Raw genomic sequence first — 72,089 nt, forward strand, 5'->3', positions numbered from 1 at the left:
TTTTTAAGTTGATAAACCAATTTCTTTAAGCCAAATACACTTAAATATAACAAAAATTTAACTCAAACTTTAAAATTAATTGCTATATTTAAGTGTATTTATCTTAAAGAAATTGATTTATGAACTGAAAATTTTTGAGGTATTTAGTTTCCTCAAATTTTTTGAGTTAAATGAACTTATCCGGTTTTATAGTGTACATGTTAAAAAGCCATTTATAGCACTAGAAATGGCTCTGCAGTGAAATGTGGTATTCATCTCTGATATATGTTCAAAGCTGATGTGCATATGTAGATGCAGTCATGTTCTGATGTAACCCTTTAACTCATCAAGCTAAAGAACAAGTCTTGCATTCTAACACTGTATAGACTAGCTTATAACAGAGAAAGAACAAAAAAATACAGAGAAATAAAGAACAGAGAAATAATTTTTAAAAAATGGTAATTCTAAACTGCTCAACCCTCAACACAGCTTTAGGAAATAACAAACTGTATATGTTTAAAACATATGTTATATGCATTATTAACCATAATGATCACCATCTTGTCAGCTCATTCTGTTAATTAATACTTAAATACTATATATAAAGATGTGTTATACTACAGGTAAATATATTATGTATTATGACATTTGTGTTTAGAAATATTATATATTATGTGTTAGGATTTAAGGTTTGTGGTAAGACCAGTGTTAGAAAAGAAAAATAGAAAATCATCATGCAAGCATTAGTATAAATACATGGTTATTTGTGTATGGTTTAAACTATTCTATAGGTATACTGTTTCGCATAATGAGAGAATGGTAATGAGAAGGGGGGTGTGCAGGGTAAAGGAAGTTATCTGTGCCAATAAGGATTGCTATAAATGTTATAAATGATTAATGTCACAGATGTATAGGGTGTGCTTATCTTATGGCTTAATAGCATCTTATGACCCAATTCATATGAAATGCAACAAAATGAGTCTCTTGAATAACAATCCTGCAAATTTTGTGTGACATTAGGTTGTCTGCACCTAACCCAGCCTGCAGAGCTATGGCTACATATTATAAACCCACAGAGCAGAAACAGGCAAGATTGTGTCTATCTGTGAATTTAGTTCATTCTTACATGTGTGTCTAGGCAGAATAAGTGCTTATATTAGCGCACACACTCTGACTCCCATCTATGTGGTTTTCCTGCGATATGCCAGCTAAACCTTAAAGAGCCATGGGACAGGGTACAGTATGTATAGCATGCAATGCCAGTACACCCATTTCACAGCTCACCATAGTGCCATAACCGCTCTAACGGAACCATCAAGATATTTACACCTCTGACTGTGGTTAGTTCTCTCTCTCTCTCTCTCTCTCTCTCTCTCTCTCTCTCACTCACTCTCACCATCACTGGCAGGCTACTGCTAAATCACATAGATATATAGTAATATATGTACTCTGCCACATACAATCAGAAATTATGTCCAATGTTTGTTGAATGTATTAAACATTGAAGGTTAAAGATGCAATAAAATAAAAAACATATTTGTACTGGGTTGCAGTTTGATTGTGGAGGTGTTTGAAAGTACAAAACACAAATTCCACATGACAAGTGAAATGGTTAGGTGAATTAATCCACAGCAGTGGTGTCTCTAGAGAGATTTACCAGTAGCGGGATACTGTAGGATGCTTTGGGCTGTTTGGAGGACCTGCAGTTTATTCAGGAATGTACAGTCCACTCCAGAAATAATTGGCAACATTCAAAAGAGCGGACAAAATGATTGAATAAAATAAAATAACACAATGATTCACATTTTCCAAACAACTGGACAAACTTTCCTCTATAAAAATCAGTGGAACTTTTTTTTCTTAAATATTAGAATTTGTTTCCAATAATATGGTAAAATTATTGGTAGCCCTAAGGATTTTTTTTCAATGAACGCAAGCAAATTGGCATAATTAAAAAAAATATATTAATTCACCCATTCTTCTTTATGCTGCTTTATGCTGGTCAGAATCAGACAAAATAATCAAGGTTATAATTTTAAAAAATCTTAAATAAAAAAATAAATAAAACAGTTGCAAATTTGCTAAGCAGAGGAAGCGTGAGCATACCATCATCAAAATAGTAATTGAAGAACTATATTTTGGAAGAATGGTATTTATCCCTCCAGTGCAGTTCCAGATATGTGCATTGACACTGTTCATTGAAGACCTTACTAAGACATTTTATTTTAGATTTTTTGTGTTAGTTTTCCCTTTTGTCTTACATCTGTTAATTTTATACATTTTTATTAATCTTTTTTATTTATTTTATTTTTCATACTACCAGGTCATTTAATTGCTTAGTATGTAATTAGTAAAATGAATGCCCATGTATACTTGTATCTTCTGAACAGAAAAGTAGTTTTAATAAATAGTTTGTTTATTTTTATTTCTTGAAGGAGGCAAATCATTCTCTAATTGACCGTAAATACTAACAATATTATGGATTGAATATTAATTAAAACTAGATTTGGATAAAAAAATAAATTATGTTCTGGTAATAAAAAACAAATTAGGTTTTTTTTTTTAATAACTCAGAAAAGAAGACAAGAAGCCTAAACATATATTTTCAATTATCTTCAAAATAGTTACTGAAAATATCATCTAAGAAAAGAAAAGGGTTTACTAATGCACAATTAGTGTGTATATCCAGCCAGTTAAAAGAAGAAAAGCCTGGTTCAGAATTCCCATTAAGCTAGTCAAAAGCTAGAGGTTTATCACATGAATTTTTGATGAAAAAATCCATTAATTTGGTTGCTATCATGCTTTATGTATACCTTGCTTTTTATAACCCAGCTCTATAATGCTTTACTCTGCATTTCCTCAACATTCACTGAATTCAAACATTGCTTGGAGTGAAATGCACTTAAACTGGGGGCAACTTCATCTGCTATTCAGATTTCTGTGTTCCGTGGCCACGCTTCATGTGGATAAAGTACTTGTCTTTTCCCGTATTTGCTTTCCATTTCTTCCACTTTCTCCAGAGACCACATTGTTCATGTGCCATATTTATTACGCATAATGTGGAAACCTTATAGTAAAAAAAAGCCAACCAAGATTTACGTATGAGCAAGTGCATTCCCAAAGAAATAGCCAAAATCCAACATTGTAGGTAAAACAGTGCCATAAACCAACAGTAAACACTATTTTCTTAGTACCAATGGAGATAATCAGACAAATGCATCAATGTCAGATTAAGTTTTTATTCATATCGCATATATTTCTTAATTGTCTGTCACAAAAACACATTTAAATATTGGCAAAAGTGCTACATATCTTGTGCAATACAGACATAGTACAGACACAGTACAGTAATGAAACATACCTGTAACTTATGTCACCACTTTCTGAAAAGGAGTAAAAGTATTTATTATATCTGATATTAATGTTTTCTCAAAAATATCAGTTTAGCCTTATTCACAGTGAGGGTGGCATCACATAAAATGTCTCCTACATGATAAAACATCTATGAAAAGTTATTTTCTTGCTATTCATGTTTGTGACACACATGGCAGTATGATCATAATATTTATTTTGTAAATATATCATTTATTATAGAATTTATTTACATTAATTATACAATACATAATCATGATATTGCATCTTACATACAGATATACAAAGTTTGAGGTATTATACATATATAAGTAATTTAAATAGCTAATTTACTCAGCCTGCAAGATTGCCCTTTGGTTTACTTTTTTGTTGTTGAGATTTTTTCTTCTAATGACCTCCCAGTGCAATATTAGTAAGAATTAAAAAAACAAAAAAGATTATGGTTAAAATGAAAGTGCTATCTTTTTGTGGTATTTGGGTGAAAGGGGCTTTTGTTGAATACATCGCACCAGTTTGTTGTTGTTGTTGTTGTTGTTTTTTGTTTTGTTTTGTTTTTAACATAGTTACTCCCATGGAATGAGATATACAGCACCTGCATTTGTGCAATATTCACGCAACACACAGCAGTTGGAGCATGCTTCAGTGTGTGCTGTATGCAGTATGATTAGGCTGCAGCTTCATGCCCAGGCCCTGGGGCAGCCTGTTCAGTGTGAGCTGGAGAAGTGGATTATCTGGTGGCAGAAGGGTGAATGGGACAGTGGAGCTGCTTCAGGCAGCCTTCTCACCATTCAGTTAGCAGACCACCCCAGAAGACATGCAACACACACTTGGTTCCTGCCTTAATGCTCACTTTGTCACCCAAACAGGTCGGGAAGGATAATCAATACCCTTTGATAGCCACCATTAGGATTTTAACAAGCTTTTCCTCACGCTGTGCTGCTCCCAAGAAAAGAAAAGAGTACCTGGCAGCCCCTCTTCTCACCATTCACTTTCTCCTCCTTTCTTTCTCCTTCTCTTGCTTCCAGTATGTGTTTTATGTACCTTTAAAATCCCTAACAAAAACAACAGCCAACATTGAAATATTTACACCAAAGCACTTTACTCACTTGCTTAGCCAATGTACCCTGGTAATGTTCGCAAGGTGTTTATATGTTTTCCACAGTTTACTTGCACCCAACTGTTTTATTGGGGAAACTGCGGTCTCGCCTAAGAGCAATTCTCTTCACTGAAGCTCTATGTGGTGCTTTTAGCTCCTTAACAGCTTTGTGTTGCAGAGGTAATTTGCCTCTCTGTAAACCCAAACCAGCAGCACTTACTACTTTACTGCAAATTTGCTATATAATAATACTTTAGTCAAGTGCAATTTTCTTGCTGATAATTCATGCACATTTCCTCCTCGCAATGCACCTAACTCTTCCTAAATTATGTGAATCTTATTTTCTTGCTTTAGAATGAAACCACAGTTCAGGGATTCACAATATGTACATTTTGTCATGAAATGATATGAGTATGATGTAACACAAAAGATCTTTTCTTCTCTCTTCTTTATGAAAGCTATAGTCATCACATACAACTTATATGAGCAATATAATGGATGGACTCATACTCACTTAAAAATCAGCTTCCAGTCCTAGTACAAACTGCATCCTGCTACTTTTTACCTCCTTAGTTGAGCCAACTACTTTGACCAAAGCTATAAAATCTGTTTTCTTGAACAATAACTCACTCTAAAAATAGTATCAGCCATCATAAATTAATATCACTGAAGACCTCAAATAGAGCTCAGCGATAATCACTGCTAAAACCTTTGTGCATTTAACTTCACAGCTAAATTGCATCTCCCACTGTTTGGCATGTAAAGTTGTAAGGAACAACAGTATTCCTGCTTATGATAGAAATGTCTCTGAGCCTCTGCGTGCCTCTGCACACAGCTTCACTCATGACCAGTAGGCGAGCAGCAACCTAAATCTAATTTACAGCATCTGCATTTCTAAGATCATTAAAATAATTGTTCCCATTTCAGCTGTTTTCCCGGCTGTTTTTATCACTTCACCAAAAACCAAACGTTCTGTTCATCTTAAATGCTCATCCGAGGTTTTTTTCGCTCAACTAAATTATGCGCTCACTTAGAACATATAATGCTAATGACAATAATTAACTAAAAACGGAGTCTAAATAATTACAGGCAGAGATGGGACTGCTCATCCACAGGTTGATAAATTCAGCTTTCATTTAGAGGCATGATCAAGGTGTATTGTCTTTCATTGCTAACACATCTCACTAGCTTCAACACAGACATTCGTAGGGGTTAAATTTGATAGCTGTGAGGGCACTTCAAAAAGTGAAACAGACTATAAGCAAACTTGTGGGATCTGTTCTTATTTTGTGAAAGATATAGTATGCTTATGGTGTTTTACAGTGTAAGTGTTGCAGCATGACCTTCCCGTTCTACAATCTGGGAGCTGGTTTCTACTGAGTAATGGGGCAGTGCCAGGGCTGAGAGGAGCCTTGTCGCAGAGACCAGGTGGGCTTAATGTGCCCCACACCAAGATTCAATAAGGCCTCATTACAGCAGCATAGCTCTGGATTCATTTGACAGTGTCATCGCAAACAGTGTTACAGTGCCCAGATGAAGAGCTTCAGCAGCTTCAGCTACTCCCCCAGACATTCATCACTTGAAATCTCCAAGTACATCTTTACACCATGCAGTTTTGCATTAAAACAAAACAAAGAAGAAAAATTATTCAATTCATAGCAAGAGATATTTAGTGTGTTTATTATCACAAGTAACAAATGTGTGATATAATATTCTCTAATAATTTGCATGGTCACCCTGCCTCCAACATCTTCCTGTCCATTGAGCAGCTTTTGTGTTGTCCCAGTCACATTGATTTTTTTAACACTGTGGAATTCTATTATTTGTAGTTAAATTGTAATATGGAGGTACATTTCCCTTCCCCCCCATTCAAAATCTTTGCCCTCGATTCTACTCAGCAGTGCTAGGATGTTGTCTGTTTTCACCATATCTGTGATTTAAGATTGCCAAGAATCATTTTGATGTTATATCTTCAGAGTCATGCTGTGTAGTTGAGATATTGAACCAATGTCTTTACTGACCTGAGGTTCACAGGAAAACCTCTGATGTCCATCTTTTCTTATAATGGGCTTGGGGAAATGGTCATCACCACATGCTGAAAGAGAGGAAGAAAAACAGACAAGCATTAATGGAATATTCCTACTTGTTCCATCTCCTTCTGCTCTCCATCTTCCTCTTCTTGTACTTCCTCCCAGATCTCAATCTTATCTCACAACAATAAAAACCTGGCAGTGGTGGGAGGGTGCTGGTCAAGATTTTATGGAGTTTACTGTAATGCACTGGGGGTGAAATTATTCCGAGCCAAGTATAATTATTTCCTCCTATCAATAGAGCCAGCCTACGTAACATCCTTGTTGATCTGATTAGAGAAATATTAAATTTTGTGGAGCCCAAGCAAATTGACTTTTAGTGGCAAGGTCTTGACAAGAAACAGAAGTGGAGCTTCATGCATCAGTAGGAGCATAACTGCATTACGCATGCACATTGCTTCCTTTTCCAAAGAGCTATGAGTGGGCTGTTCACCATAAACACTAACAGATGAAACGGAGGAAGACATGCAGGTAGACACTTTAATTGCAGCCATCTTGCAGGCTTAAGCCCTCTACCCTCCAAAAAGTGTGCAAAAGGAGGCCTGAAAGAAAATATGGACAGAGGGATGGGAAAAGAGAGGTGGTAGAACAGTTGTATAGCATCAATAAAGTAAATAAAGGAGAATATCACAGCATATACTTAGCTGAAGAGTTCACCTGCACCCAGGAACAGGTGTTTCCCGGACTACTTGCTGGATTGATGTTCACCTCATCGGGGGAAGATTATTCACATCCAGGCTGGTATACAAGAGCCAACAGGTAATTAATCATAAAAATCTCGCTCTTCCACTGGTTATAATTACAGGTCAGATGGGAAGGTTCAGAAGACTCCGAAGATGTGTATTAGCATAAAGTTAGAACAACTACAGATAGCTTTATCATGCTTGTCCTGTAATGTAAGATGACACTCTGTCATGCACAAGGTAAAAAGTTCACAGTAGAAAATGCACATTACAGTGTGCATTCACATTACCTATATTCAATTGGTTGATACATTTTCCAAAGCCAACTTACAGCAGAAACAAGATGCAACTGAGCATTTGAGGCTTAAGGGCCTTGATCAAGGACCAGTCAGAATAGGCTTTCAATCTTTCAATCACTTTTTTTGGCAACCACATCAAATTATTTGCCATTAACAAATGGCAGATTATATTTTACTTTCATGGAACCAAAAGAAAAGCATTGCAGAATTCTGAATTTTCACAGAAATACTTGTGTGTGAGAGTGTGTAATGCCCACCTCATTCTTATCAACCTATTGATTAATATTAGACAGTGTTGGGGATTTCTATGTACAACATATGTGAAGTGAAATCTCAGCTTCAGAGCCTTAATGATTATTCAATGGTATTTAAATCTGCTATGTATAAGACAGCCGGGGAAGAAGGTTGCGAGATAATGTTTCCATCCTGGGTTTAACCTGTTCATAGACAGAGAAACAATTGGTGGAGGAACAGGCACTAATGAGAGCCAGCTGGCCAGGCAGAGACCCAGAAGAGGCACACAGCTATCATTCCCAGCCTTGAACAGTGCTCATACACACACACACACACACACACACACACACACACACACACACACAGGTGTTGAGTCATGCAAACATCTCTTAGATCTGTGGGCCGAAGACGAAATGCTGCAATCAGGATTGGCATACGGAAATGAACTCCAGTGGAACCCCATAAGAGAGGTATGATTTACCATTGCAATTAAGTTTTATGTTTTTGCAAATGTTCCTTTTATTGTTTGAACTGGCTTTTGCAGCATGCAATCTTAAAAAGCCTTCATAAAAGAAGATGATACAATGAGATGACCAGAGGGTCTTTCTGGAACTAGTTCACAGAGAATGAAAGGGGGAGGGGGTGCTGAGAGGCAGATGAAGAGATAGCAAGAGTGAGAGAAAGAGAAGAGCACAAGGGACATTCTGAGTGAGACAGGGAGGAATGCAGAGAGAGAGTGGGGGAGAGAGAGAGTAATTTGAGAAACTTGGCATGTCTGTGTCTCTAAAGATGACTTTCTCTGCTCATCTCTCTGCACTGTAGAACAACAACATATACTGGCACACACAAGTATGCACACAATTTACCCTCCAGCTGCAAGCACCACTGCAGCCTAATTAAGAGTACAATTACACCAAGGCAATCAGTGTCTTACCCTATAGATGCTTTCTATGCTCAGAGCAAAGCTGTGCCCCAATGGACCAAGGCCTACTCATTCATTTATTGTATGGTAAGATGAAACTCATGCTTTATGTCCCCACAGGAATGGGGAAAAAGCCTGGCTCTGTTTTAATAAATGCTATGCGCAAAAGGGACTGTGAGAACACTGTCAAAGCTGAATTCTGGACATGATACAACATTCGATAGAAACGGAGATAATATTAGAATCCACGTGTGAAATCATGCATGCAAAACACTGAAACAAAGAAGTCAGTTGTATCATATGAACACCTACGTTACAACAGGCAAAATATAACTTTTCTTATAAATCAAGATCAAGATTGCTGTGATAAACTACACCTTTGAGTTTCAATGTAAGTAAATTTGTCCAAAAAAATAAAATGATAATGGGGTAATTGTCAATTTTCAGTAAATGCTGTTTACACGTTTAAAATCTGAATGGCAGGAGATTTATGCCCAATGTGGCCTTTATAGAGGAGACAATAAATTAAGCGCAGGCAAAACAGAAGTGTAAAAAAAACAACTCCTGGGCCACACTGACTCTCCATCTATGCACCTCTTGGACCCAGTGCAGTCTGCGCATTCCTACACTAAGTATCTCATAGCCAAGCTTCACTGGGGAGGATAACCAAGCAAAAGTAACTTTGGCCTACATTGCCTGGAGCAGATACCAAACAACACTCCAACAGAAAAAGAGATAGGGTTCTCGTTTTGAAAAGTTCTCAATCTGAGGCCATTAGGATGAAAGCCAATGCAAACAATTTGAAAGGATCACATAATTAGTATTGCAGGTCGGAAAGTAAGGGCCCTCCATCAAAATATTTGGAATAATTTGCCTAATCCCCTTATACATGGTCTCAAGTCTGTAACATCTGGCCAGCCGGCTAGGTGTCATGTGCAAGGTGCCAAGGCTGCTTTGGATATGTGGAGCTCTAATGCAAACTACTGACAACAAAAGGTTCTGCCAAACATCTGGGACATACATGAGTTCTCAATATAAGCACAACAACTAATGCTGCTCCCTGTGCAAACAGAGTTCCCATAACATGTATAACATGTGCCAAAAGCCTATTTTCATGCCACATGTTCTTACTGACAGAATGAAAAATGATACCTGGAATATGTATATAAACAATCACAGTCATATTGGTGGTTAGGAAGAGATGCTCGTTTATCCATTGGTCTTGAGCATGTAATTCTTCCTCACTTCTTTTTTTTAAAAACATGCACATAAACATGCACATTGATTTCTAACAAAACTGGTTCTTTATTACCTGCACATCTCAAACTTTAGCTAGGTAGTGTTCAAAAGTCTTTTAAGACTGAGTTAGTGTAGAGGGAAAAAAACATGTTAGAGCTAATAACACTCATTCTCACTGATGATGCTTCATTAGAGCATAAATCACAGAGATGATACAGAGAGGTCTGAGCTGTGCACACAAGGAAGCATCCGATTATGTTCATTATGTTCATTAAGACATGATGGAGGAGGAGGATGTGCTCAGTGAACAATTCCCCCCTCTCAGGACTACATGTATATAAGATTGGACAAAAAGGTGGAGGAGGAGATAGAAAAGAAGGAGGAGGAGGAGGATGGCAGGTGACCCTCATGTCAGAATTTGATGCCAAATATGAAAGGTGTGTCTCCACTCATGAGTCATTTGTCTTTGGCATCTCTCTGAATGCCTCAGTGGATGGAGTGAGAACTTTCATCTCTCACCATCACACAGACCTCATTACTTGGCCCTATGACAGCTGACCCATAATTCAGTTCAGAATCACGTTAATGGCTTTGACTTGTCCGTGGTAATGGAACTGTATGGGTCTAAATGATAGAAAACCACAGAGCTACACTGTACACATTGTAGTCTATTAAGCCTTTATTTAAAAGCACATGTGTGCTTTTAAAGTCATGTTCTACACTACATATTGTGAATCTCACATTTTCCTACTAAAAATACACTTTTTGAAGTCTTAATTAGTTTTAAAGATCATCACTTGATTGCTCCAAAAGACACAAATCGGTTCACACACTGTGACTGTGAATGAGAGTCAGCATTCCGTTTCCTGTGATCCTAAACATCAAGATTCCATTGCAATTAGATCAATTGCACACCTATTCATTTTAAGGGTCAAGCCTTTGTTTAGATCCACTCTCCTGCAACAGTGCTAATTGAGGTGTCAAGGGTGTCGAGTGTAACACACTGCATCAACTTAAATGGCCTGTGCATGTATCCAAAACCCCGCCAATCAATTTTTCATTATGGCGCTCAGCAAAACTCTCAGAATGATTAGTACAGATGGAAAGAGCAGCACTAATGAGATATATACTTTACTGTATATGATGGTGTATATGGTGTAATGTGGCTGAGAAATCACTGACAATGTGAAGAAATCCTATTTGATACAATGTACTGACGATGTAAGAACATAAAGCATGGCTAGTGTTATGACTGGAATGCAAGTGCACCACAGATTGTGAATTTGTTTATCAGTAGAGGGGTTAAGTTATTCCTCATAAATTTTCTGACCAAACTAAGTTCTCTTTATGCTCTTAATGTTGCATGAAATAAATACCACTGTTTTTACTAGCCACAGCATGACAGAAGCTGTCTTCATGTGAAATTTATCCTCTAGGCTCAGGGTGTAACCATGTCATGGTCTTTACCATGTGGTTTTAAGTGTTATCCTTAGTTAGGAAAAGCATCATGTAATGGCAAAGCCCACCAAAGTCAGTAAAACAAAGCTAATATAAAAGAACAGACATATTACATTATGTATTCAAGGGATTAGTGGTATTAGTAGGCCATTATTGCCTGTTCTGGCAATGAACAAAGGAGAGTCTTTGGGATTTTGTCCAGGACTTCTGTGATGGAGCAGTATAAATACAGAAAACAGTTCAGCTGAAATATATAATACTGACCTGATGAAAAGTACTTTTCCTTTCAAATTCCTCAGAGATTCACCTCACACAACGTTAGAGTACATCTGTGTTCATAATCACAGAATTACATGACAGAGAAAGAGAGAGAGAAAGAATGAGTGAGAGAGAGGTATGGTAATTATGTATTTCTTTTTAATCTCTGAAGTCTCTTCAGGGGTGTGACACGTCAACCTTTCATATGGAAAACTGTTTCATTCAAATATTATGAAAGTAAGAAAAAATCCCTTGCTCTCTATAATACATTTCATGAGCATGAATGGAAAGAGTTATGGCGGGATCTCTGGGCCTGTAAAAATATGAATATTAATATTTGCTATGACTTGTTAGGGAGACAATAAAGCCTCCAAGGGGAATGCTGTCCCCTTGGCAGTCCCCATTTGTGTAGAGAACAAAGGCAGTCACTTTGTGCTCCTCCCTCTGTGGGAAGCAAAGGGTTCTTGGGAAGTTCCCTGAGGTGTCCCTCAATCTTGCAGATAGGAAATCATCCAAAAAATTCTGTCCCCGTGGTGATTCCCATACGCTCCCTTGAGGCACACATACTATTAGCAAGTCTGCACTTGGGAACAGTCAGCCAGACCACACCAAAACAAACAGGGAAAAGAAAATTAACAGACTTCTATAATATAATTCAATGCCTGAACTAGAGAACAGTGAGTCACCTTTATTGATAGAGAAATTGATTCTATTGTTACACTGTAAAGGAGAAGTTTATAAAGAGGGTTAATACAGGGTTAAATACCAAATCCATTTTTTAAGGAACAGGATAAAATCCTTTGCTGCTTATTCAGCTTTTACAGCCAACCATAAAGTAGAATTTAATGTACATTCAAATAGCTGGAGAATACAGTACTTGCATGTGAATGAGGCTGAACTGATAGGGAGCTGTACATCACATCAACTGAAAGGAAAGACAGACTGGGTTACTAATCACTAGATCACACACAGTTCCTTAAAGGCTGTAGTAGATATCAGGGTGACCCGTCTAAAATCTCTAGAACCCAGCTGGCTGGCTACAGCACTCCAGTTAGGAGATATTCTTTTTACTGCATATAAACACAAGAGCTGGGTGGCTCCAAAAACTGCTCCTATGATCCAGGCCTCGATTTCAAATGTCCAGCATTACTTCTTTGATCTTGCTGCCAGCCTGAGATCTGAGCACATGCCTGCAGGTGCACCACAGAGATCTAGGATAAGAAGAGAAAAAGGAGAGGCTCTGTATGTGTGTGTGTGTGTGTGTGTGTGTGTGTGTGTGTGTGTGTTGGGTAAGTTGAGCTCCACAGATTCAGAAAAAAAAACTTCACCCTGGCCAAAGAGCAGAGCTGAGAAACTCAGGTACACCACCCCTTCCTTTGGTGCAATCAGAATCCTTTAAAAGCAACCCATCATATATTTGCAGGGTAGAAGGAGATGCCTCACCTAGAGATTTGCAGTGAGATGCTGAGGTATGCCACTGTGCAGAAACCAGGAGTTAAATATTAATCGCAGGTGATTCATCGCCTGCAGCACTGCTCCAGCTGTTGGCTGTTGAGGTAGAAGAGGACTTGGTCCACTTCCAGGCCTGGGAGCCACAACCTGGCATGGGCAGCAAATGCCACACATGAGGGAGACAGCCGGAGCCAGCAGACTGTGATGTCCATGCTGAGGAGGCAATGATGCACAGCGCACTGCTCCACATGTAAAGGGGGTTAGAGGGTAGAATCTGACATGGCACCCAGTCTAATATGAGCTGTCTGGACTAGAGGAGTGCTTTCATAAAACTCAAACAAGCATAATTTTCCATCGTAACATCATTCTGTCTTAGTGTTAAAAGAGTAAAACAACTTAATACCATCTTCAAGCAAGACTCAAAGCAGCCCACTTTCAAACCTTCAATGCCATATTACTGAACTTCTTCACCTCATTGCATTTATTTATAATAATCTTAATATTGCTGAATTAAACACTTAGCAGTGTTACAGTCTTCATATAAGTTAATTTGGATTTATTTTTAGACTTAGTCTTTTCTCAATATCTTATATCATAGTTTCAATCATTTTAAGGTCACTTTGGAGTTATTTTAGGTGTGGTTACAAAAACCTACAGCAACTTTATTCAACTAAAACTGGACTAATGAAATAAAAAATGTTTTTGTTCCCACCCTGAAGTTGATTATTTTCCAGTAACAGCCCAAAGTGTTTGATTTTCCTTATATCATTATTTCTCATACATCAGTTTGCCAACAATTACTTTTTTTTTATTAATTAATGGCATTTTGTACATTATACCATTTATAGATACATTTAAATTTATAGATCTATGAATCAAGTTAGATTTTATTCATTGTGATTTTTTTTTGTGTCTACAACATGAATACTGCATTATGACACCCCTCTAGCCTCTTCCAGTGTATGTCAGTCAAAAGCAGTTCCAGATTTAAATCAGAGGAGGCAGGCAGATGCTGAGACCACAGCTGCTCATCTGGCCTGGACTCAAGACTTAATGTAGCCAGACTGATCCTTCCAGTCGAAGGAAACCATGTGGATCAAGCACATGGTGGGACAGGAATACTACAGACCAGCATGGTGGACTAATGACTAAAGACATTCAGGTATCAAACCCATGATAAACCACATAAAAATTTATTGATAGACTCTAGTAATAGAAACTATAAATAAAGACAACAATGCTTCTCTACTTCTCATGCAGCTCTCTGCCAAAGATGAATAAATCTGTATCTTTTGTAATGGACATTAGCCTGACATGATGATTTAAATGAACTGAAGCAGTTAATTATAATATATACTAGTGATGGCTGCAACAGTGATTTGGCTGCACAACTAAACTTGATTCATCCCTTCCTACTGCTACTCCTGATCAAATTCCAACAGGCCTGAGGCACAAAGAATACATAGCAATTGAATATGCTTTGCTATTTTTTCTGATTCAAAACATTCAGAATACTCTGGAAAATGAGCCCACTCCTCCCAAACTACATCTTATGGGGCCCTGCTACATTCAGCACTGCACAGTCTGAACAGGACAAGACAACTTTGAGGCCCAAGAACAGCCAAGAAGAATGGCAAAGTCATACACAAAAGCTTTATCAAGTCACAAAAGAAAAACATTCTTATGTCCAACACTCTGTGTTCCCTCTAACTCAATCTTATCCTCTACCTGGCTGGGAATGAAATAGAAAGATGGAAGCAGAAAGAAGGTAAAAATGTAATATAGCATCTCACATTATCTGAAAAAAGGGCCCAGTCATAAATAATTGAGCAGATCGCTTTCATCTGAGTCCAGAGTGAGAGTGCTCTCCTCGGCTTGTTCCTCTCCTCACAGTCTGCAAGCTAATTCACTAGGGAGAGTAATTTATGGACAATTGAAGCTGCAGAAACATCTCTCCAAAGGCAACTGGGGGATCCATAGCAACAATCCTTCTGGGACATATTAATCCCCTGTTTTATGTAGTGCTAAGTGTACAATAGTAATCAGCACCGGCGCACAGGCTGCTGATCATTAAGGAAAAAGCTATATAAAGAATTCATAATGGGAATAGCCTGTGGCGAGCTGCAAGAGAGAGAGAGAGAGAGAGAGAGAGAGAGAGAGAGAGAAAGAGAGAGAGAGAAACCAAATTAAATCACCCATCAAATTGCACCACGGAATTTTAATTTACAGGTTAATGCTGGATTGTGTAACTAATCACAGCTAACATTTTCAATGAACCAATGAAAAAATGTGCCAGCTTTACCAGCTTGCTCTACAAAGCTGCACGTTCTCATTAGTGACACCACTAAATTTTTTTTCCAGCCTGCCCTTTTAAAAGGTCATCAAATGTTCGGCATATGTGAATCTTTGCTATCTTAAAACCTGGCTATCTTGAACCCACTGGTAAACATCTAATGTTATTGCTTTTGTTTTGTGTATCAAGAAGCTAGTCGGTCTCAGGGAGAAAGATGTAAGGAATGTACATAATAAATTATTATAATCTACGCATCATACACAATTATAATGTACTTATTTACTTTTTTAATTATTATAATCTAAAAATACCTAAACTTGCTTTGATAAACTATTTTAGTGCTCCATCAGGCATGATTTACTGGGCATTTTCTAAAATAAAAATGCTAATGTGTCTAATATGTAGGGCACACGATTTAAAACAAAAACAACCAAATAAATGTGTGACATTATCTCCATGTAAACCACAGCGTATGCTTTAGGTGCAATTTTGTGTCCTTGCATTGTCACATCACTAAATCCCTGCACCTGCAATTAGCTTCTTTACCCAAAACACCAACTCCCCAGCCATAATTTCTGGAATTTTTGCAATGTGGCTAGAAGAAAAAGTGGTGGAAAGCTGAAGTAATCACTCTGAACACAAAACAATGCACCCTTCAGCAGCTCTGCAATAACTTTAGTCAAGCATTTCCAATTATGATTATATTTTCAGGCTTCCCTCGGCCCTGGGACCTCTTTATCACTGCAGCAGGCTGAGAATTACTTTACTGCAGCTCCACCTCGTTAGGCTGAGTGCTTCTAATGAAGCAGCCCTGTGATCAGACAGAAATCATGCTGGAGGAAGCCTGCATCATTAGGCCGGCCTTTAATTACTGTGATATATAGCCAGCTGCTGCCACACTACCTTCCTCTCTCTTGTCAGATCTCAGAAGAGAACATAACAGTAGAGCACCTTTGCAGAAAGCAGAACAATCACAGATGTTGGATGGTTCCCTTTAAGAGAGATCCATGCATCGATTCATGAAAGCTCTATGATTTGTTAAAGATGAAATGCTTATTAAAATTGAAAAGCACGCTATAGATATTCACCAACTGTGTTAATTGGTTTTGCTTTGCGAGGCCATCATTTTCTTTCAGGACCATTAACCATAATACTCGTAAGTTGAAGATTAGTTCTCACTGAGTAAGTTTGCTGTGTTGTCATTAAATTCAATTTAACGGGGCACCATCTTTTGCTAATTACAGCAGATTTCTTTTTTAAAATCCATGTTAGGTTTCGTACAAACTGCAATATGGCAGTAATGTTTAAAAAAAAACTTTGGCTTTTTCAGTTCATGGACCTGAGCACTCTTGCACTTTGATAAAAAAAGAAGAAGAAGAAAAAAAGAAAAAACATTTGCAAGCTGGCAGGTATAGTTCATTATTAAATCACAGATATGGGATGAGAGATTGAGAACTGCTCTTGCTTAATGACATCTAAAAGGCTCCTGTGGAAAAATACCTGCATTTTAGAGCAAAGTTCCAGAGCAGTGTAGCAACACACTGAAAACTTTAATTAAATATGAAATACTGAATGAGATGGGGTGGTTTTCTATGTTTAATTGCTTTAATGTAATGGCCAGCTTGGATTTGAAGTTTTGAGCACTTGATCCTACATTACCAGGAATTAAGAGAAAACCTCTTTCAGACTAGCAGGCTATTAATAATAGGCTAACTCTTGAATGGAATCACGTATTAATGGTTTTTACATTTGTAAAACAGACTTTTAGGCAGTTGCTAATTTAAACTAATAATCGGTACCTTTGAAACTGAATTTGAACCACAGAGAAAAAGGTTTACAATCTTATATTGTCTCGTTGGACACTCTATTCCCTTTAGTATCATGTCAAAATGGTGTCCAGTTTTGTACATTTGATAGTAATGGACAAACAAAAGAAAACTCTAACCTGGTTACACATGCAATTCCCACTTCAATTTTTCAATAATGTCTGCAGCATTCTATAAATGTAACCCTATTCTGTCCATCTCTATATTTACATAGTTACAGATGCTGTCTAAATCCCAGTGATTTAGTGAAATTATTGATTGTCTAAATCCCAAATGGCAGACTTTGTGGTCATAGGAGGGTTCCCTTCAGAGAGGATTCTTTTTTTGTTTTTGTTTTTTTTGTTTTGTTTTTTTATAGTGAAGAAAGATAGTGTCAAAGCCCAGAGTGTCATGTTCCTCTACTGTAATGTTAGCCCCAGCCTTAAGGTAAAGTCCACAAAAAAAGAAAGAAAAGAAAAAAACCTCCTCAATTCTATAGACATAGCCAACCAAATAAAAGTAACTGTATCAGAAGGGTCTCTAGTAGCCTGATAACCTAATGCCACTTGAGTGGAGCTGAAGACAGGAGCTGAAGGGCAGGACAGGTTTGTCAACCTCTGAGTACAAGACGGAGAGAATCATATGCACTACCAGTGATGAGGCTCTTGAGCTACAGCTCATGTTCATCAAAGGTAGGCTAGAAAACATTACTGAAGTCTACAGTGAAATTATGTAATTACATGTCAAGCCACTGTAACTGTAAATAACAAGGGCCACTTACTTAATAATAAGTCAGGAGATCACTGCATCAAACACACACACACACACACACACATAAAAGAAAGGGCACTGATTTACAATGGGTACACCACACTGTGCCTTGGTGTTTGGCCAGAGCTTTTGTCCCTGTGCATACTCAGCTACCTCAATAAGTAGCAAACCTCCTTCTACTATGAGATAATATATGTTTTATTATACATTTGTTTGAATTTTTTGTTTTTAACAGTTAAAAGTTCTAAACAATAATTTGGATTATTAACCATTGCAAAAAACCATTGCAGTTACTAAAAAATGCACTTTCCTTTACTACACTAATGTTGCTACAGAGAAACCAATAGCAGTTTTGTTTCGTTTTTTCTTCTAAACATATGCATTCAATACTCTGACATAATTTGTAGTTTTATCTCTATGCAGAACCAACATCGAAGCCCAGGGCAGGTCTTGGCAGAGCTCTTTCCCAGGCTTTGATGCCTCTGATCAGCCACGTGACGTGGACCGGTGGTGCTCATTTGCATGTCGATGGCGGCCAGATTAGGGACATTCCACTGCACACAAAAAGCCAGCCACTGTGGCGTACACAGGGAAATAAAAAACCCTCAGCCAATTTTATTCTCGCACCCTCAACCTCCCCCAGTCAATGCACTCCCCATCTCTATTGACAAGGAAGGTTTGGAACAATACCAAGACACAAATGTAGGATCAATCCTGCTGTTTGCTCCCTCTCCCCCTACAGGAACAAAGGCTGGAAAGAAAGGCCCTAAACCCTGGTGGTAAGAAAAGCTCCAGACTTGCAGGGTGATGTAGGGAGGGCAGAGTGAGGAGAGGATGGGAGGTTGGCTGCCGAGCGATAGGGAAAATGGGCTTGACAGGCAGCTGGAAAGAGTAAGCTCATTTAGAAAATCGACATCCCCCACTGAGATAAAACCAACGATGATTTGTACTGTATCTTCAGGGGATAAAAGCACTTCTATTACATGTCATATGGCCCAGCATGAAAGGGATCACTGAGAGTGGGTGAATCGAAGAGAGGCTACATTTCCCTTTGAGGGAGAGGGGCTCAAATTCCCATAAAAAGTTAAAAGAGTTAAATAGTGGTGCTAAGTTGGACTGCCTCTTGAATTCTCTACATGTGTATACAAGTGCAGTGTGGAGATGTGCATTCGGGTTCCCTCACAGAGTTTATTACATTTATACCTGTTGGAATACAAAATATGTATGAACATTTTGTATTACTGGACTTCTAACAAACTCCAAAAAAGTGAAATACAACTGTCATTTCTTATTAGAATCCATCAATATTTACTTTTATGTAACAGTTATATACAGTATCTTGAGGAAACACAGCAGATGGTCATCTCTGATATGATGTTCATCAGTGTGACAGTACTAACAGCACATTGCACAAAGGCAGCAAACACTGCTGCGTTACATTCTTCCCTACAATATTCTGCTTTCCAATCAGGGTTCTTGTGCAGACCCCCTAAACACTGCTGTGTATGTATGCATATACCTCACCTACATGGACCAATGTTTAATTTAGAACTATCCCATGTGATGTGCAGCGGCCAGCAGAAAATTGCATGTAGCCACATTGTTGCAGCAGAATATATAATTATTTTATTTTGAATGATTTGTAAAAGTATTTCTATCCATATACCACCATCTGAAGGTATACAAAATATATTATGGAGATGAACTGTAAACTAGCTAGCACACCTGGTAAGTTTAGTGTGGGAACATTGAATTGTCTAACTGAATTGTCTAACTCAGGGGTTCCCAAACTTTTCCAGGGCAAGGCCCCCCAAATGGCATTAACATTTGACCAAGGCCCCCCTTTTGCAAGTTGTCTTTAAAACACATTAAAAATACAGACTTCTGAATATATCCCCCTTTTTTTATTAATAATTATATCTTACATCTTTACATTACATTACATTATGAATTGATTGTGTGTGGGTGTGGTTGTCTGAGAGTGAGAATTTATTCTTCACACCAAATTGTTGAGGCCCCCCGCGCGCCCCCTGGCAGCCCCCACTTTGAAAACCACTGGTCTAACTAATATGTCACAAAATGACAAGAAATCACAATTATAATTTCCTATTATATCAGCTTTATTTGGTTTAGCAACCCTACCCAGTCCCCATCTCGCTCCCTCATCCCCTCCTTGGCTCTCACCTTGACCAGTGTGCTCTGATAAATGACACCAAACATGTGAAAGAGAAATATGATGGTGAGCCCATGACCTACTCATCAGCCCCAGACGAAGGCCCTTGGCGACTCAGCAGAATGAGAAACATGCTTGTCTTTACTGCCACTGATGTTTATTGATTGCTAGGTTCATAGAGCTCTGCTTTCATGTCCTGGTTTTGTTGCATGGGTGCTGAACACAGTATTGCAAATTGATCTGTCTCCGTGATGCCTTTTGTTCAAAGGAAAGTGAACTAGCATCACGTTAGTTGTCTTTTAATAAAGTTGTCTCCCTTTGCGTTTCTCTCTCTCTCTCTCTCTCTCTCTCTCTCTCTCTCTCTCAACGCCTGTATCAGGGATGGGACGAAAAAAATTATTAAAGATTAGTGAGTGAGTTGATTAATCTCCTACATGCTTCATAGGCTCAGCTGATGAACTAGTCGTTTGATGATCCATGAAGCAAAGGGACACTTTTATGTGACCTACAGCCAGGGCTCAGTTGGTGAAGATCCTGATAAAACAAAAACATTCATGTGCTCAGCAAACTTCTCATTAAGTATAACTGCAGCAGAAATTGCACTTGGAAAAAAAAGTTACACGCGCCGGAGGAATCATTTATTTATATGTACCACAAAGTCTCTTCACGGTGATCAGAAGTGAGGAGCACACCTGAAACTGAAAGCCCTCCTGCATGACTACAGTGAGGAAATGTTTTGGCTCAGTGCTACTCTCTATCTCAGTCCTCCCAAGGAAATCAACGAGGCAGCCATAATTAGACTCAGAATGCTTTCTTACCAGAGTGGAATTACTGTAATTAAGATGGGACACCCGGATGCCCCAAGTCTCAACTCTTTTGTGGTGGTGTGAAGACAGCTGAAGCATGGGGGCTGGCAAGGGAGAGATGCTGGTGTAATCATCCAGAATTTTTGCGCTGAACAATGACATGCCATGCTAATTGCTAGCAGAGGGATCTTTAATAAATATTTCACTCAGCGCAGCATCATTACCACCTAATGGTGTTATTAATCTCTGCCAGTGATTTCTGTTCAGAAGGAAATGCCCTTTTGTGAGGAAACTAACGTTCCCTGAAAACAGAGAAGCAGAAGATGGCAGGGCACAAAGTTACTTATCCATAAAATTACATTTAGTTGTTAACACTGTCTCCCATGTAGGCTGTACTTTCACAGTGAATTATCCTATCTGAGTGAAAACCACGTAGTGTCTCTAATTAATGTCCCTATTAAAAATGGACCTTGATGTAACGTTTAAAAACAAAGCAAGCACTTTTCCTTGTTGACCTCTAGTTTTCTTACTGTTCTTACAAACACTCACAAACACACTCCACTGGTACCATGTACACTGTGTCTTATACTGCTTTGTGAAATTATCCTACATTTAAAAAGACATTAAAACAGCAGGACTTGTTCAGCAGACATCATCTCCTCTGCATCACAGAATCCTCTGGTGTTGCTGGTTCTATGACCCTCTAAGTATGACTTGTTCAAGCACATTTACACACATTTTAGTCATATCTGCACAGGCCTTATTGCTTTTCTACCAATCAAGAATTCTACAGCATGGAAACAGTGTAGCATTAGAGATGCAGAATATCAATAAGTGGAATCCAGTGGGTCCCAGTATGTTTCATATTTGTTCAGCAAACATTAACTATTGGTGGTCTAAACAAATAAAGCAAATATTTGCCCCTGTAGTTACTAATTGCCGAAATCTATAAAACCGCATTCATAATGGGGTTCAGCTGGACTAAACGCAACTAGGTCTGATTACTGCAAACCCTGTTAAATCAAATCAACACAATAAATTGAACTTTTTCAACAGCATTAAGTTGGTTAAAAGGTCGTACCCATAACACACTATGCCAAAATTGAAAGAAATTCCAGAAATGATGAAGACGAAGTTGATAGAAAAACATCAGTCTGGGAAGGGTTACAAAGCTATTTCAAAGGCTCGGGGACTCCAAAGAACTACAGTGAGAGCCATTATCTCCAAATGGAAAAACTCGGCACAGCAGTGAACCTTCCCAGAAGTGTCCGGCTTCCAAAATTCCTTCAAGAGCACAGCAATTACTCATCCAGCAAGTCACAAAAGAGCCAAGGACAACATCAATTCAATTCAATTCAATTTTTCAATTAAATTTTATGTGTATAGCGTTTTTTTACAATAGACATTGTCTCAAAGCAGCTTTACAGAAATATCAACACGGTATATAGATATTAAAGGTGTGAATTTATCCCAACTGAGCAAGCCACTGAGTGGCGACAGTGGCAAGGAAAAACTCCCTAAGGTGTTAAGAGGAAGAAACCTTGAGGGGAACCAGACTCAGAAGGGAACCCATCCTCATCTGGGTAACAACAGATAGTGAGAAAAAGCACATTATGGATTTATACAAAGTCTATTTGGTCTTACAAGCAGCCGTAGTCCCAGCAATCTGGAATTGGAGTAGATGAGAGCTCCATCCAGAGGTAGGACACACGAAACGGATCAGACAGGTCCGGAGAGCAGAGAGGATCAGGATCTCTTGTATCTCCATAAAATCGTGTGTGGCTCGACAGAAGGAGAGAGGGAGAGAAAAGATTATTAGCACTGTGCTTAGCATAAAAGAAAGTCTAGTAAGGGTAGGCTTGAGTAAACAAATACGTTTCAAGCCTAGACTTAAACACTGAGACTGTGTCTGAGTCCCGAACACTAATTGGAAGACTGTTCCATAACCGTGGGGCTCTATAAGACAAAGCTCTTCCCCCTGCTGTAGCCTTCGCTATTCAAGGTACCATGAAATAGCCTACATCTTTTGATCTAAGTAGGCGTGGCAGATCATATAAAACCAAAAGGTTCATAGATACTGTGGCGCGAGACCATTTAGTGCTCTATAGGTTAATAATAGTATTTTATAATCAACGCGAGATTTCACTGGGAGCCAATGCAGTGTGGATAAGATCGGGGTGATATGGTCGTATCTTCTGGTTCTAGTTAGGACTCTAACTGCTGCATTCTGGACTAACTGGAGTTTGTTTATGCACCTACTGGAACATCTAGACAGTAAGGCATTACAGTAATCTAGTCTAGAGGTGACGAATGCATGATCTAATATTTCTGTATCATGTAGTGACAATATATTTCTTATCTTAGAAATATTTCTGAGATGAAAGAAGGCTATCGTAGTAATATTATCTACATGAGCATCAAATGATAGGCTGGAGTCAATAATCACTCCAAGGTCTTTACTGCTGTACATGATGAAACAGAAAATCCATCCAGAGTAACTATGTGATCAGAAAGCTTACTTCTAGCTACACATGGTCCTAATACAAGTACTTCTGTCTTATCAGAATTAAGTAAAAGGAAGTTAGTTAGCATCCAACGTCTAATGTCCTTTACACAATACCTCAACTTTACTAAGCTGCTGTCGGTCCTCTGGTTTCGCTGAAACATACAGCTGTGTATCATCAGCATAACAGTGGAAGCTAATTCCATGTTTACGAATAATTTGACCTAGAGGTAGCATATATAAAGTAAAAAGCAGTGGGCCTAAAACAGAACCTTGTGGAACTCCAAATTTAACCTCCGTATGCGTGGAGAAGTCTCCATTTACATCTACGAACTGATAACGATCGGTCAAATAAGACCTGAGCCAGGAGAGGACTGTTCCCTTAATGCCAACAACATTTTCTAATCTATCAAGGAGAATAGTATGATCTATAGTATCAAAAGCTGCACTAAGGTCAAGTAACACAAGCAACGAGACACAACCCTGATCAGAGGCCAGTAGTAGGTCATTTACTACTTTAACTAACGCTGTCTTTGTGCTATGATGAGGTCTAAAACCTGACTGATACAATTGTTCCTATGCAAATATGAGCATAGCTGCTGTGCTACAACCTTTTCTAAGATCTTGGAGATGAAGGGGAGATTTGATATAGGGCTATAGTTGGACAGTTGAGAGGGGTCAAGGTCAGGTTTTTTAATCAGGGGTTTAATAACAGCTAATTTAAGTGATTTAGGTACATAGCCAGTGCTAAGGGAAGAATTGATTATATTTAAAAGTGGTTCAATTACTCCAGGACAAATCTGTTTAAAGAAACATGTAGGTACAGGATCTAGTATGCAAGTTGTTGAATTCGCTGAAGAGATTAATGAAGCTAGTTCGGTCTCTCTAAGAAGAGAGAAACATTCTAAACATTGATCTGATATTGCTATATTATCGTCTATAGGGTTAGTTATAATACTGTCTGATTTTAATTTAATAGCCTCAATTTCACATCTAATATTTTCAATCTTACCAATGAAAAATTTCATGAAATCTTCACTGCTATGTAATCTCCTATTAAGGTGGAGATATAGACTTTTCTAGCATCGCTAAGAGATTTTCTATAGTTCAGTAGGCTCTCCTTCCATGCTGTTTGAAATACTACCAATGGTTTGATGCCATTTACGTTCTAATTGTTGAGTGGTCTGTTTTAAGGTATGCAGTTGATCATTATACCATGGTGCTAGCTTTTTCTCTCTAATTAATTTTCTTTTGAATGGAGCCACTCTATCTAGCGTGTAGTGGAGTGTTGACTCTAAGCATTCAGTCACCTGATCGAGGTCTATGGGATCAGATGGTGATCCAAATCTAATTGATGTCTCTGAGAGGTTGTTTATGAAGCTCGGTGTAGTAGCTGATGTGAAAGTACGTTTTACGCAGTAGCGAGGCGAGGTGGAAATATTATGATCAAGACGTATTATGAACGAGATAAGATAATGGTCTGACAACTTCAGACTGCGGAAAAATTACAATATTTTTTATATTTAATCCGTATGTTAGTATGAGGTCAAGAGTGTGACCACCATTATGAGTAGGTCCGATTACATTCTGATTAATCCCTACAGAATCTAAGATGGACACAACCGCTGTTCTCAGAGGGTCTTCCGGGTTATCAAAATGAATATTAAAATCACAGACGATTAATGCTTTATCTACAGAAACAACCAGGTTTGAGATAAAGTCTGCAAATTCACTAAGAAATGCAGTATTGTGCCCTGGGGTCTGTAAATAATAATTAGAGGAATTGACTTATTTTTTGTGGCTACATAAGTTATACTGGTATAAAGAATTTCAAAAGAATTTAATTTATAAGTAGCTTTTTTTGTGACGCATAAATTTTTACTATGGATGAGACCAACACCTCCTCCTCTACCAGTTGAACGAGGCTGATGTACATAACTGTATCCAGGAGGACTGGCTTCCTTTAATGCTATGTACTCATTTGGTTTAATCCAAATTTCTGTTAAACACATTAAATTACATTCCTGATCAGTAATGATTTCGTTAACAATAAGAGCCTTAGACGCAAGAGATCTAATGTTTAATAGTCCTACCTTCAGATTAAAGGTGCTGGATATGCATTCAGTATGATCTAATTTTATGTTAATTAGGTTACTAAAACAAACTTTACGAAATGTTCTATGTATTTGTATAGCTCGGGGAACAGACACAGTCTCTATAGTATGTACTACAGGTGTTGAACCATTAATTGAACATTGCTTATGATGAACGTTGTTATTGTAGGAAGATGTACTTACGGTAGGCAGTCACTTGGTGTGTAGCGTATTGGAGATGTTGTCTGACAGCAGTTCCGCTCCGAGGCTGCTGGGGTGCAGGCCATCAAGACGAAACAACCTAGGATGCTTCCAGAACAGATTCCAGTTATTAACAAACAGCAGATTCTGTTCATTACACCAAGAAACTAACCAGTCATTTAAAGCAAGAAGTCTACTGAACTTTTCAGCTCCACGTCTGTATGTGGGAAGAGGTCCTGAGACAATGATCTTCGCGGTGGGTGATCTACCTCGTACTGTCTCGATCAGGCTGGCGAAGTCCCTCTTCAGAACCTCTGTCTGCCGCAGCCTGATGTCATTTGCCCCCGTGTGCAGCACAACCGCTCCAATGCGCTCGTCCTTCTTCAGGATCCCGGATACCTGCGCAGCGACACCAAGGACACGAGCACCAGAAAAACAATGTGTGTGCCCTTTGTTGAAGCGACGCAAACGTTTCGCACAATGGAGTCCCCGACAATCACAGCGTTTGGTCTGGTCTGACGGAGAGGGGCGAAGCGGTTCCTGGTTGGGACCTCGAATAACGGAGGTGGAGAGGTCCTCGCCCGGGGTATGGCTCTCGCCTTTCGCTGCTGGTGCACCCAAGGTCCGTGGTGAGTTGGTGCCGGCGTGACGGAGACCTCGGCTGGAAAATCTTGGGTGCACGGTCCCTGTACAGAGAAACACATGGTGTACAGGGCCTGGGAGTGGTAATACCACGCTGCGTGCTTACCTTGGATGTGTAGGTAGAGGCACAAGATGTTTCCAGTTCTTCGCTCCAGCAGCTGGGCCTGCTTGTCGAGTAGGCTGCGGATCTGTTTCTCCACATCCTCCAGTTCCAACAGCACCATGTGCAGCTCGAGCGAATCCTCATCTGCACTCAAAAGCGGAGAAACAACAGACATATTTGCTTTTAAAAAACAGCGGTAAATGAGATAAATGTAAAATGTAAACAAGGCTAGCGGTAAGGTGCTGCTAGCGGGCTACAAGCTAATCGCGGATGTTTGTAAGAACCAATAAAACTTAGCGACAGCTCAACATTACAATTTTTTTTATCTAAAGTAGTATCAGTTATATTTGTAAACGTTGTAAAGAAATAACGTAAGGTAATATATATATATATATATATTTTTTTTTTTTTTAAGTATAGAGATTAGAAGAATAGCATCAGCTCGAGGGACACTGCTTCCTGCCATCAAAGGCCTGTACATCAAAGGCCATACAGGCCTTTCTTGCATCAATAAAGGTCATTGTTCATGACTCCACTACAAAAATTGCATCCATGGAAGTGTGAAAACCACTGCTAACCTAGAAGAAGATTAAGCCTTGTGTAAATTTTGCCAAAACACACCTAGATGATACTCAAACCTTTTGAGAGAGTGTTCTGTGGACTGATGAGTCGAAAGTGGAACTGTTTGGAAGACAGGGGTCACGTTATATCTGGAGTAAACCAAACACAAAATTCCACAAAAAGAACATCATACCTATAGTCAAGCATGGTGGTGGAAATGTGATGTTGTGGAGATGCTTTGCTGTTTCAGGGCCTGGGCAACTTGCAATAATTGAGGGAAACATGAATTCTGCTCTCTACCAGAAAATCCTAAAGGAGAATGTCCGGTCTTCAGTCCATAAGTTGAAACTCAAGCATAACTGGATTATGCAGCAAGATAATGATCCAAAGCATAGGAGTATGTCCTAGTCCTAAAAGTAAGTGAAAGACTGATCTGCAGCTATCAGAAGCATTTGGTTGCAGCTATTGCTTCTAAAGGTGGCACAAACGGGGGCAATTAGTTTATTACATTGGTGATAGGTGTTGGAAAACTTTCTTTTTTTTTTTTCTTCAATAAAAATAAGTAAATAAATACTGTATTGTGTGTTTACTCAAGTTGCCTTTGTTTTATGTTGTATTTTGTTTGAATATGTAAAACTATTTAGCATGAGATATACACAAAAACAGAAGAAATTAGCAAATACTTTTTCACAACACTATATATGTGGTTCTTGAAAAAGGTTTTAAAAGTGTTTCAGAACATTTATCATACCATGAGTTACATTGTTTTGTATATTACAAAGGTAAACAGAAACAATCAGTCGGTCTACAATGCATCAAAAAAATAAATCTCAGTTAATAATCACAGTTGAAAAAAGTTTACATACAGCTAGGCTAAAGATACTCAATCACACGCTTTCACAACTCCACATATTTCATGTTAACATGCGTTTCTTTTGGTAAGTCAATTAGGTCATCAACTTTTAAAAAATAATTTAAGAACAATTGATTAGAGACAGATTTATTTCAGCTTTAATTCACTATATCAGAATTCTAGTGGGTGAAAAGCTTACATACATCAAGTTGACTGTCAATCTAAACAGAAATTGATATAATGTCTAACATCATGTTTAGATGTTTAAAGCTTCTGATTGGCCAATTGTCATAATTAGGTGTTAATGGAAGTGAACCTGTGGCTGGAAAAGAGCCTACCTTTAGTGCCTTTTTGCCCTTGATACCATGGGAATATCCAAGCAACTCAGGAAAGACCTAAAAAAAAAAAAAATTGTTGCCTTTCATAAGTCTGGTTCCTCCTGAGGAGCAATTTCCAAACAACTGAAGCATCTGTACATGCAAATATTTAAATCTTGGAACTACACAGGCACTGTGTTCTTCAGGAAAGAGGCACAAATTAACTTCCAAGGATGAATGAACTTTGTTCAAGTGAGAAGCCCCTACTCCAAAACTGTCACAGAGACCAGACTGAAGTTTGCAGGTAATTATCAGCCTTTTGGAGGAGTATTCTCTGGTCAGGTGGCTGTGGCATCATCTGGATTCAAACTTGCAATGATAGGGCAAATGTTTTTCTGTTGCATCATTCAAGAGCTCTAGGGGGTGAGGCTTTTAATTGGAAGAACACCTTCCCAACTATGAAGCATGGGGGTGGTGGCATCATGTAGTGGAGGTGTTTTTCTGGAAAAGGGACTCTTGCACTTCAGAAAAGAGATGGCATCATGAAGAAGGAGTATTATCTAGAAATACTCAAGCCATCGGCCACAAAGTTAAAACTTGGTCACAACTGGGTCTTCTAACAGGACAATGATCCTAAGTTGTATCTACCTCCAAAGATGTATCCAAATGGCTCAAAGTGAAAGTACTGAAGTAGCCATCACAAATCCCTGACCTGAACCGCATACAAAATTTGTGGACTGAACTGAAAAAGCTTGTCTGAGTAAGGAGGCCCAAAAACCTTACAGAGTTATACCAGTTCTGTCAGGAGCAATGAGCAAGTATTGTGAGGACCTTGTGGAAGGCTAGCCCAAGCGTTGTGATTAAAAACTTTGACCTCAACTGTAGATTTTAAGCCTTTGACTGTTTATTACATGTTATTGTTGTTGTTGTTGTTGTTGTTGTTATTATTGCTATTATTATTATTATTATTATTATTATTATTATTATTATTATTACATATATTACAGATTTTGATTTAAAAATATTATATGAATAAAATATGATGGTAGCAAATAAAAACTTAAATAAATCTGCCTTTTTACTATTATTTTTAAATGACCTCTTATGTAAAATTTACATAACACAGGAAATGTATGGTAAATTGAAATATTGAGTGGAGTTGTGAAAACTTGAGTTTGAATGGCTTAAGTCTAGTAGTATGTAAAACTTTTGGCCTCAACTGTACATTTTAATGGTTTTACATGTGTAATGGTTTAGAGCATATGGAACATTATTAAAAAATAAAAATAAATCTGCCAAATTTCAAGGTCCAAGCCCTGGCTTGGCTGCATTATAACACAACAATGACATGAAACTGATGTGAAAACTGTGTTTGAGTAGGAATTTATACACGCTCATTTCTCAATTGTCTTCTCAATTGGAGCAGTACCGCACATTTTGTTAAACTAAGATTTTGACATTTTGAAGCTAACCAAAACACAATGAAACAGCCATAAATGTGAAGGAAAATACATATTTTCAACATTTCATAACATTCATGTAATATATCAAAACCTAACCATTTGTGTAATATAACATGCTTAGTCCAGTATCATAAAATTTGTTCTTTTCTTCATCTTTGCTACTTAGACATCCAATCGTCATAGCACTGCCTGAAAAACACAAGAAGCAGCAGCATAACCACACACAAAAGCAGCACTCGACAGACCATTCTAGCCAAGCCAAGGTGGAGCATTTCTCTGAAAACGAAGTTGTGTACTCCCAATTACCTGTCACGGGTGACAGATAGTCTCAATAATATATTCACATTACGGCTGTGGATCAATTTTTAATCAAGCCCAGAACTATAGAGGAAGTGAGCTAAAATGACCCGCGAGGAGCTGCCTTAATTCTCCACCAATCAAATTACTGCCTCTAACAATAAGACATAATCATGCCTGCCAGTGGAGCCTGGGCTAATGGCTGGAGCTGAAAAAAACAGATCAAAGGTCACAGGAAAGTCGACCTCATGAAGGCATTAAGGTCCAATGATGAAGTGATTTGTTATTGCATCCAAAGTTCTTTTTGGAAGCTGTGTTCGTGAGACAGTGTACCATTAAGGCTGCTATATACTTTTTATCAGAGTGGGGGTAATTCGCAATGAAAGCCTTCCTATTTGTAATAACCTGGCACAACTATAACTAACACCTTTAGAGGATAAGTATTTCCTCAGTGTCTAGGGCAAAAACATTCATAAAATGTGAATATGTGTAAAGATAATTGCACACAACAAAAATAAAATTACCAATAAACCCGCCCCTGCTCTGTGTAAACCCACCGGCCTTGGAGGTCTTTGCCATTTAACGGATTTCATATAACTACACAACCTCAATGACTGCTTTCCCCAGTGTGAGCTCATATTACACCAAGCAGGGTGCTGGTTTATCACAAACAAACTCATTTAGAGACCAGAGCCCAAGCTCAGGAAAAGAAATGGGGATTTGCATTAGACGCACATTAGTGCTAGCAATGTGTTTAATTTGAAACACAACACAATGTTTCCAGGCTATATACCTGGGTCTGTGTAAGGCAGGTTTGAAGACTGAATTCCATTGAATGTGCCTAAAGCAAATAGTCCCTCAAAAGGTTTTGATACAATCAGTCCCCTTTACCTGATGGTGAACCTGACATTCTGGCATTTCATGGGCTGGTTCCCTTGTGGCTCTCCTTATCAGACCTCCAAACAAGACCTGAATGACCTGCCTTTCAACAGAAGAAACTGATAACTTGCTTTAGGCAAAACAGCAGACGGCCCTACAGACCTGGTCCTTGAAATAATTTCAAAGGTTCACTGGGGTATAATGGCATTAAAATGAAGCAGGATCCTTAGATTTGGTTATTCTCAAATTGCTGAAGTGACCTCGCACTACAAGCCTTTAAACTAATGTCGTTAGTGCATGAGCAGGGAGATTACATGTGATTAGCCCCAGTGGCTCTTGTATATGAGAGTGAATGGCTGTATTTGGTAATCTGAGAGAGTGAGACAGAGTAGGGGAAAGAGAGAGATTTTAGCACAGAGATATGAATGCAGAGTGTTTACACCCTCTCTGTATGATAATGATAGATTCAGGGCATCGTTAGACATTTCTATGCCAGTGCTCATCCTGTGTGACTTGTGATTGTCTGGTTTCTTGAGACAAGAACTGTAAGAGTACAGTCAAACATAAACACTGAGAATAAATAAATTAAAATCATTCACAGTCCCCTCAGCAAGTATTGGAACAGCAAGGCTAATTCCTTTGTTTTTGCTATATACTGAAAACATTTGGGTTTGACATCAAAAGATGAATATGAATCAATAGTTCAAAATTTCAGCTTTCAGTTTCTGATATTTACATGTAAATGTGCTGGCACCATTGGTAGCAGACCACTCAATATTTAGGTGAGCAAAAGTATAGGAACAGATAGTCTTAAAGTAAATTAAAATAAATAACACTTAATATTTGGTTGCATATCCCTTGCTTGCAATAACTGCACCAAGTAGGCAGCCACTGACATCACCAAACTGTTGCATTCTTCTTTTGTGATGTTTTACCAGGCTTGCTTTCAGCTTCTTTCAGTTGTTGTTTGTTTTTGGGGCTTTCTCCCTTCAGTCTCCTCTTCAGGAGGTGAAATGTATGCTCAGTTGGGCTAAGGTTTGATGAATGACTTTGCTAGTCTAAAACCTTCCACTTCTTCCCCCTCATGAATTCCTTTGTTGTGTTGGCAGCATGTTCTGGATCTTGCAGTATGATGAAGTTCTTCCAAATTTACATCAATAAAGATTAGTGAGCCTGTTCAAGCAGCCATGAAAGCCCAAACCATGACACTACTTCCACCATGCTTGACCGAAGAGCTTGTATGTTTTGGATCATGAGCAGATCCTTTCTTTCTCCACACTTTGGCCTTTCCATCACTTTGGTAGCGGTTAATCTTGGTTCCAAAACTTTTGTGGCTCATCTCTGTATTTCTTTTCGAATTCCAGCCGGGCTTTATGATTCTTACTGTTGATGAGTGGTTTGTATCTTGTGGTATGGCCTCTATATTTCTGCTCTCAAAGTCTTCTTCGAACAGATTGTAATACCTTCACCCCTGCCCTATGGAGGTTGTTGGTGATGTCACTGAAACTATATGAGTGTGCTTATACATCTCTGTCTATATGTTAAAAGTTTAATCATTGTTCACCTAACCAATAACCAGTTTTTACCTTTCAAATGGTAGTCATTTTAACAACAGCTTTTTTGTAGCAACAGATTTGTTCATACTACTAGGACATATACTATAATGTCCTAAAAGTGAAACAAAGTAAGTATCTGATTGAATTGGCACCGGTAGCCCATCTGAATCAATGCCGGTATGATATTTTTTTTTCTTCAACTTTAAGGATAAGTTCCACATCTTTCTATAGGATCAGTAATCATTCTGAAGAGTCATTCCAAGGTTGGGCTTTTTTTTTTTTTTGGCCAATTTTTCATTACTCAAACATTAGGCTAATTGTTTGTGGTCCTACAATGCTACATCTGAACAACTGAGGTCAGGTCTGTCTCCTCATTTGTTTTAAAATGAAAACTGGAAAATTAACAGCCCTTTAATGGTTCTTTGAAGGAAGTTTGATAAAGTATTCAACATAGAACTCTTTTATATTAAAAAAATATATATACCTTATGCGTGTATGGTGTGATGGTGAGATGACCTGAAAATTGTGTGGTAAAATAAAATGCACAATTTTATTAATTTTATTAATTAATTTTGGGGAAAAAAATTATTTACTAATTGGCAAATATTACCAGAAATGTTTAGATTAACAAAATTAGTTTAAATAATTTTGAACCTTAGGATTACATGGTCTCATTTTGTCTTTTTTTGTTTGTTTGTTTGTGCATGGCATTATATACATATTCCATATTTTTGTGTCAATAATTGTAGCCTTATATCCGAGATATACTACAACAAATGTTAATTATAACTACAGTATTAAAAATAAATGACTATTTATAAGCATGGTCTTCATAACTAGTAAGTGTGAACAAAGAATTTTCAAGTTATTAAGACAACGGAAAGGTACAGCAATTTGTACAGAAAAAGAATATTGAATAGTCTGATACTGAATAATTGTGTACATAAGGAACACAGTGTGCTTGGTTGCTCTCAATGGTGTGTGTTTGTGTATGTGTGTGTTAGCGCTTGGGAATCGCAGCATGCTCGTCCAGACTAATTATGCCACAAGAAGCAGGCAAGCCACATGTCCGTCCTCTGATGTGTTTTCCATGCTAACACTTCACATTGCCTCAGGTACATTACCCAATAGGAATCACACAAAGCCCATAGTCTTATTTTTATATTACATTTTTATACTTTTGTTTTTTCTCCCCTGCCCATGTTTTTTAGGTTCTCTTCAACCTAAGGACAGAAAAGGAAAAGTATATTAAGTTGTGCATTTATCAAGATTAAGAAATATAATGAAAACATAATGTATATATGAAGATGAATGCGATACAGGTGAGCATATTAAATTTGCCAGATGCACTAAAATAGTGTCAGTCTGTTGTATAGTTTGGCTATTTTTAGTACTTCACTGGTGATGCCTGTGGCTGGTGGTGTGTTTGGTGTAGGCATTGGATGTAGTATGAAGCAGCCAGGCCGGATGACCCTGTTATCAGCTCAGGTGTAATTAATGTCTGAGCAGGCAGCTCCAGGGGAAGCCAGAGGACAGTGGGCAGAACAGGACTCCCTTGAGCATGTGCGCATGGCCTTTACCTGGTCACAAGCTACACACCATCAGGTGTCCACGATACAACTGCACCCATTGCACTCGTGCCTACCACTCCTGACCTTGCAAACAATAATTCCCATTATCCTCAGCCCAAGACATGATCATAAGCCACAAGACAAAACAAACACCTATCATCATTCATAATTCCCAGATCACTGATTGATCAGACTACCAGACTTTGCAAAGACTCACTGCAACATTGTGATGTGATGATTGCATCATCACAATGATGATTCCAATGTGATGACTCACTGTGATGATTCCAAGCCAGGCAAGTAGTTACCTCATGGTTAAACAAGAGAAAATAAAGATGCTAGCAAGACTCATATAAAGCATCTTACGTGTGATGGGAGGGCAGAACAATATTGGCCAACTGATTGTTTCCCTTATTGTCTGTATTAATGCACTTAACTAGCTGACCATGCATTATTACTTTACATTATCAACTACATTTTATCATAGTCTTTATGTTTCCAGGTAACAAAAGCATGGATTCGACAAGTACATTCGACCTTTTAGTTCCCCTTTGGGCTAGCTAATTAATTGATAATTTGTCCAATCCATACACTAATTAAAATAGTAAAAAAGTGAATGAAAATTAGTGCAGAGGAGACATCTTTGAAACACCTATAATTGGAACAAACTAACTTTCATTAGTCTCCTGAATATAAGGCACTTTCTCCAGCTGAGGTTTTCATTGTGGCTCTCTGTCATTTATTCTACTACAAGTACTTATTTCAGATCAATTATTTTAAACTTAGTCCTGTGACACTTGTGCTGCATGTCTTAAAAGCTATAGGTGCATTGTATTCTGTCTGGCTTGGAAAAACTTTCTTCCAATCTGTCTGACTTGTAAATGAATAGTAATGCTAAGCTGGTCTTCACTACTTCACTACTGTCTTTCTATAGTTAACGCTGAATAACCACTAGTGGGAACGTAAAAAAAACCCTTTATCTAGTAGCAACTGTTTAGCTAATGGAAACATTTCACATTTTGCCAATAACAACTCTTTCTGTCCTTTTTAAGTTCATTCTTAGTAATGTGAGAAAACTTTTAGGGGAATTATTCCTTTAAGCAGAATTGTGACTCAATCTTCTGCTTTGCAAGCACTTTGTTACTTTTTTCAAACATGGATCTGTTCAGAGCAGCAGTACCAAGCATGTGGAGCAAATACACATACTTCAGCTTGTGCTCTACAACAGTTGCACTCTCTGCGTGGTGCTGCTTTCTCAGCATCTCACACTGGTTGTATTGGGATGAGCAGTGCCACAATGAGCTTGGTGAACAGAGCAGATGTCTGAGAGCCACAAAGGTGAGAAAGGGAGAAGATTGGCACTCAGCCGATACCCACTGCAACATAATGAAGGTCTTAAATACAGGGACGCAGGACTAAACCATACTGATGGCATTACATACACAAGCTAGGTAATGTGTGCAGAAGGGCATTAAAGTTAAATGCATTATAGGCTGATATTTCTGGCACACATATATAAAAACTGTAAACATGTATTTTTGCCTTTTTAACACAAGCTTAAAACAGTTTTGAAACAAACAGTCATGCCTTATACATAAGTCAAATTAAAGATACCTATTTCAGTTTTAAACATTCTCCATTTACATTACAGAAAATTGCATCAGTGTGCATTTCAAGCTGGAAAATCCAGTCAGACGAGGCCACCAGCCAAAACATTATTAATGTGAGATGGGGGAAGGGGGCAAGGCTTCCAGGGGGTGTCAATTTATAGCTAGGTACACAAATGTCAATCATAAATATGGCAAAAGAATTCACCCTTTTGGTGTATTTTAACATTCTAACATACTCCAGTGTATGTGTTTGTGTTAATACAGCGGTGCTAACAAAGATGTCTTCAATCTTATGCGCAAAGGGCTAGTGTGGCTGCAGGTTTATTTTGTTTTGTTATTTTCCATTTCACCCCTCCCCTGTGCCCCCACAGCTCCTAAGTGTTACCAAATACAAAATAAATGATCACATAATACAAATCATTAGCCTATGATCCGAATGTAAAATAACTACACAAATTAACTTGATCTCCCTTTCCATGTATTTTTATGGCAGATGACAGATGATTTCATTAACTGACCACTTATAAACCTCCTATAACACACACACAAACACACAATGTCATACGCATCTGATAGCCCATAGCTTGAGACGCTGACCCTCTATTGATTTCCATTGGATCTGAACATTGTAGAAGTAAACAGATACATGGACATTTTATACTTTTCTTTTTTTCCACATGAGTCAAGTCATGAAAAATGTGTATGTATGTGTGTGTTCAAATTACTTTACTATTCTCCCTGCCAGACAAGCTTTTCACATTTCTACGTCACCATGTGAGCACTATGGGAGCATTCTGCTTATATTTCAATAAGCCTAATACACAAACCCACTTGCACACAGCACACTCACAGAAAAACACTGATATTGACTCAGGGAGGTATTCAAAAATAGATGATAAAAGGGAGGAGGTATTCTGAAAATTCTGTTCTGCATAAACAGAGAGCCCTTCAGGTAAGAGGGAGAATATCTGCAGGGATAAAATATTCATACAGTCCAACACAACATCGAAATGTGCTGTAAGGGCATATAAATTTTTAGAGCCTACTAAGAACACAGCTTTCAATATAATGTAATGTAGATCTGTATATACTGTAGAATGTCCCAAACCTGGTCTAGGTACCCCATAGTATAAAGTTTAGTGGTTTACCTGACCTACCACACTCACTTCAACACAGGAAGGGCTTGTTAATAATATGATGAAAGAAATCGGATGTGTTACAGCAAGAAAAAACACTAAATCTAAGATGAAACCTTTTTGAAGCGTATTCACATTAATACAAAGCGGCATTATTTAACAAGCTGCCCACATATAGCAGTAAATATCTTGAACATGATGGGGTAATCGTCAGTTCTGGCACCACTGGACAGTTCCTCTGGTTCCTCCCTATAATTCCTGGAAACTGGCATTCCAGCCACTAACAGACTACATTTTAGTATGTCTCAAGGCTAAATATAGGATTAAGTAAAAGCTTGAGAGCACTGCAAGTTTGTAAATGGTGTCTGAGTGTTGCAGTGATCATATGTGTCCTGTGAGGACAACCTTGCGGGGAAAGCACGAGTTTACCTTGTGAATGAGAAGAGAGGTGTGAATAGGATCGCATCACAGAGACCTGGCAGCTTTACAGGCACAATGATGCACATTTCTCTCAGGTGACCTTTCCTCTGACCTGCCAGAACACCACACAAATCACCACCAGAGACCAGCCAGGAACTTCTCCTCTATGAAACGCCACATCAACTCACTTTCAGTTAAAATGTCTTAAGGCTGCAGCACAATAGCTGCATAACTGATGGGCGAAAAATGCAATACATTAAACACAAACATGCAATACTCTGTGCCAACTTGTGTTGGTTTTTAAATTAATTTGTAGGGGGCCAGTTTATTCATTGGTGTAACAGATTTCCCCTCGCGCGGAGCGCTGAAGCAAGCAGCACGCTCAACAGCCCATAGCGCCACAGTGCGTGCTTCCTGATTGTCAGTGACTTTGTTTACTTTTGATATGTGTGTTTTGTTTTGGTTTCTGTCCTGTCTCTGCCCCTGTTGTGTTATTGGTTATTTCCTAATGTCTCAGTTGTCCTCATTTCCACCTTTGATTACGTTAATTATTTAAACCCCTCACAAGTCTTTGCTCAGGATGAAGAATTGTGTGTTCTGTGTTTTCCGCCAGACCCGTACTAAACCTTTGTTATTTGTTCTGTGTTTCATGGTTTTGATCCTGTTTCTTCCTCGCAGTTCCCGATTCTCATCCAAACCCTGTTTATGTCCATTTGCAGAACTCCTCGCTTGTTTCTTGACTACATTTTACCTTTTGAATTGGAATCATCTGCCTGTCTTCTAAATAAAAGCTCTTAACTGCACTTGCATTCATCTCAGCCTCACCTACATGGCAACTGGTTTTGAATGTAGGAGTTACAGTATTTCCAGCAGCAATATGGATTACTATATTGACATAAAAATAATGTAGTTTATCAAAAGACTAACTGCATTAAGCAATAAACAGTAAAACAAGCAATTAAAACATTTAATCAAATTATAATTTGTTTTTGCATTTAAAACTGCATTCATTCACTGAGGTATACTGTTGTGCAGTTAGAAGCTGTTTTCTTTGGTGTTTCCTAGTCAGAGATTGAGTTACAACCTTTAGTTGAATGCAGCATTATATGTTTATTTATTTATTTATTTATTTATTTATTTTTTATCAGAAATTAATATAGCTTATTATGGTGCATTTCTTTAAGATATAAAAATGTTTCCTTGCAACATGTTTGAATAAAGTAGGCATAAAATATCCATGTAAGACAAAGGGTGGTGTCTAAGACTTGCACAGTACTTAATGTCTGCAGTCAGGTTCCAAGTTTAAGCTCTGTGAGCAGATAGACTGACAGAGCTAAAATGGGGATAAGAGGTGGTGACAACTTAAGGGCTTTTCACACAGGAGGTGACAAATGACGCTCCAGCTCCATCTGCCTGATCAGAATTTCCCACCATTCAGCTTAGCTTTTCATTTTATAAATGAAAGTCATTTGTATTTTAAAATACTTCACCAGTATAGACAGCGGGTCGGCATACAAACAGAAATAAGAGCTATGTTACATATTTGACTGTGATTTGTTAACCATGTTAACTAATTGGCAGTCGTTTGAAATCTGTGCCACTTGTAGATTATTTGCCATACAATGGAATGATGTATTTAAAATAATTTGGAGATCTTTTTAGGGGCTGTTTACTCGACAACGTTTTCAACTAAAAACTGAAAACTTTTTATGCATTTTGGCAGTTTGTTTGCACGACAACAGTGTTTTGGGGCCTGAAAGCAAAAACTTTTGAAAACAGATTTCAAAGTGCAAGTTTTTGAAAACAATGTCATCATTGTCTTTGTGCAAACATCCAAAAACAAGAATCTGTGAAAATGATGTCATGCGCACACTTATTACATGTTCAGTCTATAGGCATGCGCACAAGTACTTCAAAAGTGTAGATTTACTGCATCACTACTACAACCAACTAAGATGCATTTGTTACATACGCCAAATTATTAACCCACATCTACACTGACGAAGGGTATTAAAATCTTATAATTATCTTTGTAAACGTCTGTTTTGGAGTATATGTGTATCCTTTTATTGCTAATAAAATGTAGAAAGCAGACTGACTGCCACTGTCTCACTATTTGCACTATTTAGATTTTTTTAGAATGAGCTTTGTTAACAGAATTCTGACCTGGAGCACAAGAAAAGCTAAAAGATGCATTTCATGTGCATTAAATTATAATATATTAGGAAAGTCTCAGCATTTATTAACCAAGAAAAATAAGCCAAATCTGTGCTTGACAAGTGAGTTTTCACAATTCCTTATGACAATTAATAATTTTCCATTAACTTTTTTTGTACTCCATGTAGATCATAAACCATTGAAATCATTTGAGAAATGTAAACATTATTGTGCTTTTTATCCAGAAAAACCACAGCTCCCCCCGTTTACTTGTATTTGTTTATAGGGCAGTCTTGCCCGGATCAATATGGCAGACACGTTGACGTGAATGCTTATGTGCGCAGGCGCATAGTGTTTCTTTACAAAGTGACATTGCCAACTACTGGCCTTGCATGCATAATACAGTTTTTTTAGTCGTTTTCAGGGATCCGTGTGAACAGGGATCGTTTTCACAACATTATCGTCTGTACACGAAACTTTTCAAAAAACGTAAAGGAAAATGTTTCCTTTTTTAGTACATCATTGTTGTGTAAACATACCCTTGAATCCCTTGCCAGACTCATAGGCATCCACAACCTTTTTCTGAAGGCCTTATAGATCTCTTTATATTTTGGCATGATGACACCACACACCTCAATAATAAAGTGAACACCAGACACTAGATATGAGAGGGGTATACATACGACAGTTTCCACCTGCACTTCCTAAGAGGTTCTAATCACTGGCACCCAATCTTGAACATCTGAGTCTAATTTTATGGATTTGAAGGTGTGATAAATGTAGGGATTTACTTACTTTTTCCATGTGACTGATCTGTTTTTTGAAAAAGTGAAAATTACTACAAAATGTCGATTTTATGTGTCATTTGATCGAGTTTATCACCTTTATTAATAGGCACTGTTTCAAAGAGGATCAAATGTTTGTTTGTCCAAATATGTAAAAAAAAAAAAAAAAAAAAAAAAAAAAAAAAAACGTCTGGGTTATGCATGTAGCCCTGTTCCCTGAGAAGGGAACGAGACGTTGCATTTAGCAAAACGCTATGGGAGCGCCCTCGCACGTGACTGGCATTTGAAGCTTGTGTAAAATCATGCCAATTTATAGGCCTGCCATGATCAGCTGACCTGGCAATTAAGCGCGATATATTGCGTGATATATATATATATATATGGCACCTGTGAACTGCACAGTCAGCTTCTATTATCTGAAGTGAAGACGCAATTCACAGGTCTACCCCAGTATGACAAAGCTACGCAACGTCTCGTTCCCTTCTCAGGGAACAGGGTTAAATGCATAACCCAGACGTTCCCTTTCAAAGGGAAATGGTACGGCCTGTTCAAAAAGACAAAAGCCCGAGGGTCACTGCAAGACACTCGAGCCCAGGGTGGAATGAATATCCAGGCTGTAATATCGAATGAATATGTGTGGCATAGACCACCCTGCAGCAGCACACACATCCTGTAAGGATACCCCATTGGACAAAGCGTTCGAGGAGGTGACCCCTCCTAGTGGAATGAGCCCTTATGCCCAGAGGCTTAGCGAGCCAGTGCATCATAAGCAGTGGAGATTGCTTCCACTATCCAATTAGAGATGCACTGCTTTGACACAGCATCACCTCTACTGTCGCTGCCAAGCAGACAAGCAGCTGCTCCGACTTACACCAGTGGCTGGAGCGGTGGACGTAAGTACAGAGAGCCCTTACTGGACACAGCAGGTGCATTCTCTCTTCTTCCGGTGTGAGGAACAGAGGAGGGCAGAAAGCCTGCAACACCACAGGCTGGGCAGCAGATGTAGGCTCCTTAGGAATATAATACAGCCTAGGATACAGGAAGGCCTTGGCTAATCCAGGGGTAAAGTCAAGGCAGGAAGGGGCAACTGAGAGAGCTTGTAGATCTCCTACTCCTTTGAGAGATGCCAGGGCCAGCAGAAGAGCTACCTTTAGAGTCATAAGCTTCTCAGAGGCTGAATCTAAGGGTTCAAATGGGGCACCTGACAGACCTTCCAGGACCACAGAAGGTCCCAGGAAGGTATGCGCAGCCTGCAGATGGGCCTCAGCTGCCTGACACCAAGCATAAACCTCGAAGTTAGAGGATGTTGCTCCACAGAGGCTCCACCAACAGGGGCGTGGCTGGCCAAAATGGCGACCCCGTATACCCTGATTGTAGAAGGAGCCGACCCTGCTGAGAAACGTCCTTGTAAGAGCTCCATGACTGTTGCTATTGTGCAGTTCACTGACAACACAAAAGCCGCCACTTGAGCACATACAATTTCCTCGTTTATGGTGCTCTAGGGTTCAACATGGTCTCTACAACCTCAGTTGTGAGATCAGAAGCTGGTCCCCCTCAGGGGCCAGACTCACAGTTTCTATAAGTCTGGTGGTAAATCAGCCATCCGGCTTGAGACAGTAGATCCACCCTAAGGGCTGAAATGAACTCCAGAACTCCAGGACTGTAGCTATTGCGCAGTTCACTGGGTCTACAGTGGATCCTTGTGGATGGGAATCTCCCACGGAGTGCCATCTAGCAGGGATATTATCTCCGAAAACCATATTCAAGCTGGCCAATAAGGTGCTACTAGCAGCAGACAGACTGTCTTGGCGAACTCTCGCTAGAACTTGTGGGAGCAGAACGATCGGGGAAAAGCATACAGATGTGACCTCGGCCACATGTGCACCATGGCGTCCAGCCCTAATTGTGCGGGAGGAGTGAGGGCGAACCACAGTGGGCAGTGTGTTGTCTCCTCGGCGGCGAACACATGCAGTCCCGCTTGGCCAAACCTCCGCCATATGGACTCCACCACTTGTGGATGGAGCCACCAATCCCTGGGCCTCAGCTGCTGCCTCCACAGGATGTCTGCCCCCACATTCCAGTTGCCCAGAATGTACATTGCACTCACTGACAAAACTTTCCCTCAGCCCAGATTAGTTGTGCCTGCCTGAACAGGGGGCGCGGACATAATCCTGCCTGGTGGTCAATATATGAGACCACTGCTGTGTTGTCTGTAAACACATGGTGACCTCTCAATTGAGGAAGAAGGAATTTCAGTGCTAGAAATATATCCCACATTTCTAGGCAGTTTATATGCTGCTCCAGATGAGGGCCGCTCCAGAGACTGTGAGATGGGCAGCTGTCTAAGACCGCACTTCAGCCCGTGAGGGAGGTGTCCATCATTACCGTCTTGCACTAAGGAGACACCCCTAGAGTGTGACCCAAAGCAGGACCAGGAAATAACGGCTGTAAAAACCTCCCTCCCTCAGGGAACGGGGTACATGTTCTATGGCCCCATTGTCCAAGAGGGATCTTACTTCCTGTGCTAACATCAGGCTCTGGTCTGTGCTGACTATTGTGGTGAGCACACCTCTGAACCAGCGGGAGTTGAGCTCCAAACTGGACCCAGTAACCTTTTTCTATGGTAGACAGAACCCATGGAGACACATTTGGGAGTAGTTTCCATGCTGCCAGATGGTCTTTTAGTGTCGTCAATTATTCCACATTCTATTGGAGGGAAAGCATTAGATTTTCGTTGCCCTATGACAGCTCACTGACCAGAGAACACTGAAAATTTGGGACAGCCTTGGCTAGGGGAGGCCCTACAGTAGCACTGGGGGCTAACTGCCGTAACAACCTCATGTCCCCTGATACATCCCTCCATGGCCCCTCAGGACAGCTCCTCTTTGTCTGCTTGGCCTTTATGACCATTCTCAGATCAGGCCTAGTAGCAGGCAGCGACTGTGGCTGCCCAGTTCCCCTGGTTGTCTGCGGGGGTTGGCAGGCTGCCATACTTGCCTTCTGTGTCTCCCTCGCACTAGCGCTGGACCGGGCTCCACTCGTGGATGCCCGGGTGAACTCGACACAACAGGAAAGGAACTGGCTGAATGCCGCCATATGTCGGGCTCACTCAGCAGGTCTGCTTTGTAGGCCTTCAACACTGTCATTGTCGGCAGTGACCCACAAGCAAGACTACTACTGCATAGGCCTTGCCCACCAATGCCATGGTGGCCTTAGACGGTGGCTTGGATGGCAAAGCTGGCTCCCCTAAATTACCTGCCGTCGATGGAGAGAGGTAGCTCACAAGCCCCTCCTCCACCTTCAGCATAGCTAAATAGCCATGCCGTTCACTCCCCACAATGGCTGACTAATCCGACATCGTGGGGTTGTAAATATGGCTTATGCATTGTTTTCCCCCAGAATTCAATTCAGTTCAATTCAATTTTATTTGTATAGCGCTTTTTACAATAGACATTGTCTCAAAGCAGCTTTACAGAAATATCAACATGGCCTAATATCAGAAGCCTGATATTTTTTCTCACTGGGGAGAAAAAAGCTCATCCAGCCTTAGTAATCACTTCAAGCAGCTCTTTATATACTGCTCTCAATTTTTAGCACATCCTTCTGGCTCCTCAGAGTCAGAGATGAATTATTACTATTATTTTTGTATATATATATATTTTTTTGGCTTTCCATAGCGGAAGGAGTCGCAACGCGAGCTCCAAAGTCCAGCGGAGAGCCAGACCCGGAAGGCAGATCAAGAGATAGAGCAGCACTTATCTCCGGCTCCTCTTCTGGATCCATAAGAGATCCCCCGGACCTGAGACGGCTAGCTGCCTCGGCAGAGGCCGGCCCAGATCCGCGAGCCTCTGAAACTCAACTAGCTTCGGCTTCCAGGAAGAAAGTGAGTCACGATCGGAGCTGCCTAATGTAGGCGTTACAATGCATGGTCAGACCTCTCGAGGGCTGCCATCGCATGCTCCATCACTAGACACTTCACACAGAAAGTGTGCACTACTCCCCGTGATGAAACAGGAGCAAGGCGTAACACACTTCCTGAATTCTCTCACTCATTTTTCTCTCTCGTTCATTCCTTTTTTTTTCCCTCTCTTTTTTTAAAGGGATAGAAAAGTCCAGATATTTCGAGAAAAGCTAGTGAGGAAATAAAGCGTCTTTTTGTTTCTTTACACAAACAACCAACATGCAATCTCGCTGAAGATAATAAGGCTGACGGCGCGGTTCACAGGTGCCATATATACTGTATATCATGCATTGTGCTTAATTGCCAGATCACCTGATCATGGCAGGCCTATAAATAGGCATGATTTTACACAAGCTTCAGATGCTGGTCGCACACGAGGGCGCTCCCACAGTGTTATGCTAAACGCAACGTGGAGTTCCCTTTGAAAGGGAACAACAGTTTCCATACTTATACTGATTTCTTCATAGATATCCACCAGGATGATGAAGATGAGACGTGGGACCTTCTAGCAGGACAACGATCCAAAGCATACAGCAAAGGAAACTCTCATTTGGTTTCAGAGAAGAAAAAAAAAGAATGGCCCAGTCAATCACCTGAGTTGAATCCAATTGAACATTTGTGGTCTATAGCTAAAGATCAAGGTTCAGGAGAGGGCCCCCCAGAATCTTCAAGATTTAAAGACAATAGGTTTAGAAGAATGGGCCAAAATCACACCTGAATACTGCGATTAATTTGTTCATACAGGAAACGTCTTGAAGCTGTCATTACAAACAAAGGCTTCTCCACTAACTATTAAATAAATTTTAGTTAGCGTGTTCAATACTTTTTTCCTGTGTCATTCCTCTTTATTACACATAACTTCATTTATGGACTTTAATGCTATGTGAATAACCTCATTGGAAATATATTTACTGAAAAACGCATTGACGCATTCAATACTCATTTCCCCCACTGTCATTCATATATATATATATATATATATATATATATATATATATATATATATATATATATATATATATATATATTTATAGTAGCACTATGTGCTTATTGAAACGTTACTCCTTTACTCCTAATCAACCATCCTTGTTGTTTTGGTCTCCTAAACTCAAATTAATAATTTCTTTCTTTGCAATTTGGTACTTTGCCAATTCCCCACCAGCCAGCTCACACAACAGCTACCAACCGGGGAGGATGAAGGCTAGCACATGTTTCCACCAAGACATGAAGCCAGCAGCCACATCTTATTGAACTGCTGCTCATGCTGCATGACAGACCAATGTAACACACTCAGAGGCAAATGCTATATACCTTAGGCTATGTCAACATTAATCCGGATAAATTTGAAAACGCACCATTTTCTCTAAATTTTGGCCTTCCCTCCATACTAACACAAATTGTTTTTGTCCAGTGTAAACAGAGCTTTTCACAAATGCTTTTCCCAAGTCGAGAAATTTGAAAATGCTGTTTTCGTGTTGTAGTGTGGACTGAGAAAACAGAAATATTCAAAAACGATGACCTATTTTTAGTCATGTGACCCATTCAACACAATACAAACAAGACGGTGGATGATGTTGTACTTGATAACTTTGTTAAATGTGCATGATAGTCAATGGTAGTACATATGTAGAACCAAAGTGTGCGAGGGTGTGGAGGGAGATTCAAAAGAACCTTAACTGAGCTCTGAGCTCACATTTATTCAGACTGTGCATTTCAGCATGCTTTCAAAAACTTCAGAAAACAAACACTCACGGCTTTCGCTCTGTCAGGTTCAAGTTCACGCTCCTTGGCATGTATATATGTCACGCAAGCTCTGCCAAGTGTATTCACACTCTGTCTCTCGCTCTCTCACTTTCGGGTTGCAGGAGGCACAGAAATCACAAACAGACACCTCGGGCTATTAAGACACAGGTGACAATCATCACACCTTACCTGCCAGTTCAACCTGTCTCCTCCCCATTCACAGTTGACGTTCCACCACGCCCCTGGCACCACATAATCCCACCGCCCAACTCAGGCCGGGGAACTGTCCGACCTGCAGCTGACTACACAAAAGTGTGATTAGATGATTTACTATATCCTTCCTGGCAGTTTGAACCAATCTGGCCATTTTCTTCTGACCTCTCTTATCAACAAGGCGTTTCCACCCATATAACTGGAAAATATGTGGAAACACTCATGTCTTATTGGCTGAAAGCTCTCAGTTCTGCCAAACGCCTGTGCCTCCCCTTGGTTAGTGACACCAAACTAGCCTAGTTAGAAAAGTTTTATATTTTATTCGTCTGGTAGTCCTGATCATGTCATAAATTGATGAGCTAAAATTACTGAAAGAACTATGAGTTTCACTTTGTAGTGTATTTTTGTAGGTTTGATAGGTTTTGAAAGTAAAGTGAATGTAAAGTAATTCGTAATCTGATTTTTTTAAAAAAAATTTTTACATGCAGTAATCAGTAACGTAATCAAATTACAATTTTAAAGTGGTAATTAGTAATCTGTAGTGGATTACTTTTTTGAGTAACTTACCCAACACTGATCATTTGTTACACAAATATATATCATAGTGCCATATTTCTAAGTGGTGCAACTTTTTACTTCTGTCAAGTAGTATACTTAATATGCTTCCGATTTTGCACTATATTTTTTTGTGCTTGCATTCTTTCTTTTGTATTTCCTATTTGACACTTTTTAGCCAAAAACACGTGGCTAAGAATTTAGATGATTGGCTTAACTTAATTGTCACTGTCTTACTGCTCTCTATTCACATACAACATCTACACAAAGCATTCAGAAAGCTATGTGCATCTGGTTCATTACCTCCCGAAGTTCTCTCATGTGCCCCCACTGAGGTCTGAGGTCTGAAAACTCCAGACGCCATTCTAGGCATCTAAGGACTCTGCACTACATTATCTATGCACCCTGGTTTAGAACTACACAGGCTCACACCAACTCTTCTATCGTACTTGTTCTGTCCTTTGCTGAAGTCTAACCATTCTTTTAGCACAAGATCTCACTAGTTCAGTGGTGAAATGAACTAACCTCCTTCACTCCAAACAAATCTTTATTCGTTATATTTTATCTTCTGACAATATCTAACTTAACACTATTTGTTTGTTTTATAATTATTGCATTATTATTTATCCTCTTAGGTTTGTCCTTTCCGTGGCTCATTGTAAGGGTGTCCAAAAAGTCAGGAACCAATGGGAATCTGTTCAGCAAAATACTCAAAAACATAAAACAGTAGCTGAAAAAAATGTGTAGAGTATAAGGGTGAACATGAAGAGCATATGTTATAAATAATAAATACAAAATTAATCATATGTATTTTTATTCTTATTGGTTCCTGACTTTTAACACACCCTGTATTATGCAGTGTTTATGCGATTACATTTGAAATTGTCTTTTTGTTACCACCTACACCAATCCAGCACTCTAGCACTTCGACTCTTGTCTTTCAAGTTATGAATCCTTGCAGAATCACGATGCTTTGTAACTTTGCAGCTTCAACTATTTCAGGAGTCACTCTGGATAAAAGTATCTGCAAATATTTGGTATTGATTCATTCTTGAGATGATCTTATTCCTTAGTACATCACAAGATTAGAATCAGAAAATCAAAGAAAAAATTAAAGTAAAATGTAAATAAAAATGTTGATGAAAAACAAATAAACCATGGAAGCACAGGCTGAGATCTGATTAATTAAGCTCTGAAATGAGCATTGTGTCGTTAATCTGAGGACACCCTGTGTGTGTGTGTGTGTGTGTGTGTGTGTGTGTGGCAGAGTAAGTGTGATGTGTCTTGGCATGGTCCCTGTGAGCATGGAGAGTCTGGGTCGGGGGAGACAGCCCTGGCCAAGTGTTCCTAGGTCTCTTGAAACTAAAGAGCCAAAGGCAAATGAATAAATAAACATTTCCTTCCAATATGCTGCCCGTTCCCATGTTGTTGGCAGGCTGGGAAAACTTGTGAGTCCAGTCACTGTGTGCACATTTGTTAGACAAACAGCACTGATTTGCCTTTCCCTCCTCCATGTCTCTGTCAGAGCCGAAGTTAGTGAGTATTATTTATTTGACTTTACAAAGTCTTGTAGTGTGTTAGAAAGAAACAAAATAATTCAATAGAATCTGCAAAAAGACGATGAGAGGAGAAATTGTGGAGGATGCAGCCATGGGAAATTGGTTCTCACGGCAGCCGTCGCTCTCACACACTTCTACCAGCTTATTGCTCACCGTCAGGCTGGAGATTATATTCTAACCTTGACATCACTGCGGCTTGTAAATCAGCAGTTGGGTGCCACCAGCATTTCATTGCTGACATGCCAAACACACTGGGTGGGCCACAGCATATTAAAGTGGATATAAGCAGCCTAAGTACTAAGAATGAAGTATGATCACAACAATTCGACCCCTTAGCATCACTGGTCACAACCTAACAGGATTTGTGGGCATCACGCAGTTTAAACTCCAAATAGTACACACTGCTTAACACCTTGGCAATTATCAGCTACTAAGACACAGCTAAGGACTTATTTATTTACAGACGTATAGATGAATTCTAGCAGAATCAGCATATGGTGCTATTTATCAGAATATTCAGATCACGCGAGATCAATGTGACACATACTCTAGCTTGAAGCATGATAATAATTCCTTTCATATTTTATTCATGCAGTATTGCCTCCTCATTACACACCTTAGCATTGTCTCATCTCAGCAACTGTGGCATTGCTTTGTGGCCTTGCTGAGGTTTGCACCTAAATGCAACAAACACACACACAAACACATAGGCAAGCATGTGCATGCACACACACACACACACACACACACACACACACACACACACACACACACACACACACACAGCTCCAGGGACCCATCTGCTTCCCCTTTATTAATTCATCAGGCTTAACCATGCAGCTTTTTATTACATTGTTAGGTCTGAATTGGAATCTAACACTTCTGTGATTCCCAGTTCTCCTTAGATCTCTTCATTTCTCACCCAGTTCTCTCATCACCGTTTCCAGGCTATACACCACGGACTGTATAGGGACTGAAAATAAACATTACATTTACACTATATATATATAAATCAAGGTCCAATAAAGACAAATCAATATCTCCTACAAAATGCATAGCACTGCATTGATTTTACTGCAGAAAATATTGCTTTAGAAAGGGTTAAGTATTCATAGCTCAACATGATAGGTCTTTAGTGGGGAGCAAACAAACAACACACTTCTTTGTCATCAAGACTGGAGATGATAATTACAGATTAAACAGATTTGTTGACTACTTAGCCTGAATTGACAAGCATTCCTGGCCAGTCCAACGCTATGTTGGATCAACACAGATTTGAGAATCACGCCTACCCTGAAAACAACTGGACAAACCCATTCTTCATACTGGCATCTGAATGGCAGTTCCTGTGGCCAGATGCTCTCTGACTGAGCCAGCTGACTCTTACACTTACAGCGAGTAGATCTGTAGTGCTGGTCTCAGCCGACTCCAGTCTGGCCAACACACACACACAAAAATTGTAAAATATGCTTTTATTTCTGCAATCTTTGAGCTACTGGCTTCTGCCTTAACATAAGCTCAATACTGCCCTCCAGTGGTCACTGTAGCAATATATGGAAAGAGACAAAGAATTCATTACTCTGCTGCCATGTGATTTAAACTGAACTAATATTAATATTCTGACAAGTGCACAGATCATCATTGCTTAAATACATGCAGGCATATTTATTAAAGACACACATGAAAAAGCTAATATATAAGTAGAAGATGAAGGCTAGTTAGATCAATAAATGAATGCAATGTAAAAATGCCAATACAGCCTTCAGGAAAAAGAAGTTATTTAAATATTCACATACTCATTTGGAAAGACCTTTGGGTTGCAAGGTAACTGTAAATTTACAAAACCTGAAAGATACCATTCGCTTTGTCTTGCATACAACTCCACAAGGCTTATATTTATTAATACAGTCCCACTAGAAAGTTTGTGAACCCTTTACAATTTTCTATTTATGCATAAATTTGACCTAAAATGTGATCAACTCTATATCTAAGTCCTAAAACTAGATAAAGAGAACCCAATTACACAAATGATGCAAAAACATTATAGTTTTTACATTTACTTACAGTTTTAAAGAGTTCACTTGGCACATGCTTATGATTTTTTTTTTTAAAATAGCAGCTGGATGTAATATTGGAAGTAAAACAAGAGGCATAGAGGCATAAATAATTGCTAGAAAATAACTTTTTCTCAGTATTATGGCCAGCACGCCACCAAAAATATATAACTTAATCTTAGGCTTCCTCAAAGACTGTAAGACAGAACAAGTACAAACTTATTAGATGTGCCTCTTCAATCACACTTAATCATGCATGGAGGGACACACAGACATCAAAGACTCATGTTCCCCTCACAATAATGACCACAGAACATACACTTGTGCCATTACAGTCCTTGCCCTCCATTCAGCTCAAGTAGCTTCGGTATGACTCTGTGTCACAACTTGCCAGCATGGCATGTCACTAAGGCAAGCGTCTCTTTAAGCTTCTTGTTTCCTCCAACAAACAGCCATGTCATCATAATCACACCACAGGATGACAGATATGTTTTGACATGTCGGCCAAGGAGCTTCCAGGCAGTGGGACATGGGCAGGAAACAACACTGATACTGCACACCAGGCACTACATGATATCATAAAGGTTTTTGAAAGGGTGCACAGACTGGACTGCCAGAGAAATCCACACAAGAAGAAAGTCTTCTTAACGATAGCGTTCTGGGAGCAGACACAGAACATAAAACACAAGACTGGCAGACAAGAGCCAAATGACAGATGGAAAATATAACCCAAGCACCCCACCCCCAACCAACACCGAAATGCTACTTATGATGACATACTATCAGAATCAAGCCAAAGAACGCTTATAAAACTGCATAAATAGAATACAATAAAGTGTAAATCAATAAATCACAAGAATCCGTTTCCTGAATGGTGATGGTTGAAAATCCTAAGCAAATATGGCAATACAAGGAAGTCAAATATGTTCTTCAAGCCACCGTAAATGAGGTGCCACTATCTTGACAAAGTCAAAAACTACATGAAGGCAGAGTATGATGATTATAAACAATTATACATAATTATTTAAAAGGCAGTAAGAAATTGGAAGCCAATTTAGGATCTAAAAATATCATATAATTTCACCACATGGTACTGTATCACATCTGTTAGCTTGGTGACATGAAGGATTTCATTAAAGATTCATTAAAGATTGTTGGGGGGGGAGTAATGCCTTTGAGTGTAAAAATGATTAAGCCACAGTGCAGTACAAGGCTTGTCTCCATCCCTGCAGTCTGAAAACTGAACAGATGATAAAGTATCTGTGGGCATCAATGTGTCTGTGGGCACCCTGGTTCTCTACTGTTGTCTCTCTAAAATCTATATACAGTATATATGTCCACATATAAATGGTTTTAAGGTAACTGCTTATTGGTGTTACATATGTAAACTAGTGATTAATGGGTGGTTTTCCCAACAGCCTTTTGGACCACAGTCTTATTTATGTGTTTTTAGAAAATTCTTACTCAGTCTTGTTCTCCCCCATGATGATGTGGTGATATTTTACATTTCCTTTGCTAATTTGCCCTCTTTGCATACTTCTCGTGGGAAATTTGGTTTCAGCAAACATGGCTATTTATTTTACTTAAATGAGGCACTAATTCACTCAGATTGTGTAATTAAAACAATGCATACAACAGAGTGGCATTTTATTTAGCAACTAATTGTGCTGACACCGGGGAACAGAGTGTTTTATGTATTCACTTTCTAGGAGATTGGAGTGGAAAAAATATAGGATCTCTGCTTGTCTTTAATTTGTACTCTGAATTTTAAACAGGCCAGAGTTAATCAGAGCTCTGTGGGGGAATATCACATTACCTTTTAACATCACAGATGAACGTATAATTACACAATGGATTCCCGATTCCATCAGACATAATGAAGCTCTTGTTTACCAACAAGTGTTTTTAATATGAACAAATCAATTAAGTAATTTGTGCTTAGCTACACCCTGGCAAACACTGTATTGTCTTCATAGAACAATTAACACAGGTTAGGTTACATTACATTTGCTGATGATAACACTGTCACATGAATACATGTAAAAATTGAGAAAGTATATAAAAAAAATTACACACCAGTGTTTGATGGTGAACACTGTAAAGAAAAAACGGCCAATCTTTCAAACAATTCACTGAACTTATAAAAATCTATAGCCAACAGCAAAATCTAATCTTAATTATTGTCCATACAAAATGCCTGTTTATGTATTAGAGGGGAAAAGCACCAAATCCAAATCTTTAAATGACACGTTAGGATTGTCAGAATTCATATAAAAAAAATCCAGCTGGCTTTGAAACTAGGATCTTAACTTTCACTATCCTTTACAGCCAAGGGAGCCATTACAACACAAAAAAAAACCCTAAGCAGAGGCCAGATTTTATTTTATGAGTATTACCGGTGCAGCTGGTGATAGAAGTAAATTTATCTTGTGTGAAAAGGAATCTCCTTTGCCTGTGTTTATTGTGAAAAGGTTGAGGAGTACTTACACATTAGGACTGCAACGCAATCTGGGTCGCGCTGCTTGAAATCATAACCACTTATCCCGAGGCCGAGCTTTTCTCCATGAGCCCCTCGCTGCTGGGGATCTGCCAAGCAGAGCAGAGGAAAATTGGATAGAGAGCTCTGTCAGTGATAGCGGAACATCTTGCTGACACTTTGGGTAATGTATTTTGAAGTCTCTGTTATTCTAATGACCTTGTGCGATTTTGCTTTAACCACCATTACAATTACATTTTACTTTTGGTCACAGATCGGGGCTTCGATGTCCCAGGAGAAAGACAGAATTGCTCAATTTGAGTCGCTTTTTGAGTTGCATAGAAGAAATCAGGCTCCTGACAGTGTCCACTTGGAGGATATTCAGTTTCTACCATAAAAGAGGAACATTTTCATCAAGACAATAAATCTAGATTTTCAGTGTTTGCACTGTATATCATATTCTGCAGTTCTTCCCAATTATGCAGACTGATTTATTTTCCTCTGCATTGTGTTTTTGTCTTCATGGTCAGAGAGATGAGATGGCTGTAGCTGTGAAGTAAACAGTGACTCTTCAGAAAGCCTGCTCAAATTATTTTTTCACACATTATCAGAGCCTGACAGGTTGTTAAAACACAGATATTTTATCATCCTATTTCAATGGTTTTGTAGGCAAAATGTGAGAAATGAGCAAGGAAAATGGGGAAGTAAGGTATTTCCATTAAAGCTAACTCTCACATAAAAGGAGTTGACCAAGAATTTGCCCTTATTGAGTATAGCACTCCTTGGTTCATATATATCACCTCTGCTGAAGGATGGTTATTTGTCTCTGAGAGCTGTTTGCTCAGTGGACTGAGAGAGTTTCATTTCAGCTGAGAAACACAACAAAGCACATGGGCCTTGCTACCTATTAACGTTCAATTTCAAAAGAAATGGATAGGGAGTCAAAAACACTCCCCAAAACATTGCAAATTAGACATCAAATTCTAAAACTGATCTCTCTAAAATGTCTTTCCTCCAAAATTATATCAGTAACAGGGTTTTAGAGGTATTTTTTTATATATATATAACATAGCATTCGCAAATTAATTTATTTAGAAGGTGTTGATTAATTTCCTATAACAGCACGGCTCAGACAGTAGTGCCAGCTCTAAGGTAAGTCACAGGTTTATATTAATGTGATTGTATTAAAACATTATATATTCTATAGTAACAAATCATTCATAAAAACTTGTAGAAAAGTAACTCCACATAATCTAAGACTAATAATAAACGAATAGAAGTATGTGTGGTTATTCAACAAAGGAGAACATATAATCATATATATAGGTGAAGCTTTCGGTAAATAGATGTTTATTTAACATTTCTGGACGTTCTATAGTTTCAAAGTTCCTTACATTTTTTCAGCATAGGAAAGTCTAAACATGGAGGATGTTGCATTTTGCAATTCCACGGTAACAAGTTGTATTTTGTTTTTGTCTTATTAACTTCAAGAGAAAGTGAGGAAACAACTGTTTATAACTGCTATAACATGATAACAGGAACTAACTTGTTCCACAGATGTTCCACAACATTAAAATGTAACTATGAAAGGATAAAATGATGTGTCATTCTTTAATAAAATGATAAACAAATAAAACATTGGCAAATTGCCTCACTTCAGGTGTGTTATTTGATTCTGCTTAGCACTGGGCCACATTATACCATCCAGTCATTTATAATTTTCCAAGAGCAGCAGACCCTCTCATGTTTTATAAGTTATTTCAAGCCACTGTCAACTCATTTTCATAATTAGCTTCTTACTGTTATCTATATCTTCTGTGGTGAAATTAGCACTGATCATAAAAGAAAAGAAGTAAGAGATTTAAAAAAAAGAAGAATGTTTTTTCTTCAGTTAACAGATTTTTACATTTCTTTGTTCTGATGTTTTCTTCTGACTGATTTGAGTTACAAAAATTTATGTTTAAAGGCAGTGACATCAGGTCTTTGAAAATACCAGTCAAAATTTGCCATTTGCTTACATCAGAATCAGTAAACTGACTTCTTTTCTGGTCAGACTGCCTCTTTATTCTTGAGCAAAACTCCATCTAGATACAGTAGAAATCTGAGCAGTTGTCATAATATAATGGAGCTTTTGTTTACAAAGTATGACTCAAAAAGGTCAACAAAAACAGCTATAAAACTATAGTATACGTGTGTATATATTTGTGTGTGTGTGTGTGTGTGTGTGTGTGTGTGTGTGTGTGTGTGTGTGTACCTGGTTGAAAGTGGACAGTTTAGATGAAAGTGCCAGAGTCACAGCTTTCCCAGGTCTCCACGAATGAATGGTGCTGTACATAAACGCAGATCATTTGCAAGTGGAAAGCTGCAGTGCACAGACTAAACAACGCTGACCCAAATCTTGACCTAGCCAGTCGCTATGGTGCTGTTGTCCCTGTGGCCTCAGCAGTCAACCCCGGCCTGGTAATGAACTCTAGAGACAGGCTCTGTTTCCACAGTGGAGCCCTACACAAACTGTGTGTAACCTATATGAGTGTGATTTCCTCAAGAACTCCTTTTATGCACACTAAAAGCAGGCAACATGCAGCTGAGTGGCTTTCTTTGTCCATTACTTGTGAATACAGATGTTTATTCACACACAGCCTACAAAATTCAATTATAAAATAACAGTAGGGGGCTACATACTTCAGGAGACATCACTTAATTATTGTAAATATTATTCGACCACAGCACATTGTCTACAAATGCCCATATGAATAGACACATATATTACCTATAAAAATTAATTATAGTGCCAAGATCACTCAGTCTAGCTTTTTTTTTTTTTTTTACCAAATTACCCACAAGGCTGATCTGATCCCCAAAGGTCAAACCACAGAAGACCAAGAAATACCTAGAAACACCTATTCCACCCCCACAGGGAGAGATTACCAGTGCCTGGCCTTTGTCAAACACAGATTCTCACGCTTGCCATGAGCGTAAGCTGTTAAAAAAAAAAAAACCCTGTGTTGCGGGCTCATTCTTTTCCCTTTACTCCTGGAATTTGTTAAACTTGTGAATCTGGCTTTCCTATTCAAAATTCAAGTCTATACATGCTGTCCTACTTGGGGCTTAAACTCATATTGCATATTCAGTTGAGGTTTACTGCTGAACCCTTACACAACCTATTTAAAAAACTTAAATTAAACAGGCTTTTCAAAGCAGCTTTCTCAGTGCTGGATCACATCTGAATCCTGGCCTGAGGGCACATCATTAGTCGGAGAATCAAAATTTCTAATCCTCCATGACATATCTGACTCACACGACAAAGCATCTCTGATGAATTCAAAATCTAAGTCATGTTCTACCAACCTCACCTAATCTTTACAAAACCAAAAAAGAAAAGACTCTTTAAGGATGCTTTCATTGATGCTCTGTTGAAAAGCCGTTCAGAGCACAGGGCAGGGTGAATCAGATTAGACATTTGGAGGTGAACTATCAAAGCGAGCAGCCCTGCAGGTTTAATATCTGCAGTACAAGCAGCCCTAAACAAACTGGAGGCCCGTTGACACCCGGCGGCTCCAAGCCACTGCGCTGATGGGGCTGCATTGATGTTCGGATTAAGGCACGCCTCTGTGATCAAGTGCTCAAACACTAGATAAAAATGAGAGAAACACCCTTTAATCCTCCCACACTCCCCTTTAAATAGGATTTTAAGGCATATCGTCTCAAGTGACTTCTTTCTACAATGGCCCAATGTTTTGGGATTAATTCAGATGGCATTTCAGACATGAATTTGTTCAGTTTTGGACAGCTACAATGTGTGTATGTGTGTTTGTGTACAGAAGGCTGACTTACTTGAGCAATTATTCTGACATGCTGATCAACTGGCAGTGTTGGAGACAGGTTATTTAATCCACCGTTGACCATTCAGACACGTGGAAAAGAAAACCAAATATGATACATACATTCCAATTGATGCTACATTACACATGTCTACAGATGTGTGTAGTACAGTTTTTCCTTAATCAGCTGTGGATAAGTTTGTTTAAAGGATCCATGAAAATTTCAAATTTGCAGTGGTCATGCCCAAGTTCATCACCAACTTGCAACAAAGAATCATGACATAGAGAATGTATGTATATACACAATATACAAAAATATATATATATATAAAAAGTATACATATAAAAAAAAGTGTCAGTTTTGGGAGTGTAGAGTATAAAGGAACTTACATTATGTTTCACAGCCAAAATAGTAATGGAAGGCATGAAAACTCCACAAGGACCAGAAAAATTAGGCTACATTTGTATTAAGAAAGGCTTGTTGATGAGACTGGCTCAGAGCTCTTACTTCTCTTAATAAGGTAATGTGAGAAGAAGTAAAAGGTCATTACTTCTTGAGAACAATTAAGTTACTGACAAAGCATAGTCATACTGACAAGTCATAGCATACCTCAATAGTGCTCAAATGGGCCTAGTTTGATGCTTAATACTGTTACATATTATGTAGGCCTAAAATGGATAGATAGATAGATAGATAGATAGATAGATAGATTCTTTATTGATCTCCAGGAAAATTGCAGAAAGATGTCATTTGGAGATGCTGGGGTATGCAGTGTTGAATATGTAAAGTATTAACAGAAAAATAATACTTTTCTTATTCCTGTCAATGCTTGCGTGCATATTTTTTGTGAACTGTGAAGCCCTCTGTCCTGAAGACAGTCCTGTGCGGACACTAGAGACTCCTTGTTATTGTTAATATTAATGTTATTTTATTTTTTTTTAAATAAACATCTCCTTACAGAAAGCGTCACCAAATTAATGAATATACATTTTTCTTTGTTGACATTTTTTTATCCATTTATTATTAGTCATATATTATGTGGAGCTTCCACATCCCTATGAATGAATCATTACTATAGAAACGATAAAACATTAGAACAAACATGTTAATATAAACCTGTGATTTGAACTTAAGTTGATACTACTGTCAGAGCTGCTGGTATAAAAAAATTATCAACACCATCTGACAATCAGATTCGAGAATTCAACAGGCAGTAATATAAATTGTCATGTTCAGTGGCAGATTTTACATTAGTCTTTGTCTCCCTCTGTTGGAGTTATTAAATTCCACTATTATATAAGATGATCCTCATTTTCAGTAAGAACAGAATCTATTTGAAGTCAGTAAAATTATGAAAAACCAAGCTGTCTCTGTGAAACTGCAGTTTCTAAAAACTGAAAGTTCGGATCTTGAGCGTTGGTCAGGTCTAATGTGGCCACTGCTCTGACAGGCCTAGAGTCATTAATCACCAGGCTGAGTGGTGGTGTGTTGGAGGCAGGGGGTTCTGATTACGTCCTGATTAAGGCCTAGTGTGAGTCTGTGTGCATGTGCATGGGAGTATGTGCTGTGCTGATTACGTCCCAAACACCATACAATGTGCCTCCACATCAGCTTGGAGAACCACAGGAAGCCACAGAAAACCAGGGTGCGAATGTGTTAGTTGGCCATTTAAAGGAAGCTGTTTATGCTGAGCTCAGCAGGAAGAGACTTGGAAAAAAGCAACAAAAACTGTCCTGTATTCCTGTCATTACACATGCACTTAGTAAATCTGAAAGAATAAAAAATCTTTTGATATTGGCAATACCATATGTGGGGGCGGGGGAGGTGAATGGCACAGAAGCTACAAATGAAAGAACAATACACAGCCAAGTAATGTTAGTGGATGCGATTAAGCAACATAAGTTAACATAAATGATACGAGTCAACATTTGTGTTAAATTAATTCAAGGTGCAACTAACACAGTAATGTAAATTACAAGACTTTTGCTCTTTTCAATTCGAAATAAACATCTATGCAGTGACAAAGCCTGGACTGGTGAGAAGTGGTATGGCCCATTTTAGGGGTGTGATTGGTGTTTGAAAGCATGATTTACACATGTCAGCATTAAACATTTTAATGTTTAGTTGAAAGATTTTTGAGCAACTGAAATTAGAATTAAATTTTTTGTTTTTGTTTTTGTTTTACTATATATTATTTGAAAAGTGTAAATTAAGTCTTAATTAGAAGGGGTAGAGCTCCTGTCCTGCATCCCCCAGTAATACTCAACCAGTTCATGCACAGGGTTTCGTACTCAAGATGTAGACAGTAAGTTTATTAGTGCGTAAAAAAAACAATATTATATCGACAAACAAAATGAACTTAATCATGGTTGTCATAAATAACAATAAGTACATATGCCATATTTATTGGATCGTGCCCCATCAGCAATTTGAATCCTTTATGTCATTACAAGTCATCTGTAAAGAAGGTTCTCTTGTCTCTCTTGTCTTGATCCAGCCATTTTTCCGTACACAAATCCCATGGGCTGAGGACCAAATTCAATTTCCATGCTGCCCCCGCTGAGTCCATAAACAACATCGAAGAGCATCTGGGGCAATTAATGCGCATTTAAATTGAACCTCCCATGGCCGGAAATGGCACTTTGTAGTTGTCACAATCAGTTGAACATGGCCAAGGCAACATCTCTGTCTTAAATGCAGTCATTTAATCTGCTCTCATCTTCCCAGTTTGGTCTCACCAACTATCAGCTACCAAAACACAGGCAGAGCTGCTCAAGCTGGTAGACCATCTTTGCCAGTTGGTAAGGGTTTTTTTTTATTTTGTTTTGTTCTGTTTTTTTTATTATTATTTGACTAAATCAATCATTAAATGTTTGAGATTTTCTAATTGCCTTACTGCTGAGTTATTTTCTATAAAAAGAAAGAAAGAAATAAACAAACAATCCTGCTAACAACAACAACAACAACAACAACCATCGCAGAAATTGTAATGGTTTCCACCATCGGCTAACCATTAAAACCCTTACAATTACCATTATTGGTCCTTAATGGTATCCACTAGACATAACATGCCACCAGCAGAAGGCAAAAGTAGAGACCCACAGGGACCGTTACAGTTTCCATTCAAGCCAATACAATTCCATTATAACCATTACAATTTCTATGAGGGTTTCTATTGGGTTTTTTTTTCTGCAGGGAAACAAACAACTAAAAGCATTTTTTGGCAACTAGTCATTGGTCAGACCAAGTTGGGTTTTTCAGCAGGAATAGTATACACACACACACACACACACACACACACACACACAGTTGCAATCAAAATTATTCAACCCCCATTTCAAATCAGGTTTATTGTCAAAATTTACAGACATTCAGCTTTTTGCAATGAACAAATCAAACAAAAGCAATTGAAATAGTTCAACACAACGAATGTTTCAAGTGGTTTCCCAAGAATATTACTGAACTGGAGGCCATTGCTCATGAGGAATGGGCTAAGATTCTACAGGACCGCTGCCAGAAGCTATGCATCTTGTTTGCAGCAGGTCATAACAGCAAAAGGGTGCTCTACTAAGTACTGAAGATGTTTGCCATGAAGGGGTTGAATAATTTAGAAACTGGAGAAATCATTATAAGTTGCACTTTCAGTTGAATTTGGGGAAACCACTTGAAAAAATATATATATATATATATATATATATATATATATATATATATATATATATATATATATATATATATATATATATATATATATATAATTTTATTTTATGACTTCTACATTATCAAGTCAGTACAAAAAAAATTTTTAGATTCCCAAAACATAAATTCCTTTCTCACGAACGGTGCATTAGCTTCACGCTGTGGGAAGTGACCTTGTGCGTGACCGGTATCTGAAGCTTGAGTAACATCATGTCTATTTATAGGCCTGCTATGACATGGTGACATGGCAATTAAGTGCGTTGCGTGATATAAAAAGGTATGGGGTTAGAATTGTTTCATAATTTCACATAAATAGATTACGTTCCACAAAAAATGTAGTGAGATTTACAAAAATTAAACAAATTCACAAATGCATTCAATGAGATCCACAAATATATGTTAGTAGTTTCACAAAAATAATTAAACTGACAAATAAATAAAATGAGATTTGCAAATAAAACATTTTTTTACAAATATGTTTTATGTCACAAACACAAATCTGCCCTGCATTCATTTGTGGATCACGCCCTATGCATTTGTGAATTGTTGCATGCATTTGTGAATTTTGAAACATTTCTAGCGTCAAGAGTGCACACAAATCCACAAATAGTTGGACTCCGCCCACCGTCTACTCAAGCCAATCGGATAATCGCCACATTGCAATGGCCAAACGTAACACGTTCTCACTCTAACCAATCACGTTTTTGTTTTACAATCAGGACAGGAACAGAGTTGACACACTTTCTGTGTGAAGTGTCTAGGGATGGAGCATGCCAAGGCAGCCCTCGAGAGGTCTGACTGTGCGCATTATGAACTCCTTACAATTAGGCAGCTCTGCTTGTGGCTTGCTCTCTTCTCAGCCAAAGGGAGTTGGGTTTCAGAGCCTCACGGATCTGGGCCGGCCGTTGCCAAGGCAGCCAGCCAGCTGAGGTCTTGGGGATTTCATATGGGTCTGGAAGAGGAGCCGGAGACGAGCGCTGCTCCATCTCTTGATCTGTGTTCCAGGCCCTGCTCTCCGCCGGATTTTGGAGCCCGTGTCGCAACTCCTTCTTCCACTATGGAAAGTCAAAAAAATAAAAATACGCTCTCTGACTCTGAGGAGAAAGAAGGGGGTGCCACTGAGAGCAGCTGTCAAGTATATAAAGAGTATCACGGTTTCCCCTTTTCGTTTGTTGACAATCGTAACATTGTGTACATTGGACACGTGCTTTTGGTATGTTTCTGTTATGTCGCCTCCCTGTTCTGTCATTGGCTGTTGTTTTACGTGTGTCTAGATTGGTGTCAGCCGTCAGCAATTGACACTGATTAGGTTTGTATGTATACCACGCACCTCCCAGAACACGGCACAGAATATTAGATTAGATAAGTTTAGTTTAGATTCGATTCGTTAGCATAGATAGTCATAGTCATAGTTAATATCCGTGTTAGGTTCCATGTTAGAGTTATTTAGGTTAAACATTAGATTTAGTCCATGCTGGTTTCTCCGCTCCCAGTCCCTTGCTATTGTTTATGTTTCTTGTTTTGTATCTCGACCCTGTTTTCCGTGACCACGACATTGATTCCTGCCTTGCCCAGTTTATGCCTGTTTGCCGATCACCTGACCTTTGCATGTTTCTGGATTACGTTTGTGGATTACGATTTGGATTTACCTGCCTGTGTCTCTCTTCAATAAAACTGTAAAACTGTAAAACTGCATTTGCATCCGTCCCTATCTTTGTTACGTCTCGAGACGTGACAAAGAGGTGCTTGAAGTGATTACTAAGGCAGTTGGAAAACCAAATCCTCTAGTTTTCTGGTCGGGGAAGAGGAAGAGGAAGTGACTCATAGCAGGCTGGATGAGCACTTTCTCCCCAGTGAAAATAAATATCCCTCACACTGCAGAAAACTCCCCTTTTTTCCAGAAGTGCATGATGAAATATCACGCTTCTGAGGAAAACCATACACTATCCATATTTATAACCCTGCAAAGTCAGATTATTCGGACATTTTGGGGGAATGAACGGAATGGCTATTTAGCTATGCTGAAGGTGGAGTAGGGACTTGCAAGCTACCTCTCTCCATCGACAGTAGGTAATTTGTCTCCTTGGGAGATTCCCATCCGCAGGGATCTACTGTCTCAAGCCAGAGGGCTGATTTATCACCCTCGGCCAGAACTATGGAAACTGTGGGTCTGGCCCCTAAGAGATTCTGGTCTCGCAACTGAGGTTGTAGAGACCATGTTGAACGCTACAGCACCATCCATGAGGAAATTGTATGTGCTCAAGTGGTGACTTTTTGTCTTGTGGTGTGAGGAACATCAGCTAGACGAAGTAAACTGCACAATAGCTACAGTCCTGGAGTTCTTACAAGGCCATTTCAGCCATCTATACCCCTATTGATGGAGCCTCTGTGGGGCAACATCCTTTAACATTGAGGTTTATGCTTGGTGTCAGGTGGCTGAGGCCCATTTGGAGACCATGTGTACCTTCCTGGGACCTTTCTGTAATCCTGGAAGGTCTGTCAGGTGCCCCATTTGAGCCCTTAGAGTCAGCATCAGAGAAGCTTCTGACTCTAAAGGTAGCTCTTCTGCTGGCCCTGGCATCTCTCAAGCGAGTAGGAGCTCTACAAGCTCTCTCTTTTACCCCTTCCTGCATTGACTTTGCCCCTGGATTAACCAAGGCCTTCCTATATCCTAGGCCGGATTATATTAATAAATTGCCTATGTCTGCTGTCCAGCCGGTAGTATTGCAGGCTTTCTGCCCTCCTCCGTTCCTTACACCGGAACTAGAGAAATTGCACCTACTGTTTCCAGTAAAGGCTCTTCGTCCTTACGTCCACTGCTCTAGCCAGTGGCATAAGTCAGAGCAGCTGCTGGTCTGCTTTGGTGGCGACAGTAGAGGTGATGCATTGTTGAAGCAGCGCATCGCTAATTGGATAGTGGAACCAATCTCTATTGCTTATGAGGCGTGTGGTCTTCCTACGCCTCTGGGTATAAGGGCTCATTCCACTAGGGGGGTCACCTCCTCCAAATGGGTACCCCTACAGGATGTGTGTGCTGTGGCGGGGTGATCTATGCCGCACACATTCATTCGATATTACAGCCTGGATATACATTCCACCCTGGGCTCAAGTGTTGCATTGAACCTTGGGCTCAGATCTTTTAACAGGCCATGCCCTCAGTATGACGGAGTGGGTATTCTCGTTCCCACAGTGTGAAGCTCACACAAAGTTGAGTTCCCTTTGAAAGGGAAAGTCTGGGTTACACATGTAACCCTGTTCCCTGAGAAGGGAACAAGACGTTGTGTAGCTTTGTCAAACTGGGGCATGTCTGTGAATTGCATCTTCACTTCAGATAAAAGAGGCTAACAGCGCGGTTCACAGGTGTCGATTTTATATCACGTGATGTGCTTAATTGCCATGTCACCTGATCACGGCAAGCCTATAACTAGGCATGATGTTACACAAGCGTCAGATACTGGTCACGTGCAAGGGCGCTTCCCACAGCGTGAAGCTAACGCAACATCTTGTTCCCTTCTCAAGGAACAGGGTTACATGCGTAACCCAGACGTTTTCCAGCACAAAATTAAATGTTACAGAAAAATTTTGAATGTCATTAAAGAAAGCAGCATATTACGTAAGAGACCACTTTTCAAGACAAAAAATACAATGAAGGCTGCTGGGATTTGCTGCAAAAATAAGAAGCAAGTGCAACAGTCAAAGTGTCCAGAAGAACTGTGGCTGGTTCTGCAAGACGCTCAATAAAACTTACAGCTCTTTTCCATATAAAACTGCACAAATTGTACCAGAGACTACTAGTTTTAGGTTGTTGTTTTTTTTTGTCACACCAATTAATGACTTTATTAACTCATTTACTACTGTTTACTGCTCTTTATGGTATTTTTTTTATGTAGAAACATTTTATTATGTTGAAGGCATCTTTGCTCTACAGCATTTCTTTGCATGTGCCTAAAACTTTTGCACAGTACAATATATATATATATATATATATATATATATATATATATATATATATATATACCCACTGAAGAGTATATTCAGCGGGTTAGTTTTCTGTTAGGATCAGGAAAGCTTTTAAGAAACAGATAATCAAATGCTGTTCTGTTGTATTGTTTATTGTTGAGAATGAAATGGATCATATCTGTTGATTAGGAGATACTGCTTTGTAGTGAGATTATATAGCCTACTGGTCTATTCCTGATACATATATACTTAAAATCATGATTCATTTGAGCTTGTTTGTGTTGTCACTGAAGTGCAGTCACAGTAAACAAAGATAAGCCTCAAAATCAACTTGTTCACCTCTGTGCTCCTTTAATCATTTGTTTATTTAAGTAACCTTTGAACTTAGTGTAGGCATTTTCCATTTCAGGCCCCTGATTTGGATAGCATCGAGATGTGCACTGATACGCATAAGCATTACACAAGCAGTAAGCTTTTTTCATCTTGTGAGTTAGCAACAAAGCAATTGTAAAAACTCAAAGGAAGCACTCTTACACAAGGGTACCAGAATGCCTGTATTGCGGAAAAGATGCAGTGTGTGTAATAGAAGCTTGGAAGTCAAAAGGTCACAGTTAGTTTTGAAGGTTACTGTTCAACCCATTACTCTTGGGTAATAAAGTGCTCCAGCCACATGTGACACCATGCTGGCATTTCTGGCTGCCCCACAGTCAAAGCAGCTTTCTTTTGTGCTATCAAAAGGCCTAAACACAAAATTTGTCCTCTCTGACCTGGCTGTTACCATGGGACAAGTCAAACAGACATATTTCTACCCATGCTCTGTAACCCAAGGGCAATGCTGAGTGTAATTATACATCAGGCACACAGTCTGGCCTGGCTCCTCATAAACAGAGGCCTCACAGCTATTCCAGCGCATTCTCTACATGCTCATTTTCTTTAGCCCCTTGCTGTTTTTTCCCCTTTACATTTTCATTCAGTTTGGCTGTCCCTGCATTTGTGCAATTTTAAGCAACAGTTTTCATAATCCATAGTGTAATTATGTACTATATTATGTGTTGAAGCAAGAAACCTCCTATCACAAATGGTTTACATGAAACACTAACTAAAAAAAGTTTAAGGAGTTGATAGAATGTCTCCCCTACTGAATAACTTAAGAATATTTATACAAAATAATATAGGGGTTTAGAGTTGTGTATTATTGTACGATATAACAAACACGTTTGTTTTAATTGTTTTAAAGCAAAAAAAGGTCACTGCTGCAAGAAATGTGACTGTAATTATTTGTCTTCTAGTTATTATAGCTCCCAAAACACAAACCAGTCAATGCTAGTTATTTTCCAGCTTCCTTATCAATCAGTAAATGTGATTTTCTAATTGCCTTATTGTATTCTTGTCTTTTAAAAAAAAATATTTCTCTATGATGTAGCATTAGTGTGGGTATTCAGAAATTGTCTCATTTCTACTAGCAATGACCAGCTGCAGGGTCGGCATTACCTATAGAGGGTATGCATTGACGTCACTTTCCCACCAGAACACTCCCCCTCGGCCAGACTGAGTGGCAAAACATCCAGCAAAATGGCTGGTTTTAATTGGGGAAGCTGCGAAAACGCTAACATAACTAACGATTATCAGCTTAAATTAAAGGCAATTGGACTCAACAGTGACCCTTACAACTTGCCCAAGAACCTGTGATCCATGGACATTGGCATGTGGCCAGAAATCGGTTTCCAAACATTTATGTACCTGAGGCCTGAAAGCATACAAAAGTCTTCTTCAATGTGGGATTTGTTGGAGAAATTAAAGTGACAAGAACTAAACATTCTGGTTGTATGTACAAATATTTTTATTTTATATTTTATCTGGTAAACTTCTTGTCTGATACCAGTCACAGAACCAGAATTTGGAGCAGGTCACAGATAAAATCAAAACATCTACTACGTAGGTTCGAGTGATATAAGAACTAAAGACCTCTAGTCTACCAGATAGTAATAAGAGGAAGAAGAACTGAGAGAGAGTGAGGATGAAAGATAGTAATAAGAGAATAAGAAGTACCAGAGAGTAATAATAATAAGAGCCCAGAGAGAGAGTGAGAACAAAAGATAGTAAAAACAGAATAAGAAGTACCAGGGAGTAATAATAATAAGAACCCAGAGAGAGAGTGAGGACGAAAGATAGTAATAACAGAATAAGAAGTACCAGAGAAAAATAAGAAGAACCGAGAGAGAGTGTGAGGATGAAAGATAGTAATAACAGAATAAGAAGTACCAGAGAGTAATATTAAGAAGAACCCAGAGAGAGAGTGAGGGCGAAAGATAGTAATAACTAGAGATGCACCAATGTATCGGTCGATAAGCGGTATCGGCCGATAAAGGCTATTTTTCATGCTATCAGCCATCGACAGATAGTTTAAAAACATCCGATGATCAGGGCCGACTATATCCAGTCAATCAAAAGAGGGCGGGAAAACACATCAATTGCATGTTGTGTGCAAAGATGATGTCTCTTGTGTGGAATGATGACAAAACTGCAGTTTGTAAGCTCTGTAAGTTCAGCACTGCTAAAATTTTACACCAGAAGTGCGCAGCAATGAAACGGGAGTTTCGGCGTCGAGTCTAATTTTTATTTTTTTTCCTCCCGTGCTGCCTGCTCACCCTGAATTAAAGCGCCAGTACACCGTTGAAAGATTTAAATGAAGATGAGTTGACAAAAAAGTATATATTGCACAGAATTTCATATCCAGTTAATATTAATATATAAAAAGTTTAGATTATATATTACCAGTTTGATGTTCAATGTTGAAGTAGAGATGCTTTTGTTTGTGGTGAGTGAATGTGAGCCTAACAGGAGGTTTTTTAGAATTCAGTCAATGTTAACATGAATTAATAACATTCAATAAGTTAAGAAATCTTACTTTAATCTTCAGAATTTAGTTCATGTGTTAATGTTAATTAGAGTAATGTGTTTTCTGTTTGAGACCAGTTACAGTGAAACAACTTGTTGAAATTGAGAGATTAAAGGGTTTGTTTTTTTTGTTTTGTTTTTTTGCATTTGCATGTCTTTCAGAATTCTTTTAAACTAATTATTTTTAAGTTATAAGAAGGCATAAAAGGCAGAACTATCGGTATCGGCCGATATCACTCTGAATAATCGGTTATCGGTATCGGCTGGGAAATTTAGTATCGGTGCATCTCTAGTAATAAGAGAATAAGAAGTACTAGAGAGTAATATTAAGAAGAACCCAGAGAGAGTGAGGATGAAAGGTGGGGTGATTAGGAATACTAAAAACAACACATACCACGAACACAAAACAATTTGTTCCAGTACATCGTGACACAAACTAGAGACCTTCAGATTTGAGACACAGAGATCATGTCTGAAACTTATCATAAACTGTAAGCCAGCTAGTCCTAGTTTGTTTGTAGCAAACACTGCTTCCACTTACTAATGTTATATATCTGTGAAGGTAAAACACAGTCAGAGAATGAATGAGCCCCCGTTATTCATCAATGGAAATAGGCAGCGTTTAAAAAGAAATATGTAGCAATTTATTCATCATTGTACAACATGAATGCCTTAGTAAAAAAAAAAAAAAAAACGGGCTGCATGATCTTTTGGCACTCTGTAAAAATATAGCTGCGAATTCTTGTTGAATCTGTTAACACAGTCGATCACACAACAGCTTTTCCCCATTTTAGATGCATTTTTTTCTGTTTTCGCAGAATTCACGCTGTACACTAGTGCTGCTACTTAGTCTTTTGCCGCGGCGAGTTCCGCCTACTGTGATGTCACATGAATACCCTCTATAGGCACAGTAGGCAATTGCCTAGGGCAGGGATTCCCAAACTTTTCCAGGGCAAGGCCCCCCAAATAGCATTAACATTTGACTGAGGCCCCCCTTTTGCAAAATGTATTTAAAAAACATTAAAAATACAGATTTCTAAATATATCCCCCTTTTTATTAATAATTACATCTTACATCTTTACATTACATTAGGAATTGATTGTGTGTGAGTGTGTATGTGATTGTGCCCTGCGATGGACTGGCACATTGTCCAGGGTGTACCCTGCCTTGTGCCCAATGCTCCCTGGGATTGGCTCCAGGTTCCCCCGCGACCCTGAAGAAGGAGTAAGCAGTAGAAGATGGATGGATGGATGGATGTGTGTGTGTGTGTGTGTGTGTGGTTGTCTGAGAGTGAGAAAGAGAAAACATACTAGTGGGAGGGATGGGCACACCAAATTGTTGAGGCCCCCCGGGTGCCCTCTGGTGGCCCCCACTTTGAAAACCACTGACCTAGGGCTTCGGGCTTGGAGGTGGGGCCTCCATAACAGTCACATCACTATACACTGGTCCACCAATCAAGACCTGCAGCAAAAGACTAGGCTCTTTGTCCATTGGATATAGATAAATTGTCACTCACCTTTAGTGACAACAATTAATGTTTCAAAGTGGGTCCCAATTTCTGAGTAACTTACGAATGTGTGAAGAGATAGGGTACGATGAACAAAATGCAAAAATGCTACTTTTCTGCAGCTGACTAACTTTAAGTCAGTGACTTATGATGGCGCTGAAACAAACATATCCTTTAGGGGCTGCTGAGAGAAAGGCTAAACAGGCACGCAAAGAAATATTGTGAGTTATCTATTTTGGAGTGATTGTAGTGTATTCTAAAAATAAACTTGGCCTTGTTCTGTCGATCAGTGTTATTTTGGAATCATTATTTTGCCGTGTTCAAAAGAGCGCGAGCGCCGTCGACGTGTCGAGACTCTTTGAATTTGCGCGTGCAGTGACATTGCGTCGGGAGCTGACTAGCAAAATACTAAAGTAAAAGAAGTTTGTATTCAAAATCAAAGAGCAAACACTAATTTGCTAATTTCTCTTCTCTAATTCCAGACTGCTGGGACTACGGCTGCTCCTAAGGCCATACAGACTTCATATAAATCCATAATGAACTTTTTCACACTATCTGTTGTTACCCAGATGAGGATGGGTTCCCTTCTGAGTCGGGTTCCTCTCAAGGTTTCTTCCTCTTAAAACATCTTAGGGAGTTTTTCCTTGCCACCGTCGCCACTCAGTGGCTTGCTCAGTTGGGATAAATTCGCACCTTTAATATCTGTATACCATGTTGATATTTCTGTAAAGCTGCTTTGAGACAATGTCTATTGTAAAAAGCGCTATACAAATAAAATTGAATTGAATTGAATTGAAACACAGTAGAGCATTAAAAAAAAGTACCTCAACATTGCCCTTTACATTACGGCTTTAATTCAAACTCGATTTTAGTTTTCAAGTCATAAAACCTGTTGTTATAGCTATTTATTGAAAATAAATATACAATTTTATGAAGAAATTCTTTCTATTCTTTGTGCTTAGTAGTTTGTTTATTTCACTTCCACTAGCAGTTGATTTGTGTATATAGTGCATATTTAAGGTATATGTATAGTCTATATTGGTTCAATAGGAGGGGGAAATCCTGCCCATGCACAGCTAGGAAAAAACAATAAAGGCACTTATGTTTACTTACTGAAGTGGTGTGCAGGAAGGGTTCATTTGAAATTATTTATTGGCAATGTAATGTTGTCTTGTATTTTTTTCTTCTTCTTTTTTTTCATTTTATTGTATAGAGTAGGCAAAATTGTTCGTTATCCCAAATAGTGGATACGGGGGGACAGGGGCCTCTAACATACATTTTGCCTAGGGCCTCCAAATGTCTAGAAATGGCCCTGTCCAGCTGACAAAGATTCTTTACCATTTTGACCAGCCCCAATCTGTGTTCTGGCAGATGGTAGCTGATCAGATCGAGCTGGACTTTTCAGCAGGGAGGCTAATAAAAAAAGCCTGAACCATGACCTTTCTGCACATCAAACTTAATGAACAAGAAGGATGTTCTTAGTGTATATACAGTTCCCTCTGAATGTATTGGAACAGCAAGTCCAATTCTTTTGTTTTTGCTGTACACTGAAGATGTTTGGGTTTGAGATCAAAAGATGAATATGAGATGATAGATCAACTTTCATCTCCTGATATTTACATCTAGATATGTTAAACAATGTAGAACATGGCATCTTTGGTGGTAGATCACACAATATTTAGGTAGATCACACTTCTTATTTGGTTGCATACCCCTTGCTTACAACAGCTGCATCAAGACATTGACCCACTGACATCACCAAACTGTTGCATTCTTCTTTTGTGATGCTTTTCCAGGCTTGTACTCCAGCTTCTTTCAGTTGTTGTTTGTTTTGGGGGGTTTCTCCCGTCAGTCTCCTCTTCAGGAGATGAAATGCATGCTCAGTTGGGTTAAGCTTTGGTGATTGACTTGACCAGTCTAAAACCTTCCTCTTTTTCCACCCTGATCAAGTCCTTTGTTGTGTTGGCAGTGTGTTTTGAGTCATTATCTTGCTGCATTTAGATTGGATGTATTTCTCTGTAAATTGTCAAACATAATGTTTCTGTAGACTTCTGAATTTATTCCGCTGCTACCATCATGAGTTACATCATCAATAAAGATTAGTGAGACTGTTGCAGAAGCAGCCATGAAAGCCAATAGACTAGCTCCACCATGCTTGACCAATCAGCTCATATGATTTGGATCATGAGCAGATCCTTTCTTTCTCCACAGTTTAACCTGTCCTTCAATTTGGTAGAGGTTAATCTTGGTTCCAGAAGTTTTGTGGCTCATCTCTGTATTTCTTTGCGAATTCCAATCTGGCTTTCAGATTCTTTCTGCTGATGAGTGGTTTGTATCTTGTTGTATGGCCTCTATATTTCTGGGATCAAAATCTTCAAACGGTGGATTGTAATACTTTCACCCCTGTCCTGTGGAGGTTGTTGGTGACGTCACAGACTTCATAGCTCTCACAATGTTACTGTCATCACAAAATGTTTTGTTTCCTTGGCCGACTTATTCCATGCCTGGTTGTTAGTACACCAGTGGTTTCTTTCTTTTTCAGCACATTTCAGATTGTTGTATTGGCTATGCCCAATGCTTGTCCAATGGCTCTGGTCGATTTTTCTTCTTTTCTCAGCTTCTGGCTTGCATTTCTCCTTTAGACAGCTCTTTGGTCTTCATGTTGGTTTATTCTTTTTAAAAACAAATGCAGTCTTCACAGGCGAAACTCGGGCTCAAACCATGAGTAGACATCCAGAGCTATTAATTGTTTAAACAGTCAATCTAACAGGGCACACCTGGTTAACAACAAAAAGCTGTCAGTTCGATGTTCCAATATTTTTTGATCACTTGAAAAAATTTGTTGGTACAAACAAAAGGTGTTATGTTTTAAGTTGTTTAACACGTAAATATCAGGACGTGAAAGCTGAAACTCTGGTCTCTCGTCTCATATTCATCTTTTGATCTCAAACCCAAATGTCTTCAGTGTACAGTAACAAAAGATCTTGCCATTCCAATATGTTTGACGGGACTATATATGGTAGGGCTGCACGATTATGGCCAAAATGATAATCACAATTATTTATCATGATTATTCATTGACTTTAGGAACAACATATATTTATTGCACTTTCATATTTCATAAACTGAACCAGTTTATCTGCAAAGTTTTGTTTCCTGTTCAGCGTGATGACGTTTAATGTCCCTGACAACTTCTGTATATTTAGCAACAAAATCGCCTTTTTCAATACATGTAAAAGCTTTAAAAAATCATGAGTGGTGTATTTTATGTCATATAATAAAACACGAAAATATTTTGAGCTTGTGTTCACCACAGACCTTATTTCAGGATTTTAACCAAAATCCCATTCAAAAAACCCATTGACTTCGGGACGATGGAACCAAAGTGCTAAAATGCTAACTCATTTCCGGGTTTTGGCATTACAAAATGACGTCATCCCTGTGTCGCTCTATGGTGACTGGCTGTAAGTTTAGGAAGCGCTCGACCTGATATGCAGCAGTTTTCTATGAACGGAGGATGAACTTTAAACGTGAATATCACAGTCGATCATGTTCATGTAATCG

At 38.9% G+C, this 72,089-nt stretch overlaps 1 protein-coding gene across 3 annotated transcripts; it reads right to left on the reverse strand.

The window, feature by feature from the left end:
• Positions 1-25,244: 25,244 nt before the first annotated feature.
• LOC128605365 (uncharacterized) lies at positions 25,245-53,297 on the reverse strand. Of its 3 annotated transcripts, XM_053620729.1 has the most exons (4): positions 52,650-53,297; positions 26,476-26,616; positions 25,997-26,413; positions 25,245-25,835 (listed from the first exon to the last, which is right to left on the reverse strand). In XM_053620729.1, exons 1-4 carry the CDS (start codon positions 52,651-52,653, stop codon positions 25,828-25,830), a joined length of 570 nt encoding a protein of 189 aa, XP_053476704.1. In that variant the 5' UTR covers positions 52,654-53,297; the 3' UTR covers positions 25,245-25,827. The 3 variants fall into 3 exon arrangements, with proteins under 3 accessions (XP_053476704.1, XP_053476702.1, XP_053476703.1); XM_053620727.1 differs by having other exon boundaries at positions 25,245-26,413; XM_053620728.1 differs by lacking the exon at positions 52,650-53,297 and adding an exon at positions 28,225-28,798 and having other exon boundaries at positions 25,245-26,413.
• Between the last annotated feature and the right edge of the window lie 18,792 nt (positions 53,298-72,089).

The sequence above is a fragment of the Ictalurus furcatus genome, chromosome 3 (genome assembly GCF_023375685.1).
Source record: "Ictalurus furcatus strain D&B chromosome 3, Billie_1.0, whole genome shotgun sequence".
Lineage (NCBI taxonomy): Eukaryota > Metazoa > Chordata > Actinopteri > Siluriformes > Ictaluridae > Ictalurus > Ictalurus furcatus.

Coding starts and splice junctions, on each gene's coding strand:
- LOC128605365 (XM_053620727.1), bottom strand. Junction 26,414..26,475: donor CCTCTACCTACACATCCAAG/GTAAGCACGCAG, acceptor TTCTCTGTACAG/GGACCGTGCACCCAAGATTT.